Source organism: Camellia sinensis, chromosome 9 (genome assembly GCF_055761805.1).
Source record: "Camellia sinensis isolate YWXY chromosome 9, ASM5576180v1, whole genome shotgun sequence".
Taxonomy (NCBI): Eukaryota; Viridiplantae; Streptophyta; class Magnoliopsida; order Ericales; family Theaceae; genus Camellia; species Camellia sinensis.
The window spans coordinates 186620835-186692923 of NC_138969.1; the positions used below are offsets into that span (position 1 = coordinate 186620835).

General features: G+C 40.0%; 2 protein-coding genes across 3 annotated transcripts; one reads left to right on the plus strand and one right to left on the minus strand.

Annotated features, from left to right (window-relative positions):
- The first annotated feature begins 1620 nt into the window (after positions 1-1620).
- Positions 1621-19717, plus strand: LOC114295519 (tobamovirus multiplication protein 1). Of its 2 annotated transcripts, XM_082888202.1 has the most exons (12): positions 1621-1718; positions 1788-1966; positions 4164-4254; positions 4333-4385; positions 5092-5184; positions 5357-5428; positions 16242-16314; positions 16450-16495; positions 16634-16697; positions 17761-17814; positions 18948-19025; positions 19125-19717. In XM_082888202.1, exons 2-12 carry the CDS (start codon positions 1808-1810, stop codon positions 19215-19217), a joined length of 876 nt encoding a protein of 291 aa, XP_082744328.1. In that variant the 5' UTR covers positions 1621-1718; positions 1788-1807; the 3' UTR covers positions 19218-19717. The 2 variants fall into 2 exon arrangements, with proteins under 2 accessions (XP_082744328.1, XP_082744329.1); XM_082888203.1 differs by lacking the exon at positions 1621-1718 and having other exon boundaries at positions 1739-1966.
- A 489-nt stretch (positions 19718-20206) lies between these two features.
- LOC114295528 (derlin-2.2) lies at positions 20207-27902 on the minus strand. Its single transcript, XM_028239771.2, has 6 exons — positions 27596-27902; positions 27075-27174; positions 23370-23584; positions 23186-23269; positions 21617-21670; positions 20207-20762 (listed from the first exon to the last, which is right to left on the minus strand). The coding sequence occupies exons 1-6, from the start codon at positions 27692-27694 to the stop codon at positions 20580-20582; spliced, it is 735 nt and encodes a 244-aa protein (XP_028095572.1). The 5' UTR covers positions 27695-27902; the 3' UTR covers positions 20207-20579.
- Between the last annotated feature and the right edge of the window lie 44187 nt (positions 27903-72089).

Consider the following 72089-nt stretch of genomic DNA (forward strand, 5'->3'; position numbering starts at 1 on the left):
GGAGGATTTGGTGAAATCTCAACCATAGGGTGATCTTCATTGATGATCGGAGGATTGGGATCATTAGAGGTTGTTCCGGCAGAGATCAGAGTGATCTCGCCGGAAGAAGCCATCGTTGGTGTGTAGATCTCAAGCTATCCGTTAGAGAGGCACTAGTTACTTTGCTAGGCACTACCACTTATCACCACCACCAATGATCTCTCATTGACAACAACTATCTTCAAGCACTACTTTTTGTTGAAGACCACCTTAGGCAACCAATTGGTCACCGACAATCATTTTCATCCATCACTTCTCGTGGCCAGCAGCTACCTTAGACCACCATCTCTAAATATCGACAATCACCTATTTTCATATGTTTTCAAAGCAAATTTTTTTAACACTTGTATACCAAATATATATTCTTTGTTTTCATTTTTACGCAAAATAAACATAAACATGTCTATTGTTCTCTATAAATCAAAAATAATAAATTATAAACGTTGTCATATTGGGTTTTCATTCAATAGTTGATATCTGAATGAATTTTTATAGGCTATTTACACCAAAAAATTCTCGACTATTAATAAATATCACTTTTCTCTTTCATCTAAAATTCGTACATTTTGACTCATTCAATTATAAAAATGTATCACTTTATTTTTCTTAAATTATGTCAGAAATAAATGTATGTATATAATTTTTATAATTGAGGAGAACGATATATATGAATTATAGATGAGAGTGTAAAGTAGTATTGAGGAACCGCCTAATGTGAAATTAGAAAATTTGTAACGTGCAAACATGAGCTCTCCACAGTGTGTCCATGACTTTTTGAATTCTTGACAATTTTATGCAATTCCGCTACATTACAAATACCAATTTCAAATTTTATTCAACAAAGGATTATCTTGGGAAGCAAATATGTTGCTAGTTTGGAACTTACAAAATAAACAGTTCAGATCACAATTGCAAATTCCGTAATACTCTCACGAAGTGGAATCTTGAGCAATACATGAAAAATGAAATCTTGAGGGTAGTTGCTCCCAAAGTGATCAACCTTCTCTATTAAAACAAGACAAGTATTAACAAGGGTTTCGGCAACCTATTGTATTGTTTAATGAGTGTTGCTACATGTCTTGATTTTGTCTTCTAATTCTACTTCTAATGACGTGACTTACTTTCACGTGAAGCAATTTCATATTCCGTTCTTTCTCTCTTATTTTTGACCTCCCTAATTCCATATTATTGAAGTGAAATTGGGGGAGTAAAATTAAAGAGATGGATAGTTATTCTTGTTTAATATTAGAATCAGCGCTGCTTGAGGGCCCTAAATTTCGGGGCTCGAATGCCCCGAAATTCCACTTTTGGTAAAAAAAAAAAAAAAAAAAAAAGGAAAAAGAAAGAAAAAAAGAAAACAGTTTCCAAAAATGGAAATTAGGGGCATTAGGGGCAAATTTTTTAGGGCCACCAATCATTTTCCTATTAGAATTATGCTAAATAAGTGTTTTGAAAATAGATAAAAAGTGTTAATATATATATATATATATATGTATTAATTTAATAAAAAATATCTTTGTCTTTTTGGAATTTTTTATTATAGCATTATTGTAACTGTTTATAAATACGTGTAAAAAAGTAGTACCAAATCAGCACAAAAAGCCACACGCAAACGGCTCATAGAGAAGCTTAGGTGAGACCGACCACTGCCACAAGTCCCGCCCCTCAAAGACCGTCAGGTAGACTACCTCTCTCTCTCACTCTCTGTATATCTGTGTGTTTGTTGAAGTTTTTGTTTACTTTCGCAGAGCTTCACTAGGCTCTGTGGATGATCAAAATGACGAAAATGTCACTGAGATTTCCTTGGATTGAGTCCAGAGGTCTGACTTCGAACTGGTGGGACGAGATCAACGAGTCGGCTCCGTGGCAAGATGGGATTTTCTACAGTCTCTGTGCTGCTTATGCCCTAGTTTCTTCTGTGGCCCTGGTATTCTCACTTGTACTGATCTTCTTCTCTTCAACTGAATTGAATTGAATGTTTGCCCCGTTTGGTTGCTGAGAAACTAAAAATTAAAATAAATGAACAAATAAATAAAGGGTGGGATTTGGTTTTTGAATCTGAGATTTCTTTCATTGTGTGGTAAGAGAACTAGAGCTTTCAAGTTAACTGTTGGAAGTACAATCATAGGCCCTAGTTGAGGTGACTAACTAAAATTGAGTTAGTTGGGAACTCACAATAACTTGAATTGAATTGAATTTCATGTTTGTCCTGTACATTTTGCCCTCTGTTTGGTTGCTGAGAAAGGACACACACAAAAAATAAATAAATAAAGAGGGTAGAATTTGGTTTTTGAATCTGAGATTTCTATCATTGTGAGGTAAGAGAACTAGAGCTTCCAACTTAACTGTTGGGAAGTCCAATCATATGCCCTAGTTGAGGTGATAACTGGTAAGGTAACTAACTACAATTTAGTTGTTGGGAAGTCGCAATAACTTGAATTGAATTTCATTCTTTGTCCTGTACATTTTGCCCTGTTTGGTTGCTGAGAAGGAAAAAAAAAAATGTAAAAGAAAAGGTGGAATTTGGTTTTTTGAATCTGAGATTTCTTACTAGAGCTTCCAACTTAACTGTTGGAAGTCCAATCATATGCCCTGATAGAGATGATTACTGGTAACTAACTACAATCGAGTTTTACTCAAATTTAGTAGAAAAGCTTTACTTGATATGAACCACTCCAATGGATAAACTCAAATTTAAGCATAAATTTGAGGAGAAGCTTAACTAAAGTGGCAAAGTGGTAAATTTTGAGAGCCACAAAATAGTTGTGAGTGAACATTTGAGTCTCTCTTGATTTGGGTAACAAAATGAGTAATACTCAATTTGGTATAAGTTTGGGTCAAGGGGTGGAGGAAGTTTTGAATGATTTTTATTCAAATTTAAGTTTCATATATGTTTGAGTCAAGGATTGGATTGGAGATGCCATAATAAGATTCAGCAACTAAAAACACTTTGTTTTCTTGAGTTTTCTGACTAATTAAGGGCATGATTAGTGGGTTTCACTTAATATTGTCTTTGGGGTGGCTTTTATGGATTGGGATAATCAAAATTACTTCTTTGAAACTTTTAGGACCTGTTTGGTAGTAGGAATTGAATTATTCTATTTACAAGTAACTAATTCAGAATTAAATTAAAATCCATGTAGACATTGAACAAAATGGGTTCTAAATCTCTTAATTTTAGATTAGGTAATTCCATGCTTCAAAAGAATGTAAAATATATAAATTATATTTTAAAATATTCTATTAGTTTAATATAAATAAATATGTAGTGATTAAATAATTAAATTACCCAAGTATTAATAATTGTTTTGTTTCTAATTATTACATAAACAAATAAATTACTTATTATTAATTTTTTGAATTCGTTTAATAATTTAATATGACTTATTAAATAATTAATTTTTAAGCAATAATTATGTAGCTATTTCTTAAATAGCATAGTATATTTTGTAAAATAAAATTTATGAAATACAATTCTGAATTTTTATATAGAAAGTAAAATTTATCAATTTTTTAATTGTTCCATTATTACAGTCAGACTCAGACATATCTAATTGTCTGATTATAAATGGGCTAATTTTAGAAAAGCCCAATGCAGATTTTTTACATGACCAAATAGGCGGCCCTGAAACCATTGCTTCATTGGTGTTAAAAATTAATTGTATTCTTTCTATTTAATAGGTTGTTTTCTTTATTTAATGCAACTGACATTGTGATGGATACTTACACAACGAATGGCATGGTGCATTCAATCTTGAACGTGTTATATTCTGTGAATAATTCATGATTTTCTGCATATTTCTAGAGTATTGTACTTAATACATTTTTTCTACTGTATCACCCTACATAATTGTTGAATTTTCAAACTCATTCTTAGATTTTCTTTTTGCAACATTTTATGTAAATATTCCCCTTTTTTGAATTATTTGGATGCCAATTAATTTATGATTCATCAATTTCCAACTTTGAGCCATTATTTCAAATTGATTAAAAACATTTGCTGTTTAGTTCCCATCACAAGCCATGTGTCCATGGCATGCACTTACGTAGCTGTGGTTGGAACTCCTACTTGTAAGGTATAGTTGGGAAATTATATTTTGAATTGTGTATATGATCATATGCAGATTCAATTGATAAGGATTGAATTGAGAGTGCCTGAGTATGGTTGGACAACACAAAAGGTTTTCCATCTTATGAACTTCATTGTAAACGGAGGTAACAATTAGAGTCTTGGTTATTATTTTGTAATTTTGATGTTATTTATGGGCTTAATTGTAAAACTGTCTATTTCAGTGCGTGCAATTGTGTTTGGATTTCACTCTCAAGTGTTTCAATTGAGTCCCAAGGTGACGTTTCTGCTGTTCCAAAATGCTATTTTTTTTGGAAATTAGGCCTACATTTATATTCCTTCTCCAGTGCACCTCATGTTGTGGCTTTCTTTTCTATCTCTTTGTTTCTCTTTGTCCCCCGTCCCCCAATAAGACTAGACAACTGACAAAATTTGCATTTATTTTATTAACCTTCATTTTGGTCAAAAGTAACGATGAGCCATCCTCACCTTACCTCGATAGAGGGCATTATTGGATAGTGTTCAATTTCATGAAGTTCTTCAAAGCTGAATGTTGTGTTTTGGATACGTTCCTGTTCTAGTGTAATTGTTCTGTCTTTAAGATCTTAGTTTGGAAAATCTTGTTGCTCTTTTCTCGTATCTCATTTTGAAATTGTCAGTGTTGAAAGAATTTCATACAGCCAAGAGCAGAGAAAAGGAAACATTCTTGACGTGTTTACTCAAGTTTTAGTTAATTTTGACAGGTGCTAGATTTTTAAAAATGCATGACAGGGCACAAGAGGGATATAGTCAAAATATATGTTTTTATATATTTATTTATTTACTATTCAAAATTCTCTAGGAGATAACTGCAGCTTATTAATCAAATTACTATTGAACAAAAGCTGAATGGCCCAAAATGAGAATGTACTTCTTGTCATCATGTGGCATCTATAATGCTCAAGGCTTGTATACTGACATTGACCGGCTCTATCTTGGACCAGGTACTAATTTTGGTACTATTGGATCTTCCTGGACTCATGTTTTTCTCAACCTACACACTTCTCGTCCTCTTTTGGGCAGAGATATATCACCAGGCAAGTTAAACCTCTACATTATTGTTGCCCTGGGCACTTATCTATGGTTCTAAGGCTAGTCCCTCATTTAAGAGGGGATTCATGGCTCTTGAATGCAATTTTCCTTTGTAATATTGGCATGCAATTTTAGTTTAATTTAAATTTCTTTGGGGTTGTTCTTGTAAATGATCAGGCAAGAAGTTTACCAACAGACAAGCTCCGGATTGTCTATATCTCAGTAAATGGTGGAATGTACTTTATACAGGTATGCTCCACCTATCTTTCTTTTATTTATTTTTTATTATTATTATTATTATTATTTTGGTAGAACCACCAGCTTGCTATATATAAGATGTTATCTTTGGATTGATTGTAGGACCTCCAATATTGGCACTAGTCAGACAGACACATACACATCACGTCATCCTGTGACACTTGGGATTTGCATCAAATATTGGTGCAATCTGCAGATTCTGTATCATTTTAATTCAAGATCTCTTCTTAAAAAGCCAATGATTACTGTTATTGGTTTCAATTTATGGACCCGTTCTAATACGGTTTTGGATTTCCATAAAGTTAAAATGGAAAATTCTTCATGCACAGTAAAAGGTTGAACAAATACCTCTCATCCCGTCGGGATATAATATCTATGGCTGTTCTGGTTCCCCTTTTACACTTCTGTACTTCTGTCTACTCTCTTATCTCCTTGACTTGATAATTCTTGATCCAGTTGTTTCTGATTTATTGTGGGGATTAAACCCAAAGGAAAGTAGAGAAGAAAAAACCAGATTAGTAGTGTCAGAATAATTTAAATGCTCAATCTTGAATATAGGAGCTATCTGTAGATGGACTTCTTAGCAGTTTGTGTGTATGCTGGGCTAGATTAAAGAGGAGACAAATCCTTTATTTATGTATTTTGGTGCTCCAATCTTTTTTCCTTTTTCTTTTCTTTTTTGTTGTGAATTTTTACTCTTTTGGATAGTGCTGGATGTGACTTTGCTTACTTTAAGAGTCTTGATTTGCGAAAGTTACTTTTGATCAAACATAACCAATTAGAATTTTTGGTATGGAATTTATTTGAGTTGTACACTGCTCAGAATTCTGTTCCACGAGGTAGGTCATGAGTTTCCCCTTCTGTATGGTGGAGGCAAGAGGTTTTATTCTACTCCTTGACACAGGTTGCAACTTGCAAGCAATACTTTGACAAACACACCATACCCATACCGGGTATTGGTACTTTGCATGGTCCTTTTGCATAAATAGCGGGCAAACGAGACACATACCCCAAATTTTTTCTTATTAATTTTTGTCGTACCCCAGACATACCTAATATATATCCAAGCCGTACCTCAACCGAAATAGTATTTATTCTATACAAAGGTGAAGTTAGTTTCATTGGATTTATATTTTATGCTTGGTGTGATTTTAAAATTAAGTTTTGGTTTTATTTAATATAATGATGTTTAATTTTGGTTTATACCTTACTTTTGGCATTAAATGTGAATTGTGGGTTGGATCTTAACCAACTAAGTTATTTAACTAATTTTTGCATAACTCCAAATTAAAAATAAATATTTTTGTATGAATGTAGCTAGCCATACATGTACCTTGTAGAAATTTAATGTATAAAGAGAAATAGAGAATTGTATTATTGATTGATTTATATTGATATCTATTACAATGATTCATGATTCCTATATATAGAAGAGGGTGAGTGTGTAGTAGGTAAGGAGTAGGTGAAGTGGAGGTGGTAGTGGTGTAGTGGGTTAGGTTTAGTGGAGTAGGTGAGGTGGTAGTGGTGTAGTGGGTTAGGTTTAGTGGAGTAGGTTTAGGTGGGTGAAGTAGGTGGATTTTAACAGCCCCCCGCAAACTCAAGGGGGATAGGAACTAACCAACTTGAGTTTGGAGAGAGTAACAAAACAAGAAAATACATAAAAATAAAAGAGGATAAGAGACACTGTATGGTCGTGTCAGACTGTTAGAATTTCCCATCTTTACCTTCACCTACTCCACTACACACTCCACTTTTTACCTTCACCTACTCCACTACACACTCCACTTCACCTACCTCTACTCCACTACACACTCCACTTCACCTAACCCACTATCACCTCCACTACACCTACTACCACATTACCTTCACCTACTCCACTACACACTCCACTTCACCTACCTCTACTCCACTACACACTCCACTTCACCTAACCCACTATCACCTCCACTACACCTACTACCACATTTTCTTCTATATATAGATTGTATAGGAATTGTAATTAATGCATCTTGTAATCTATCAATCAAGACATCAATCAATAATACATAAATTCTTACATGGTATCAGAGCAAGGTTAAGAATTTAATATTTTTTCGCTTCACCGGCGGGCGGCATCCTCGCCTTGGCCGCCCGCCGGACCTCAACCTAGTCCGCTAGAATTGTCTACTACATACCTACCTCCTCATCATATCTTCATAACATCTCATTCTCTCTCGGCATCATAGTAGCCGTGATACTGCTCATACTTCTGGACAGCGGAGAGAACATCGTCTTTCTCGATCTTTCCGCCGACGCCGGTGGCGAGATCCAAGGCTCCGGCTTTCGACATCACTCTCCCCAAATAGTCCATAGCAGCTTCTCCACCGGAAAGATACTCCTAATAGCAGCGGAAAAAAGGTGTTTCCCTCAGCCAAACAAGGCTCAATAGCTGTGGTCCTCATCAAAATACGTGTAATTGCTACTCCTGAACTTGGTTTCCCTATCCTTGCTAACAAGCTTCTCAAATGCTTCCGGGCCATGTTCTTCTATGTACTTCTCAGCAGCAGTTAGAATGTCATCTGGCTTACTGAAGATGTCCTTCTTCCTTGGGACATACTAGACGTTAACAGTCTGTTGTGGGTTAAGAAAGAAAGGCCTCAAATAATGCTCATAAACATATGCAGCACCACTGATACTCTTTATGATGGTGGATATTTCAATGCCATTACAACACAGCACCTTGAAATTTATTTTATTTTATTTTCTTATCTCTCTTTCTGACCATTACAACACAGCACCAGCACACTTGTTCCCACCTTTCATCATGGTCTCCACTTTCTTTTTCTTTTTTTATATTTATTTTAATCCATCTTTTTTGAAAACAAAACCAATATCACTTTTTTTAATTCCTTAATTTATTTTAATAACATGAGTGGCCTCTCTTTTCCACCATCTCCCTCTTTTTCTACACAATATTTTTGTACCACCGCCCACTCCATGATTTCCATATTAATATTATTATTATTATTTTCACAAAAAAAAAAAAAAAAAAAAAAAAAATTCATTCCAGTTGATTTTTCTGCCTTACCACACCTACCATTCGAGTTTGCCAAACACACTTATTTTATTCATGTCAGGATCAACCCCGATCATAATTTTACACGAGAAAAAAAAAAAAAAAAAAAAAAAAACCACCATAACACACCCAACACCCACAGTGGGATTTTTCTTCTCTACTCTGCTGCAGATCTCTTCTTCTTTCCTCCGTCCTGGGCGGCCCTTGACGGTGCTGCCTCCGTGTTTCCTACGCCGCCGAGCACGTTCACTCCTCCATACTCCTCCACTGCAGCATACGGCGGACCTCCAAATCGGAACATCACAGTGGCCTTCCGCTTCAGCTCCTTATTTTCTGCTTTCAGCACACTTATCTCTGCTCGCGCATCCTTATACATGCGTTGGAACAGAGCCAGCTGGGAATTTAAATGCTGCACCTCATTTGTCCTACTCTGCAGCCGGTTCGACAAATTTGTGACCGCCGTCATGGTTTCCACGCATGACTTCAGAGTATACTGATTAGCCTCAATATCAGTTTGCACCGCCATTTTTTGCTCCACCGACCGCATCGGAAAGTTCAATGGAGCAAAACCAGAGGTGTTTGGTTGAGGTTCACTGGCCACCGCACCAGTTATTTCTCTTGTGGGCTCGTTCAGTTCTGGAAAGAGCGTGAGCAGGTTCTGGGTAGCTGGACGGGAAGAAGAGGCCATGTTTTTGGGTTGCTAAGTGTTTCAGCGAAATAGCAATTTCAGACTGGTAATGTTCGGAAGGGTTGGTGACAGAATGGCAACAAAGTGTTCCACAGTTTCTCTCTCCGCAGAGGCAGAGTTTTTTCAGCGAAGGGTTGGTTTCAGAGGTTTCAGAATGGTATGCCTCAGCCTCAGCCTTCGTCTTGGTTAAATAGCCGAGGCAGCCACGCGTATCGTGCGCTTCTTGCCGCCCGACAAACTGGCACGCCTTTTCATGGCACATCTTTTGACAAAGTGGACACGCCTTTTGATGGCACGCCTTTTGATGGCACGCCTTTTGATGAATTGGGCACGCCTTTTGATGGCACGCCTTTTGACAAAATTGGGCACACCTTTTGAGGGTGCAACTTTTTAAGAGTCCGACAAGACTCTGTAAACTGTCCCGACATTGATTCCGGTTAGTTTTTACAAGTGTCCGACAAGACTCTGTAAACTGTCCCGACATTGATTCCGGTTAGCTCCTTTATGGGTCCGACAAGACTCTGTAAACTGTCCCGACATTGATTCCGGTTAGTTTCTACAAGGGTCCAGCAAGACTCCGTAAACTGTCACAACATTGTCTTCTACAACGGTCCGACATGACCCCATAAACTGTCTTCTACATCGGTCTGACACCACCATACAGTGTCCTCTACAACGTTATGACACCCCATACAGTGTCTTCACCAACGGTCTGACACGACCATACAGTGTCTCCTATCCTTTTTTATTTTTATGTATTTTCTTGTTTTGTTACTCTCTCCAAACTCAAGTTGGTTAGTTTCTCTCCTCCTTGAGTTTGCGGGGGGCTGTTAGAATTTCCCATCTTTACCTTCACCTACTCCACTACACACTCCACTTTTTACCTTCACCTACTCCACTACACACTCCACTTCACCTACCTCTACTCCACTACACACTCCACTTCACCTAACCCACTATCACCTCCACTACACCTACTACCACATTACCTTCACCTACTCCACTACACACTCCACTTCACCTACCTCTACTCCACTACACACTCCACTTCACCTAACCCACTATCACCTCCACTACACCTACTACCACATTTTCTTCTATATATAGATTGTATAGGAATTGTAATTAATGCATCTTGTAATCTATCAATCAAGACATCAATCAATAATACATAAATTCTTACACAGACCATTGGTGAAGACACTGGATGGTGGTGTCATAACGTTGTAGAGGACACTGTATGGGGGTGTCATAACCATGTAGAGGACACTGTATGGTGGTGTCATAACGGTGTAGAGGACACTGGATGGCGGTGTCAGATCGATGTAGAAGACAGTTTATGGGGTCATGTCGGACCGTTGTAGCAGACAATGTTGTGACAGTTGTGGTGACAGTTTACGGAGTCTTGCTGGACCCTTGTAGAAATTAACCGGAATCAATGTCGGGACAGTTTACAGAGTCTTGTTGGACCCATGAAGGAGCTAATCGGAATCAATGTCGGGACAGTTTACAGAGTCTTGTCGGACCCTTAAAAAGTCGCACCCTCAAAAGGTGTGCCCAATCTTTCAAAAGGCGTGCCATCAAAAGGCGTGCCCAATCCATAAAAAGGCGTGCCATCAAAAGGCGCGTCCACTTCATCAAAAGACGTGCCCGACAAAAAGCGTCGAGCCATCAAAAGGGGCGCCTGACACGCGGCGATGCACGTGATTGACAGAGCGCGTGTCGGCCTCGTCGTCTCTATCTTTATAAACCAAAGCGAAGTCTGAGGCTTGGAAGCATAACAAACCAGTTGAAACCTCTTCGTTCTCTGTAACATTCTGTAACCAACCCTTCTCTGAAACACTCAGCAACCCAAAAACATGGCTTCTTCTTCCCGTTCAGCTACCCAGAACATAGCCTCTTCTTCCCGTGGTCTGCTCACTCTCTTTCCCGACCTCAACGAGTCAACAAGAGAGATAACTGGTGTGGTGGCCTGTGAACCTCAACCAAACACCTCTGGTTTTGCTCCGTTGAACTTTCTGATGCGGTCGGTGGAGCAAAAAATGGCAGTGCAAACGGATATTGAAGCTAATCAGTATACATTGAAGTCCTGTGTTGAAACTATGACTGCGGTCACAAACTTGTCGCACCGGCTGCAGAGTAGGACAAATGAGGTGCAGCAGTTAAACGCCCAACTGGCTCTGCTCCAACGCATGTATAAGGATGCGCGAGCAGAGATAAGTGTGCTAAAGGCGGAAAATAAGGAGCTGAAGCGGAAGGCCACCGTTATGTTCCGATTTGGAGGTCCGCCATATGCTGTAGTGGAGGAGCAGGGTGGAGTGATCGTGCCCAGTGGAGTGGGAAACATGGAGGCAACACCGTCAAGGGCCGCCCAGGACGGAGGCAAGAAGAAAAGACCGGCGGAATAGGCGAAAAAGTGAGGTCGGTGGGTGGCCGTCTACAGAAAAGAAAACAAATCTTGTGGTGTTGTGGTTTGTGTTGTTGTGGTTGTTTTTTTTTTTTTTTTTTTTTTTTTTTTTGTTAAAATTGTGATCGGGGTTGATCCCTGAGATGAATAAAAGATGGTTTGGTGTGCAAAGCTATATGGTATGAATGGAATTTGAAAAAGATTAAAAAATAATGTGAAAGAAAAATAAAGAGAAATAATAAAAATATATTTGAAATCAAAATGAAAGATGGGGGAAATAAGGAAAGTGGTTTGGAGAAAATAAATAAAAATAATGGATTTGAAATCAAACGGAGGAGAGAGAGGGGACAAGCCCATGTGAGAGAAAGAGGGGAAAAATGATAGCCGATGCACCCAAAAATAATCTAGCTGCTATCCACAGGCGCTTAGGGGAAGGAAATGGTAGCAAGAGACGGCCAACACCATATATGGCTATAGCAAAGAAATGGAGTATCAAGCTCAATGGGCTAGGATTTAGACCAGAGAGTAAAGCCACTGGTCCTGTTGAACACACACCTCCAAGGCTCAAATAATCAAAACATGCTTCACGCATTTCCTTCCTTGCTTGATCAGGAGATGCACAAAACACCTTATACAGGGCTCCAGTCATTCCTCCACCAGTTAAAGGATGACGCATGTTGAAAGCATCACCTATTAATAGTGCTCCAGGAGTAGGGTAAGGAGCAGCTGGCATACTTCTGTTGGGCATTGTTCTAATACTTCCCTTATCAATTGCAGCTATAAATGAATCATGCAGCTCAGGTGGAACCTGGTGTTAGAATTTACCTACACCTACCACCACCAATTTACCCTCACCTACTCCTCACCTACACCTACCACCACCAATTTACCCTCACCTACTCCTCACCTACTACCCAAACCCTCTCCTATATAATGAGCTACTCTGAATTGTAATATATAATATCAATCTTGTAACAACATCAATCAATCAATAATATATCAATTTTAACATGGTATCAGAGCAGGTTTAGAACCTGATATTTTCGCTTTCCCGGCGGGCGGCAACCTCACCTTAGCTGCCCGCCGGACCTCAACCTAGTCCGCTAGAATTTTTTTTTTACACATACCTTCACTCCTCACGGATGGCAACCACTCTCTCCTCCGTTCGATTCCTTATCACCATCTTGGTGCCTTCTTTTGCTACCCAGTGCTTGCTCACAAGCCTCTCTCACCTTCGGCCACATCTCCGACTGCAACTCCGGCTCATGCTGTTCGGCGTCCGAGTCCAGGTTGATCCGATGAGTAAGAGCGTCAGTATGACCATTCTGTCGCAATACGAACAACCTCAGTGTCAGGACGACTCCAACGTCGCCGACGTTGAACAACCTCAGTGTCAGGACGACTCCAACGTCGCCGACGTTGCCTGCGGTGACGTCGATCCAGCCTCCGCCGACGAGGCCGTTCACCCCCAGTCGCTCGTCCGTCTCAGAACTACTTCCTCCGGCGAAGCAACCTCCATCGGCGTCGCCGTCGATCCAGCCTCCTCGACATCACAACTGAATCGGTCACTGCAACAGTAGCTCCATCAAGCCCTCTCTCTCTCTCTCTCTCTAACAGATCTCTCTCTCTCTCGGCAGTTTTGAACCAAAACAAAATAAAATAAAATAAAAACAAAAAAAAAATAATAATAATAATAATAATAAACACACTGCTATGCACATGCATCCACAAGCACACACGCGGTACACACCAAACCCAGCACATGGGGCACCCACTCACTCTCTTTCTCTCTCTCTGGTCCCTTTCTCTACAGCAGACCCACTTTAATTATATTTATCATTATTCTCTCATATTTTATTCATCTCTCTCTGTCCATCCAACCTTCTTTTATTTTATTTTATTTTTTTTTTTTTTTTTTCACACACTGTGATCCACCACTCCATGATCCACCATCCGTCAACTTTTGTCCCCCTCTTTTCCTTTCTTTTTCATTTCATCTTGCCCACCGACTTTTTGCTCAAAAAAAAAAAAAAAAAATAATAAAAAAAAACATAAAAATAAAAATAAAAATAAAAATCAAATTTGCACAACAACCCATATTTTATTCATCTCCGGGATCACCCCCGCTCACAATTTTCCACCAAAAAAAAAAAAAAAAACAAAAAAAAAACAAACACAAAAACACAAACAAAATACAAACAACCAACCACATTCACAAGTGGGATTTTTCTTCTCTACTCTGCCGCCGGTCTCTTCTTTTTGCCTCCGTCCTGAGCGGGCCTTGACGGTGTTGCCTCCATGCTTCCTAGACTACCAAGCAAGTTGCCTCCCCCCTGCTCCTCCACTGCAGCATATGGCGGACCTCCAAATCGCCACATCACGGTGGCCTTCCGCTTCAGCTCCTTATTTTCTGCTTTCAGCACACTTATCTCTGCTCGCGCATCCTTATACATGCGTTGGAGCAGAGCCAGCTGGGAGGTTAACTGCTGCACCTCATTTGTCCTACTCTGCAGCCGGTTCGACAAGTTTGTGACCGCCGTCATGCTTTCCACACATACCTTCAAAGTATACTGATTGGCCTCCACATCCGACAGCACTGCCATTCTTTGCTCCACAGACCGCATCGGAAAGTTCAACGGAGTATACCCAGCGGTGTTTGGTTGAGGTTCCAGTGCCACCGCACCAGTTATTTCTCTTGTGGGCTCGTTCAGTTCTGGAAAGAGCGTGAGCAGGTTCTGCGTAGCTGGACGGGAAGAAGAGGCCATGTTTTTTGGGTTGCTAAGTGTTTCAGCGAAATAGCAATTTCAGACTGGTAATGTTCGGCAGGGTTGGTGACAGAATGGCAACAAAGTGTTCCACAGTTTCTCTCTCCGCAGAGGCAGAGTTTTTTAAGCGAAGGGTTGGTTTCAGAGGTTTCAGACTGGTATGCCTCAGCCTCAGCCTTCGTCTTGGTTAAATAGCCGAGGCAGCCACGCGTATCGCGCGCCTCTTGCCGCCCGACAATCTGGCACGCCTTTTCATGGCACATTTTTTGATAAAGTGGACACGCCTTTTGATGGCACGCCTTTTGATGAATTGGGCACGCCTTTTGATGGCACGCCTTTTTGAAAAATTGAGCGCACCTTTTGAGGATGCGATTTTTTAAGGGTCCGACAAGACTCTATAAACTGTCCCGACATTTGATACCGGTTAGCTTTTTTAAGGGTCCGACAAGACTCTGTAAACTGTCCCGACATTGATTCCAGTTAGCTCCTTTATGGGTCCGACAAGACTCTGTAAACTGTCCCGACCTTGATTCCGGTTAGCTCCTTTATGGGTCCGACAAGACTCTGTAAACTGTCCCGACATTGATTCCGGTTAGTTTCTACAACGGTCCGACATGACCCCATAAACTGTCTTCTACAACGGTCCGACATGACCCCATAAACTGTTTTCTACATCGGTCTGACACCACCTTACAGTGTCCTCTACATGGTTATGACACCCCCATACAGTGTCCTCTACAACGTTATGACACCACCATCCAGTGTCTTCACCAATGGTCTGACACGACCATACAGTGTCTCTTATCCTCTTTTATTTTTTATGTATTTTCTTGTTTTGTTCCTCTCTTCAAACTCAAGTTGGTTAGTTTCTATCCTCCTTGAGTTTGCGGGGGGCTGTTAGAATTTACCTACACCTACCACCACCAATTTACCCTCACCTACTCCTCACCTACACCTACCACCACCAATTTACCCTCACCTACTCCTCACCTACTACCCAAACCCTCTCCTATATAATGAGCTACTCTGAATTGTAATATATAATATCAATCTTGTAACAACATCAATCAATCAATAATATATCAATTTTAACACCTGGGGAGCCACCAGAGGGAAGCAAAGCCGAAGGCGAAGGATCCTAACAAGAGGCAAATGAGCATGGAGGAGAAGCATAGATTGAGTGTTGGGTTGCAGAGTTTGCCCCAGGAAAAGATGCCACAGTTAGTGCAGATTATGAAGAAGAGGAATTCACATTGGCCTCAAGAGAGAGGATTTAGGCAGTGATGGGAAGGTATGTGTAGAAAATAAGCGGAATAGGTTGAGGTCCGGCGGGCGGCCAAGGCGAGGTTGCCGCCCGCCGGTGAACCGAAAAATACTAAGTGCTTAACCTTGCTCTGATACCATGTAGAAATTTAATGTATAAAGAGAAATAGAGAATTGTATTATTGATTGATTTATATTGATATCTATTATAATGATTCATGATTCCTATATATAGAAGAGGGTGAGTGTGTAGTAGGTAAGGAGTAGGTGAAGTGGAGGTGGTAGTGGTGTAGTGGGTTAGGTTTAGTGGAGTAGGTGAGGTGGTAGTGGTGTAGTGGGTTAGGTTTAGTGGAGTAGGTTTAAGTGGGTGAAGTAGGTGGAGAGTAGGTGGATTTTAACATACCTTACTTTTTTTAGATTTTATTGTATCAACGTGTACCTATATCCATACATGTGCTTCATAGCAAGCAAGTGTAGCTGATTGGGGCTGTAATATAAGGCTTTCAAACTTGGTAGCATAAACAGCCTTGAGTGAGCCCATTAGAGGTCATGGAAGAAAATAGCTCTTCAGATGTTTGCTACACCCTTTAAGGGTCACCTTTTAACAAATTGGTGTTTGGTATCAGGTTTGTATCTGGATATACATCTGGATAGATGACAACAGTGTTGTGGAATTCATTGGAAGGATATTCATTGCAGGTTAGGCATTTTATCTAGCTGTTCTCTGTGCGCCACAAGCTTAATTTGTGGAGATTGAAAATTTCTGTTCCAACCATTGTTAATTGTTATATATATTGCTTTGTCCTGTGCTTATTTCATTTTTAAATATTTCAGCTGTATCATTTCTGGCAGCATTAGGTTTCTTGCTGTATGGAGGAAGGTGAATCTTCTGAATCATATATATATTGTCTTATGTTTTACGCATCTGAAGCAATCTTCATTCTGAACATCCCATATATTTATAATGTTCATGTTTTCTTATACTTTTCCCATGTGATGCTGTATCTAATGCTTTCAGATTATTTTTCATGCTGAGACGTTTCCCTATTGAATCTAAAGGGAGAAGAAAGAAGCTTCATGAGGTTTGTGCTTTCTGATTACAGTTTGTTTACTGGATAACAAAACATAATTGCTAGAATTTGTTGTGGAGCAGCTTGGGTTCATTGTGCTCTTCCATAGTAATGCATTGGAAACATGTATCGCTTGCAAATCTTCTTCAATGATAGCATATCTGACAACCATGTCAATTTATAGGAAGATTGGAGAGGAGAAACCAACGACCCCTGTTAAAGTGAATTATTTGGATAGAGTAGACTAGTTTCATTATTAAAAAAATGATAATATCATTACAAATATATGGGACAATAGAATGTGCATATTATTCACCGTAGGACAACGTATTGGATCAGAACGACAGAATTTGCCAGACAAGGTACTGAATCGGACAGATCCAAATATCATCCCACTTGGCTTCAACAGAATTCTTCATATTTTTTCTTGTCATATGTATACATTTTAAATATAAAAAAAAAAACCTTTTTTATTTTTATTAGCATGAGTCTTTAAGCTATATAACTGATACTCCAATTTTTATTTTTTATTTTTTTTTAGCATCAACAAAGAATTTTATTAAATGATCAAAAAGAAGGGAAGCGGACAAGAAGTCCTCATACAAAGAAAAAGAAAAAATTCAAAAGAAAAGCCACGAAACTCTTAGCACTAGGGATGACAAATAGTAGCCCAATCCCTAGAAATCCAAAAAAAAAAAAAAAGGGGAACTCCTTTAAAACTGATACTCCATTTTTTATGCTACAAATTCTCTCACGAGATTCCATCCAGTTGCTGCTTTAAAAAATAGCATTGACTTTATGTATAACATACACATACAGAACGAAAACAGTTAATACATAAACTGATGCTCTTTTCACTTTATATAAGTATTTTATCAAATTTATTATTGGGACTGGTGCTATGAAGTCTTCCTTGTAACTAAAGTAACTCTTTTTTTAATCTCTCTCTCTCTCTCTCTCTCTCTCTCTCTCTCTCTCTAATTTGGAAGGTATTTTTTTTTCTAAATCTATTTTACATAAATGGCAGGTTAATTGGACCATGTAACTTGGTGATAATATGTGCTAATTGTTGCAGGTTGGATCTGTGACTGCCATATGCTTCACCTGCTTTCTCATAAGATGCTTTGTGGTAAGTTCCAGATTACTCTGTGCACCACTTACTTGTGGAATAGTGTTTTCTTGCGTACTGCCTGGAGTAGAACTTTTAGTATGTGGCTTTGAAGAATTCGCTCATGTGGGCTATCTGTGACAAACATTCAAGGCTGTGTTTAGATTTTGAATTTTTGGAGGGAAAAGAAGGTAAGGGAAAAAAGATAAAAATTTAACTTCGATTTCATTTGCTTTTCTCTTCTCTTTTCTTCCCTTCACAAATCCCTCCTCAATCCAAGATCCAGACATGGACTCGGTAATTTTTGTTCTGATACAAAATACAAATTGTTATTTTTCTTGATTAATTTATCCGACCTGACTATTCTGGGTTACATGGATGACCAATTGTAACCATCGGATCATGGAGTCTTTTTATCTTGCTTTAAGTTTGGGCATGGATTTTGATAGAGGAGAGAAAAATTAAAAATTTCTTTTGTCATCAAAAAGTAAGGCTCAAATTGAAGATTGTTCAAAGCTGGTAAACTAGAAGTTTTGGGATGTTGAAATTTCAACTGTAATCAAGAAACTTGATACTTCTGCCAAGAACATGTGTTTGACGCCCTTTTACATGGGACAGGTGGAGCAGCAGCTTATTTGCCTTTTGAAAACTTATGTGTTTGTGTGACATAAATGTGAATATTATTATTTTTATTTATTTATTTTTGGATAAGTGACATAAATGTGGAATCTTGAAGCAACATTTTACTTTTTCCACAATCAAATTACTGTAATTTTGGCTTTTCCATAATGTGTTTTTTATAAAGCACAAGATGGTACTGTTGTACGTTGCAGAAAGTACTAGTCCATAACACTAGCATGTGTGTGTGTTGTGTGTGAATAAGAGGGTCTTGGATATGCTGTAACCATGGACTACGAGGTTATTCTCACATTACTAAGGTTCAGGATAGAAGTAGATAGCTATGAAAGGAAGTTTCAGCTGTTTTGGTGAACTGTTGGAAGACTTTAACAAGTTACGGGTAGAGAAATCTACAGAGAGTATCTTTAAGCCCAACATTTGAAGTCAAGTGTTCATTTGCTTTGTAGTTGTTGCTGCCCTTTAACTATACATTAAATTTCCTACTCATGCCCTTTAACTCAATTCTCCCAATGCAGGTTATTCTATCTGCATTTGATTCAGATGCATCACTTGACGTGTTGGATCATCCAATTTTAAACTTAATCTATTACATGGTACTCTACAAAACATCTACAATACCAACTTCCTAATTCAGATATTTCATATTCATTTTCTCTAAGCATGTTTTTTAACTTTCTATTGCTTAAAAACAGCTGGTTGAGATCCTACCTTCGGCTCTTGTCCTCTACATACTACGAAAGTTGCCTCCAAAGAGAATATCAGCCCAATATCATCCCATCCGTTAGCCATGGTGTGCATCGTCGTTCTCAGCATTACCATTCTTTTCACCTTGAAAATCGGTCGCGGCATTAGATGCTAGAGGAGTCAGGGAAGAGAATTAGGGCCAGAAAATCAATCCAGATGCATTATCTTCATCCTGGTTTGGCTCATATGTCAGCATTCATTTTTTCCCATGTATAATACACGAAGTTCTCTGCAACAAGCTGATGCAGATACAGTGAATTGATTTCTTCATAGTTTCTGTGGCTTGAAAGTTTGGGTACTTGATACATTTTTTTTGCAGTTTTATTGGGTTTGGCAGTGGAAGGAAATTTTTCTTAATTGGATAGAATGCTTTTTTTCCTTTTCCCTGTTTTTTTTAGGTTTTTTTGATGTTGCTGCGTATGCATGTTGTGCTATTGCTTGTAGCATTTATTTTTTTTCTCAGCCTATCATACATTTAATAGGGCAATGTACCTTACTCCAAATCAATGTTAAATTTTGTTCGATTTGGTTTCTGCCTGAATTTTTTTTCCTTTTTTTTTCACGTTGTGCTCTAGTTTGATGCTGTGAAATCAATTTCTCATCTCCAAAAATGTTCTATTAATTTTTCAACTAACGTGTCACAGCTTTAATTCGTAACAATCATTTTAATAATTATTGATTTGAAATTCGATAAATAAAGGTAAGAGTTGTGACACTTCTTTGAGGAATTTGCATTGGATACAAAATATAATTGCTTGAATGAGGAATTTACACTTGTATTGTGTTTTTCTATGACAATGAGAAGCCGAAATGAGGCAATACTATACAAGTTAGATAATAAACACCGGAGCAAGCTAAAGTGCCAAAATTTGCGAAAATTTCCGTTCATTGCAAGCCCTACTTCAAACCCTACGGTTTAGCAAGATGTTCTGTATCCAATGTGGTGGTTACTGTTATGGAGGGACATTGTCCAATATTCGAACTTCCAACAAAATATCCTAACTCAATGCAAGGGCATACACAACACTGATTATCAAAAAAAACATAATTCCACTATGTACAATATAACATTTGAGAAACAAAATCAAAATGATGACATAAGATCGTAAGGCAAAACAAATTCTTGAATATGATAACAAACTTCAATGAACAAAAAACGCTCTATACTAACTAGGAATTATGGAGTCCAGACTAAACACTCAAACCCATTGGGCGGTAGCAACATCATTACAAGGTAAACCACCTGACAAGGAATGAAGACAGTGACCATAACTAGCACATCACTCAAAGCAATGTCATAAACAAAGGATCGATCATAATTCCATTTGGACATCAAAATAATTTTCTGAGAACATTAACAGCAGCTAATCCAGCAGCATTTGTCTAGTCTTTGGGGGATTTGATTAGTTTTGTTGTGCTTCCTCTACCGGCGGAGCAGCAAATCTCACATTCGCAGGCCTTGCCACCACTACAGGCTCATCAGCAAATAGGGACCTGATAAATGACGGTGTTTTGAGAGGTCGACGGCCTGTCATCCGGGGGTACACATCTTCAAGAAAATAGTAGGCATGACCAGCTATCATTCCCTGAACCACAAAATATCATTTATTTTCAAGTGGGTAAAAAATGTATATTAAAAAAAAAAAAAGGCAACAGACATGAGTGAACAAAAAGGGTACTCAAAATAAGAGATAGATCACTTGCGAAAGCAAAATCCCGATTTTCCCATTACAAATCCACAAAATATACTTATTCAAGGACCAGGAGCATATTTCATATACACCTTGGGTCCCAGAGTTGAATATGTATGTAGGACTATCCATGTTAAATGTCTAAATGCACATCTAGTAACGCTCATCAAAATGCATGGTATTATTTACACAAAAGGCACTGCATAAAACGAAAGTATACCGTGCAACAAGAAGAGGTATCTCAAGGGTTGTGACCTAGAATTTCTTTTTCAACCAATTTCCATAAGTTTAACGACATTTGAAAATTAGAGAGGTGAATACAAGAGAGGACTATGAGAGTGCTTTGGATTAAGAAAAGGAGGATTCCCTCATGACCCACCAATTCAAGGATTGTGTGTGAGGCTAGTACGTATTTCAGTGTGCAAAGACTACATAATGCAGTAAAGTGCCCTTAGGTTTTATGCCATTCTTAGTGTAGAGACTTGGAAAAATATATTCAGTAGGGAGGTGCCTTCCAGCCCATTTAATATTCACCAATATATTAAGATTCCCAAACCTTCACCTGACACGTCCCAAATAATAATTTACCTAATATGGTTTCCAAATTGTTCCCAGTGCGAAATTCAACACTAGTAAAGCACTGTATCAGGCTCAAACTACCAAGAATGTGGACCATATTTACCACACAGGAATGCTCATGTCAGACAATGAAAATGAAAATGAAAATAAAAATGATACTTTAGACGCACCAGTAGATCCACCCAAGCACTAGCACCAACAAGGACAGAGAACCCCAAAAGCACCTGTAGGAGAAGGAGTTCATTGTGAGTGATAAAGAACCAAAAACAGAAACATAAAAAACACTTACTTTTCCTGTTCAATTCTAGAATCAAGAGGTGCTCTATGAGAAATGCATTGGATAATCTGAAACAACATATGGGTGGGTCATATTTACTCTTCAACTATGAATCTCAACTTGCAAAGACATATGATGACACTAACAGAAGCAATATATCCATAAAAATGCCTCCTTAGGCATTCGGTGCTAAGTTTCCAAGGATCAATGGTAACAATACAATACAACATTGCCAACAGGACTTCAACCTTATCCTCATTTCCCTTATAATGGTGTTAGGTATCCAATGATATAATCAATGGTCACAATACAATACAATACAACACAACGATACTTAACCCTTATCCTCAGTTTCTTTATAATTGAGCACAACAAAAAAATAATTGAACCACAGAAAGCCACTGGCCACACTTCAATTAGGGGTTGGAATGTTTGTCCCAAATGCTGCATCAGTGGACAAATGAAGGGAAGTCAAATCTTAATGACCTAATGGATACTGCTGCAGGCCACTAACAATATATTTTAATGCAGTATCCATGATCCATGCTTTTAAATAAGAATTGACAGCATGCGACAACATCAAACAGAACAAGTGATGCATAACAAAAAAAATCACAATCCAAAAGGATCAATGATAGATACGAAACAGTGAAGAAATTAATGTAGGAAAAGACAACTGAAAACATGTAAGTTCAAAACTCGTTAGGGCTACCAATTTGCTTATTGGACTTCTCCCTAAAATGAAATAATAAAAAAAATTAAATATAAAACATATCATAATTGCATCGAGAGCTAAAAATAATCAAACTCAAAAGATAGTAACCATAATTCTCCCTTTTTTGGTGCTCTTGGATCAGACTTGAATCTTGCACTTTCCTCTAGTGGGGGAAAAAAAAAGGTTTGGGCCACGGTTTGTTTCTATACTTTTACAGAATAACATTGGCATCCCACATATCATATCCATTCCTTTTTGTCTCTTTTTCAAGAGACTATCCACATAAATGCCTCACCAAGAAAACAACAAACTACCTCCTTTGGTAGAGGATAATAAAGAGGACTCCACTAGATTCGAACACCTGGACACAACATCCTCTAAAGCAAACTTGATGACTGCATTTACCAAAGTAACATTCTAGAGAAGGGCTCTGGAGGTCCTTGTATCTCTTATAATTGGTTTCAAAATAATGCATTAAAAGTAGTTTCAGGTTTCTGCAGTTGGCAGTGCCAATACGCGTTAATGGAAATTAAGAAAGAACTGCTGAAAAAGAAAGTGTTTTATTAGCGTCAGCTAAATATATAAATTTGGTTAATATAATTATCCACTAAAAGCGTTAAAAAGGGTGCAACCTTTATTGAGCAAATGAGCAGTTAAATTGAATGTATTAAATGCATATCAATTTCAATCATCTATTGAACTAGTACTTTGACAAAACCATGTTAGTAACACACTGAGATCACTCACCCACGGAAGGTAAGCTGCTGTAAAAGTAAAGAGACCCAAGAAACTCATGTGGATAAAAGGATTTTGCTTGCTCCAAACATAAACCTGTGAAATCGGGCAAAATGTAACAAGCTTTCCAAAACAGTAAATGCATAAAGGGTTTATCAATTAGAAATGTTTTATTTGTAAACAGAGAAACACTAACCATCATGAATGTCAATGAATTGCTCAGAAATATTATCTTCGCAAATGACTCAGACACGTAAGGTATCATCCCCCCAATGAGAACAATCCCAGTTAAAATAGTAGCACCAAATAAGAGCATGTAAAAGAAATCGGCAGTCCTTCCCCGAAAAGAATTTTCCTCAAGAAGCTTGCAGTATCGGGCAAGAAAGAACATGTGAAACAGGAAGTCCAGATCTGGTATATCGAAATCCAATAATGTTAGGACAGATATTATCAAGTGTAGGCAAATTTAATCCGAGCACATACATGAATTAAATGCAAGATTTTCAACAATATGAATAGATTTAGTTGAAGCAAGAACTTCAAAAATTCAAACAGTAGGCATCATTAACTAACTGAGCAGTTATGACAGACAGATGAACTGTTTGACTGACAGAAATGAAACATAATTTGTCATTGAGCTAAGACTATAGAAATATATACTTTCTACCCTGCAGGTGGCTTGTTTATATTTCCAAATTCCAACTAACTAACAAAATTTTAGCAACTGAGCAATCCCTCAAGTAAAAAAAAAATTACATCTTCTCTCAACCTGCCCACTCATGGTTTCGAGGCAGTGCTCCCCAACCCACGTTGGGGTCCAAGGGAGCATGAAGGAGTCTCTATCCCAAACTCAACCTACTGCCAACCCCAGAGGTGTGCATTCATTAAAAAATCCAATTTGGCTGAGTGTAAGTTATAGGTCATAACAAGGCTACTTGGATGCAAGGAAACCAAATGGTTGATCAACATTTAAAGCTAACAATATATTTGGCTTGAAAAAAGTCTCCACTAAACAAGGAACAATTGACAGGAGGAGAAGATGGAAATCATGACATTTGAACGTCTGATCTGAAGTCCAGGTGACACCAGTTTCCACTCTCTATACATAGCGCATCAGACCAGTAGAGGAAGTAAATGTCCATACTGGCTTGTTGCCCTTGTATTACCTAGACCTTTGACACTCCACTTCAACTTAGACCTTGTTCGAGATAATTTAGAAGACCTTAAAGGCATAACTACACCCCTGCACCATTCCAGGATACGTGTGTATGAAATCGTTGATTATTTGAATACTGGAATATAGAATCATTTGTAGAAGGCCATCCACCTTATAGTTAAGGGGGTCAAGGCAAGTAACTTGGTACTTGAAGCAAGCTTTTAAACTTGTTAATGAAATATAGTATTTGTATACTTGGAATTGATTACAACATACACTCAAGTGTATTTTACATTAAATGCTATTATTTGAGACCCATAAATGTTAATATTCAAAAGAATGCTTCGAAATGTGTTTTGTGCAAAGAATCTTCAAATACCTACAAACTATAAACTCACCCAACACGTCACATATGGAAGCAAAGAGTTTTCCAAAACTAAGCGCTACAATGCATTGAAATGCATAGTGGGAGCTACCTCTAAAATCTATATGAGCCACTTCTTCAATCCCTTTATGTAATGTTATATTTCCCTCTGTTTACCACTGCATGGGCCTCCATTTGGAGTTATCTGATATGTGAAAGGATATATGTATTGCAAACTCCTATACTAATTCTAATACACGCACCATGTCAGGAGATTGGTGAAAGCTACTGACATTTACTTTTACTATCTTTTTGTACCTTTTGGAAATTACATACTCTTGATATTATCATGATTTGAGTACATTATTGCTTTTCAAATAACGGATTTTTGATATCCATGGTTTTAAAACTTCTTTCAGTTAGGTTGCTGACTAAGCTAGTTAGCTTTCCCCCTTTTTGCTATGTGATTACAGGTGATGAGTGCAAACATGGAAACCTTAGAGGCCAATGAACCTAGGTGGAAATCCTTTGTGATCCTTGCTTTTGAAAGTTTATGCCGAGTCCTTATGTCAACACTAGTGTTATCGACATAGGGCCCGTGTATATAAACTATTTTGACAGCCCAAGTGTGGCGACAACCTTGAGGACATATTTTAATTTTAAGATGAATGTATGAATTAAGCACATGCTCTATTACTTCCACAATGACTGCTTTTGCTTTAGGCCTTTGGTAGCAAGAGCCATGGGCCAATCACGCCAAATCCTCCTAGGGAGGGATTGGGGCTGTGACAACTATCACTACCACGGTCTCCGATCCCCCACCACCATCATCCACCACATCAAAAGTCTTACCTCCTTGTTGCACAATTCTCCTCTTCATCATTTTTCAGCATCATTTCCCATCCATAACTTCTTGTTTTGATGCTCCAACAATATCTTCTTCCACATCTGCCAAGAAACCACTTCTTGCATCAACACATCAAGGAAGAGGTAGTGTTACTAGCAAGTAGCAAGGGAGTTGTGAATATTGGTTCTCTCTTGGAGTGGGTTTTTGAAGGGTGTGATGGAGCAAAAACGGGGCTACAATAGGGAAAAGAATGAAGAAGTTGAAGTGTCTGATTCCTTTACGCATTATATGGATAATTTAGGGGAGCAAAATAGTAGATCTTTTAATGGTTTTGATACTCCTTTGTATGGGCTTAAGAGTTCTTTTATGAGATTTTTGTACAGTAGGAAGTAAGTAGCCCATCTCTCGACCACTTCCAGATTTTGTAGATCTTTTTGAAACATGTGGTCGAGCATAGCACTTCGCTTGTTGCTTCTTTTTATAAATGGATGGCATTCCCTTGATATCTTTTCCTTAATTTGACTAACAAAATGGCCTTTGATAGAACCATGTGGAGAAGAAGGATTCATGTAGTCGACCCCATTTGATGGGACTTAAGGCTTGGTTTGGTTTATCAAGAAGAGATAATCTAATTGAGGATTATATATTCCATATAAAGGAACTATGATTTTTCTTTGTCTTCTAAATTTTAAACCACTTCAAACATTGATAAAAAAAAAGTCAATAAAGAAACCTATCTTAGCAAGCGCACTCAAATGACATTGAAATAGATATCGCCATAGAAACACCTACGTTTTGCACTTTATGATGTCAAAATAATTCAATTGAAATAATTGCAAACATTTTCCCCAAGTTTAGAAGAGTAAAGCAGCCATGTGCGTAACTATGTTTTCACAAGCCTTTTTTTTTTATATAAATAATGAGTAACAATTTTATTTAAAAAAGAGCATCAAGATGATGCTAACAAATACAGCCACAAACTGCACCACTCCAACCTACATCTAGACATGCAATGAATCAATGAAAACCACAAAAGAAAATAATCCGGAACCACACTCCCCGACACCCAACTATACAAAATCGCCAAGAAAATATTCTTCAAACGAGGCATAGAGACCTCTATCCCCTGAAAAATCCGCTGATTACACTCCAACCAAACCAGCCACCCCGCCAACTGCGGAAAACATCCACCACACTATTGCACCCAATCCAAACCAAACACCGAGAAAATCAAGCCCCAAAGTTGATTTGCCACAGAACAGTTAAGTAAAAGATAAGAAATAGACACTGCGTCCCGACAGAACATACAGCACCAATTAACCAAATTCTGACAACGTTGTTTCAGATTTTATCATTCATGAATTTCATAAGACAAATAATTAATCAACCCAAATTCTCTACAAAGCCCTACTACATACATAAAAGATCAATCAACGCATACGGAAGCCAGAAGGTTCCAAAAAGTGCAACTCCAACAATAAAGACATATCGTTCTCAATGGATTTACTTGGAAGTTCATGGTTAAACAAATTACCCATTTTCCGGAAGTAAAGGAAATTGGTGACGAGCCGCCAAAACTGGTAATGCTTGACCACTAGCTTAGGGTGCAAATACAAGTTATAAGGAGAGATTATCTGCAAATAAAATTCACTAGTTAAATATCAACATTGATAAAACTAATGATACATAAATGACTACTTACTCTTACAACTTCCAATTAACCCATCATCTAATTAAAATACAAAATTTGAAATTCACATGGGTACATCAATACATACATTTAAAGTTAATAAAAACCTATTAATCTCCTATAACCACCCAAAAAAATTCATTCTTTTCACACATGTATACATATAGATAACTAGTCTCACCAAAATTAAAATTTAAAAAAAAAAAAATTTGATAATAAGCCTAACCCAATAATACCCAAATGCATAGAATGTGAACCACTAAGTAATAGATGATGAAATCAATAATTCTGTACAATTTGCTCACACTTACATACAAATACAGAAATACATCAATCGAGAGAGAGAGAGAGAGAGAGAGGCATACATCGAGAGAGCAACCGACTGTGATAACAATTGCAGCAGTGAGATAAGAACGGGTGATGATTGGCATCTGCTTGTACCATTCTTCGACAGCTTGAGCCATATCACTCTTCGATTTCTGAATCAATCCTCAAAAACCAAAACCCTAATTTCAATTTCAACCCAAACCCAGCTAGTTTTCGGAGATAAAAACCAATAATGGGATGGCTGACAACAACTTCGAATCGATAGAGTCACAAAATAATTTTTACATATATTATTTGGAGAGAGAATTGAAATAAAGAAATTAATGTAAGTGGTAAATTACTCTCTACCCCATTTATATTTAATCATTATTTTTATTTTTATCCTTAAATTTTTATTTATTTATTTTGACTTTTTATATTTTAAATTATTTTTTTTAATTTATTTCAAAATTAATTTATATTTAAAATTAGATAAAAAAATTTTGACAGTAACATAATATAAAAATATTTTATTATTTATAATTTACTTTATATAAAATTATTATATATAATCGTAAGAGTTATTTACATTAATCCATAAAAAATTAAAAATTTAAATTATAATTTTAGTTCTCAAATGAGTTCTGATTAATTACTTAACACATTATAATAATCATAAATTTTTTCTAACAGAGCACATGAAGGTGCATTATCAAAAATACTATAAATTCAAAATTTTTATTTAAAAATCAATCAAGAAACATATACATGGTTTGTTTGGGAAGTGTTTTTGGTTTTTTTGGCTTTTTGACTATTTTAGTGTGGGGCTAGAAAGATTCGTTTTAGAAGAATTTTTTGATTTTTTTGACTTTTTATAAGAGAAAGAATGTAATGATTATGGATTGGATGTAATGTTTTGTTTTATTGGACTAAAAAACTTATTTTGTCTTTTTATAACTAAAATAGTCCAAAACCCAACCCAACCCTTCTTCCCAAATGAAGCCATAATCACTTTCGATGAATCATTATTTTTTAAAATAATACTCCATTATTTATCATTTGACATTAGTCAATTTATCTTCTAGAAACTTAACAAAAAAAAATATTGAATTTCATAATTTTAATCAATCAATATCAAATTGAATAATGCACGTGTATGTAAATCACTTCTAAAAATATGATACTTGACATAAAATCACAATAAAATTAATTTTAATTAATGTAACAATATTTTATATTATGATATGTGTTACCAAAATATAATATTAATCTTAATTGAAAATAAAATAAAATTTTAAATAAAATTATGTATATTAATAATCTTAACTGTATCGTTCTATAAAAGTATTACTCAAATACTTATATATAATAAATTTAGTTAAATTATTTGTTTATTTTTTCTAATTTTTGTTCTATTGTGCTATACAAATATAATTATCATATAATAATTTTATATGATATATATATATATATATTAAATTATAAGATAGTAGTAAAATAAATACTCATTTTGATATATAAATGATATTTAAATTAGAAAGAAAATTAGTAATATAAAATTAAAAGTGATTATAATTACTTATTTTTATTTTTATATTTATTTGGAAAATAAAAGTATACAGAAATAGCACTACACAAAAAAAATTTAAAAGATTAAATATAAATATGTTGTGATTGGATTAAGAAGAAATACATAAATTAATTATATAGAGTATTATTTTTTTCTTTAATATTATTTTTGAATTATTCATACATATTGTATATAGATATATAAAATTTAAATTAAATATAAATATTTTTTAACAAATAATTTTATGTTAAATAAAAAAAATTAAATATAAATTAATATTAAGATATCAATAAGATAGACTAAAAATAAAAAATATAAAAGAAAATAAATTTAATTCTTGCGATGCACATAATTAAACATATTCAGCCTTATTTATTTATTTATTTATTTATTTGTATATTGAAATAATTTTTTTTGAATATCATAATGATTAAATTATAATTATATGTATGAAAAATAAGTATTTCTCAAATAGAATACATATAAAATTAATTATTATAATTGAAATTGAATTTATGTAGAACTTTATAGGTAAATGAAAAAGGCATGATAATGTGTTTTTTTAGAAAAAAATAAATCTTTAGAATGTGTCACATAAGTAAGGGAAAAATACTATATATATATATATATATATGATACCTTCGACACAAACTCAAACTCTAATGTAATAATATATTTTTGAATAAATTACAAATACAACTCTTGAAATTTACTTAAAATATAAATTGCCTCTTATGATTTGAAAAATTACAAATACTTAATTGTCGTGACTTTTTATTTGACAAAATTAATTAAAAATATCATGTACAATAATAAAATTATTTAAATTATTAATTGAATATATTTTTAGCATCATTAATAACAATTAACTAAAAATATCTTGTACAGTAATAAAATTATTTGAATTATTAATTGAATATATTTTTAACATCATTAATAACTGTTAATTAACTTAGTGATTTATTAATAAAAAGAATCATTTATTATGAAATTTGAAATTTTAAAAGTGATATTTTTTATGTAATATAACAGTTAACGTAATATTTTTTAATTAATTTTAAGAATAAATTAGTAAAAAAAATATTTGAAACATAAATGCTCAAAGTGAAAGCAAAAAAAAAGGCAAAAGTAATTTATCCAATAAAATAAAATAAAATGTGTTTGTCTAATCTTCCACGTTGGTTACATAATAGCCGCTCTGGATTGTACTGCGTGGATTACACGAGCCAATCATCAGTTTTTTTTTTTTTTTTTTTTAAATCGAAAATAAAATCATCAGCTTTTGCTGATGAGTAGATGACCAATCATTTGCAAAGGTGCCATTTGGTAATACTTACGTTTTCAGTTTTTTATTTATATTTATAAAAATTTTAAAAATTTAAATAAAATTTGTTTGGTAAAATTTTTAATTTATAAATTAGTGGTCTCAGTTTATAAATTTGGCCAAAAAATGAAAACACAAAAAATGTGTTTTCATTTTGAGTATTCAGTTTTTTTTTTTTTTTTATCACCCAACATTAGCCACCATCCGCCACCATTTTCCACCACCGTCTTCCGCCACTACCACCCACCCCCCACTCCCCACCACCACTTGCCACCACCACTCACCACCCACTACCACCAGCCACCACCCGCCACCACCAGCCACCCACCCCTCGCCACCACCAGCCACCCCTCGCCACCACCACCACCACTACCCACCACCTGCCACTACCATTCACCGTCCACTACCACCACCCGCCACTTACTTGCCACCACCGCTCACCAGCCACCTGCCACCACCAGCCACCCACCATCACCAGCCACCCACCATCACCAGCCACTTGCCACCCACAACCACCATCACCCGCCACCCACCTGCCACTATCACCACCTACTCGCTACCACCTACCACCCGCCACCGTCACCCACCCACCTACCACCACCACCACCCGCCACCCACCACTCACCTGCCACCACCACCCACCACCCATCACCACCACCACCACTACCCACTCGCCACCACCTACCACCCGCCACCGTCACCCACCCACCCACCACCACTACCACCCGTCACCTACCCGCCACCACCCGCCATCCGCCACCCATCTGCTACCACCATCCGCCACCACCACCACCACCACCCACTCGTTACCACCCACCACCCGCCATCATCACCCACCCACCCATCCACCATCACCACCCACCACCTACCCACTACTACCCGCCGACACCACCACCACCACCACCACCCACTCGCTACCACCCACCACTCGCCACCGTCACCCACCCATCCACCACCACCACCCGCCACCTACTTGCCACCTACCACCACCCGCCATCGGCCAACCACCTGCCACCACCACCTACCACCCGCCACCTACCCGCCACCCACCACCACCCGCCATCCATCACCCACCTGCCACCACCATCCATCACTCGTCGCCACCACCAGCACCACCCACCACCTGCCACCATCACCCATCCACCCACCCGCTACCCACTGTCACCACTTTCCACCACTGTCTTCTGCCGCCACTTGCCATTTCTCCATCTTTTTTATATTTTTAAAATTTTTTAAACATTTTGTCAATTACCAAACGCGTTTGTAGTTTATGTTTTTCTAAAAATAAACAAAAAGTAAATAAAAACCAATTTATAAAATTTTTATAAATATAAATTGAAAACATAAACATTACCAAACACACCCAAAGTATTTTGATTTTTCAGCCAATCATGAAGAGCGAGGGATTAATTTAGGAAAAATCACTACATAGTGAAAATTGGAGAAAAAAATACTGCACCTCATAATTTTTGACTTACACTTTACCACAGAAGTCACAACGCTCTTATATTTTTGTAATTTTGTATTTCTCCTCCACTCTGATGTGATTTCCCTTTTAATTTACACAGTTAGGCGTGAAGATAAATGATGATACTATTTAAAAAAATTAAATTACACTTTGCCCTTTTAAGTTTGGCTACTTTCACACTTAGATGTTGGGATAAATGATGATACTATTAAAAAAATTAAATTACACTTTGCCCATTTAAGTTTGGCAATTTTCACACTTTGACCCTTAATGTCTATTTTTCTCCACATTAGTTCTTCGTGTTTCAAGTTTTTCTCACTTTACTCTTAAAGTTAATTTATATTCAAAACTAGACAGAAAATGTCATAATAACTATCACATTATATAAAAAATATATTATTATATTACAGTTTAAATTGATGTCAGAAATGTTAGTCATATATAAAATATTTTATACCATGTGTCTATCAATATGTCATTTTCTGTATAATTTTTAACGAAAATTAACTTTAGAAATAAAGTGGGAAAAACTTGAAATGAATGACCAAAATGAAAAAAAATTAAAAAATTAAAAGGAAAAAGTAAGAAAGTGGCAAAACATAAAGGACAAAGTGTAATTTATCCTAATAAAAAATAGGAAAAAAATTCAAAAAAGTGGAGAGTAGAAAAAATAATTTCAAAATGATAACAGTACAAGTTTTTATTCCATAAATTTATGCATAAACTACTTGTATACACCAATTTTTTGAAATTCTCCCCTCCAAAAAAGAAAGAAATAATATTGTACATTTTTTATAATAATTTATAGGGTTTGAATTATCTTCAATTAATCAATTTAAAGAGTAGTTAGATTTTAGTGGACCATTTTTTCAGTCAATTTTACTAATTCAAATTGTTTATTTTTAAGATTTATTATGCAGGTGGGAAAGTTTGCCCAAAAAAGTAGCTAGTTGTCAGTGGTGGTGGTGATTATATAGACAGATAGGTATATTAGGTGGACAAATAGGTACACATGGACAAATAATAAGATGGCATGTGGATAGAAAAAGACAAAAAAAATAAACAAAATAGACAAATAGATAAAGATAAAATGGTGTTTCAAATTATAATTATCCTTTTGGCTCCAAAAGAATAGAACTTGAGATATTGATCAAAAAGTTTTAGAAGTATACCTCTCATAAATACTCATAATCCTATTATATTAAAAAAATTAAATTATATATTATATAAATATATTTAATTAATATAATTTGAATGAGACCTGTAGAATGATGTAGCAAGTAAAATCTCTCACTACCTCACGTCTTACACCATGAGTCATGTTATAATTTTATGTCCGGACCTAGTTAAGAAAATTTATCTATCAATAAGTAAATATTCGGTAAATGATTAGTTGAAATTATATAATAGTTTTGTAGGTTGTAATAAGCATATGTTAGTTTAAGAGTGTTACAATTACATACTAGGGCAAAACACCATTAAATCCCTAATTTGGAAATGTTAAACCAGTAAGTCCTGAAGGTTTTTTGAAGAACTGATAGGTCGTATTTTATGTGTAAAGACATTAATACCCATGTTTTAAGGCGCGTGGGGTTCAACAATTAGGGGTAAATCTGGGTTGGTGTTAGTATGCAATTTACCGAAAAGCCCAACGATGAGCTGTAGTGTTGTTTGCAATAGAATTCTAAACGTTGTAGAACGAAGAGATTAGAATTGGATACTGATGTTTCAGTGATTCTTGCCACGTATTTGGCAAGATTGAGTTTGTAATTGGAAATGTTGATGTTAATACCGAAAATACCATTTGAGTACGTTGTGTGAACACTAGTTGCCAAAGTTACCAATTGATTGGAACTCTCCTTGCTAATACGTTATGTTGATTACAACTCTACAACGTCAGTAAGACATATACACATCGCAACGGCCGGAGGCTTTGCCGGAAACCATGACACCAGGTATGGACTGTTAGGGTTTACAATGGCATAAAGGGTTTTTTTTTATACCGTAGGATTTAGGAGAAAATACGTGTTGCGGGATTGATACTTCGTGATTGCTTGTTTGTATTTGTGCAGTACATTGGGTTTGATGTTGTTTAGGTAATCAATGTTACTGTGTATTAATGTCAGTTGGGGTATGGAGTTTATATTTGTATATTGCACTGAACGTTGAATTTTATTTGTGTTGTTGTCTTGTGGTAATGTAGGTTTGGGTATTTTTTTGTGTAAGCCAAACATGCGTGTTGTTGTGTGTATGTTATTATTTTGTGATGGGCATATTGTTTGGTGGGTTGGTAATGTGGGTGGGGGGACCCCTGTTTTTGGGGCATTGAAAATTTATTGATGGTTGTTATTTTTTTTGTGTTGACCAACAATTGGATTGTGTACACAATGTTATGTGTGTAGTACGTATTACGAGTTATATGGAATGTGTTTCCCTGTGTTGGGAATGGGTTTGATTATTCTAATTGTTAATGTTTTTTTGATGATATTGCAGGGGTCGTTTCTATGTTTTTTGTGCTAGGCGCATGAACGTTTAATTGGCGTATGTTATTGTTTTACGTGGGACTAAAAGGTGCAAATGGGTTGAGTGTTATTGTATCCATTCTACGTTCGTACAGGTTACGAGTTTACATATTCCAATTTTTAGTGGGACGGTGATGTGGAGCGTAGTGGTTTTGAGTTGGCAGTGTAATTAGCTTGTTGTATTGTTTTCCAGGGAGTGAAATGTGTATATGGGTTGTGTGTAATGGCCATTATACATTCATTTGAGTTATGTGTTTTCGTATTAGATTGCGTGTGAATTGAAATGGTAATTGTACAATATTTTCCAAATGTTTATTTGCAAATAATATCACTCGTTGGTTCTGCTAACGTGAGAGCCATTGTTTGTGAAAAACACATATGGATTTTCCCCGGTTGTAGGTGTTAGTTTGTTGGTAACTATTACATGTGCTGAAATTAATTGTAGTTATATTAGTGGGTGTGTTTTGTGGTATTGGATAATGTTTGGTAATGTGGTTATGTTGTTGTTGTTGTTGTTCCAGACAGTGCAAAAAGTCATAGTGCGGGACGCAATGGCAATGGTGGAAGTCAATGGTCACATTCTGCAAGGCAAACGTCGACCCGCTTGGCAACCAAAAGACAAACACCGTTGGCCTTCAAGAAATGTAAAACTACGTCATGGACATTTAAAAAAAATGTCGTGGACCCATCTAAGTTAATGTATCGGTCAAACATCGCTGATGTTATAAAAACTATATTGGAGCTTGAGTTTGGTGAAGGGCACGTGAAACAACTACAGAAAACACCCTTTTGGCTAATGATTGACGCAATCCGGGTTCATAAATTGGATCCCAATGCGTATAGGAAGTGTGATGCAACCGTGTGTCATATAATTCAGACATATGATCCAAGTGATAAGAAGTTCCACATAGGGGGTAATGGGCTGCCATTCCGTAACAGTGACATCCGCGTGCTTTTTGGTATCTAATGTAGGAAGGACAAGCTAGATGTGGGGCATAATGAGAAGGCGCCTTCTGATTTTATCCAACGGTGGTGTCCAAACGTCAGCAGAATTTCGTCAAAACTAATCAAAGACTTACTCTTGGTAGTAATGCGTGGGAAAATGGAACGTGATGAAGAAGATGTTGCGAAGTCGGTGTGCCTATACATTTGTGTGAAACTATTTTTCGCAATGACATGCGAGTCCGTTGGATGGGCATTCATACGGGTGATCAATAAGTTGAACACATTATGGTTATACGATTGGATAACAACGATTCGTAATGCACTGATTGGTTTATTGAATGAGATGCACAGTAGGTCGGAGAAAGTTACCGGCTGTGTAGTTGCATTACTGGTATGTTATTACCTTAAGAGGTTTGTAGTGTACATTCAACAGATACCTATATTTTAAAAATGAATGTGATACTGTACTTAACATTATTAACTTGCCCCCATGGTGACAGTTGCTTCTCTATGAGCACACAACCAATGTGAACCGGGACAGGTGAAATGTGTTACCACGGTTTTGCTAGTGGAACCTTGGGAAGCTCATAGGCAAACTGAAACATGTGGACCTGTCAGCGAAAGGATCCATAGAGGTATTCATTATGGTTTGTTACTGAGTTTTGTTTCCTTGTTTTGTTGGTGTGTACTTTGAAGTTGTTAATTTGTTTTTTTGTTTTTGTTTTTTGTTAATGCAGGTTAATACTGCGAAATTAGATGGGAATGTTATTGAACACTATTTTATGAATGTATTAGCCGATGCACCTATGCCTGTTGAAAATGTGTTGGAGGTGGAGCCGGAGCCGGTTAGTAGTTGGGCTGGGGATGTTGGTAATGTGGATAGTGAGGCAGTTAACATTGTAGAACCCAGTCTAGACTGCTGGCAATCAGATATGCCACACGGGGGTGAGGTCAAATTGACGTCAGCAAAAAAGAGAGAAGACATTACTACGGGGCAAACACATTGCAGAAAGAACGCGGGTGGGAAGGTTTAGGGAGCAGGAGAGGCATGAACGGATTTGTTCCCTGACCTGCTAGACTTGGCAAGCACACAACCTGGCTGCGACGGTGATGCCGACACAACAGATTTAAGTGAATAGTTAAAAAAAGCAACAAGGCGAATTACTGAGCTGGAGTGTGAAGTCCGAGAGAAAAATGCACATGTGCGTGAGTTAGACAGTAAGATTACAACCACAGAGAGGATGCTTGGTGCAAAAACCAGTAGCGTATTCATTGGATTCAACAATGTAATTGTGGCAAAGATGCCGAGATTGAACGGCTGAACGGGCGAATTAGGGAGCTGGAGAACAGAATTATTGCGTTGGAGGACGTAGTTGACGACCGAGAGGTACATGTAGTGACCCAGTCAGTTGCAAATGATAATTACAAACATCGAACCCCACCCGAAAAATATGCAAGCCAAAGTAATGGGTTAGGGTATGTACCACGTTGTGACAGTGGGCAACGTGTTGAATCCAATGGGGAAAAAAGTACCCCACCTTTGAAAGGGGCAAATAAGTATGTGGTTGAAATGGATTGGGTAACAAATCTAGTTGATTGCGGTGAAAATGAAAATGTTAATCGGACAGTGGATGACGTTGTTGGATCTGATGTTAACAGTGCAAACGGAGTGGTTAAGTGCGGAGTGAGTAATTCCACCCCAAATGTGTCGTCATTGGTCAGAAGAGTGAAAGAAAAGGAATGGCAAGAATTTAGATTAAGTGACTATGAATACCCGAAGTTTGTTTGTCGTGGTAAGCAAAATTGGAAGAGAGGCAACATGAGGGAAATGGGGCCAGAAGTGATATACGTTATCGATGATGTAGGAGCTGAGCAGAAAACGTGGCATGGGTTTTGTAGACGTCCCCGAACGTCCTAGGTGGAAAATCCCCGTTTTGTTCATTGGGCTTACTACAGTTCAGGACTCAAATGTCACGGTCCTGTATCTAATCTTGCAGAGTGCAATGCAAGACCGATGAATCATCAAAGAGTCCAGATCCGGCAAATCGTCTTTTGAAAACAGATTTTTTTGAAAGAAGTGCCAAACATGGACTGCTTTGTCAGATATAGAGTCGCCACCTAAATATTTTATTTTGGGGAATTTAGGAAATCCTGACTCGTTTGCTTAAGGCCACGTGTCCGTCATCACCAAAGTTGCCTCGGCTCAGGAACTTGGGTACGATTGGGGAAGGTCACTTCGTGAGCACCCCCGCTCGCCCGATCAAAGATCGGCCTCTACTAACCATGATATCTAGTTTTGAAAACATTATGCGTTCTTATTCCGATTATTAGCCTAGATTTACTATGTGATGTGCACAGCATACAAGTATAGACTGGATCGCCCGAATTGGAACAAAACATTTCATGTTTGTTTTGAAAGCGGTTTGCTACTCGCAAGTAGGCTTAAAATGAAGATTTTTCCACTCTCGGGTGGGCTTAGAAAAGATTGTTTTGCCACTAGCTAGTGGGCTTAAAACTCACAGTTAATGCATTATTCCAATTCAGATAACCCAACCTTCACCCACAGGCATTCAGGCAGTTATATCACATAAGCAGTTAGCCTCATAGTAAGCATGCTATCATGGCAGTCACTCACACACATGCAAGAATGCTAAAGCATAAACACTTACTGAGTACTCCAAGCCAAAACAGAAACTAGTTAGTAATCAATGCATGATCCTAGTTCATGTTAAGATGGCTAATGCAACACATGCAGGAATGCACCTACAATAGGCTCGGCTATTCTAAGAATGGCATATGAGATGCTACAGCTAACACACTTGAAATACGATACAGTTAGTATGATGCGCCGAGCCCGGTGCGTGTAAGACAGATGAATGATGCAAACATGCAAGCATAAGTATGCTAATTGAAACATGCCCTAATCTAACCATCATAAGCTGGTAAATAAAAGGGAGAAAGACGTGGGGTTGGAAGACATGCATCACACACACGCACACTTATTAAAACATTGCCCTCGCTCGGAGGGTCCGAATAAATAATACAGTCTGAATAAATAATTACAGTCCGAATGAATGATTAAATATTACAAAACCCTAATTAATTAACAAATTAACTAGGAAAGAAAATAAACTAGCATGCAAATTCATAGACCGCCTCAACTCTGTTCCGAATGATGAAAGAAGCATGCTCGAGTTTCCTTGCGCAGAAATCCATTGCGATGTCCCGATTCACCTCTGTTTGCAATTAATCCCGGAATGCTGTGCAAGGCTTTAGAAAGTTGTTGATTTCTGATTTGCTGCAACAGAGAGCAAGAAAGAGGCATGGCAAAGTATTTTCACATATGTATGCACACCTCGATCCTCGTGCCACCAATCACGTATCTCGATGCACGATGGTCGAGGAGTCGAATTGCACGACTCGATGTGAAATGAATGCACATATAAACACAAGGCCTAGACTCCATCATGGTTAATTCGGAGTGTCGGCGACCGGGAATTGAGACACGTTCCGTCACTTGGAGTACGAAACGTCCCTCGTTTCTTGTGCCTGGGCTAACTCCTATCCCAGACACAATGCAAATGAGAATGAGATGGCATACACAATGCAACTAACATGTAACCTAGCATACGCAATGCTATGGACTAAAATGGCATATACGATGCACGTGATGTAACATGGCATACATAATGCTCTAACATGCAACCTAGCATACGCAATGCTATGGACTAAAATGTCATACACGATGTACTATGGACTTACACCAACATGAGTGGACCTCAGCCACACTCACATCAGTGGCCATTAGATGAAAATAAGACAACCGAAATGTGTGCACACATGCACGAATACCAAGGACCGAACCTAAGGCATCAAATGCCACTCTACCAAAGTATGGAAAAGGATGCAATATGGCATACAAACAAACAAATTCCAGCTCTGAAACATGATACAAAATGGTCCCGAAACATGCAAACATGGCACACAATGCAAGCTAGGGGGCCCGGGTACCGAAACTAGTGAAGTGCGTTACTCTAGAGGTACCCAAAAAAATGCACTAATGGCAAAATCAACCCCAAACAGACCCTAGGCAGGTCTAAAACAGTGGGGAAATGGCCTAAAATGATGGCTCGGGATGCAACGAAATGGAGCTCATTCAATGGTCCGAAAACAAGGTATTCATGGACAACTCTCAAGCACACTTAAGGAGTATAAAACATGGAAATATGGCATTGATACAAGCTCTGAAATATGATATATAATGGACCCAAAACATGAACACACCTCCGTATATGCATGTAATGAGCCTCAAAACTCAAAATTAAGCATGGGTATTGAACTACAAGCATGCAAAACCAACATCATTCAACCATTAGACCCAAAAACAGAGATAGGGCAGTCCAAAATAAGCACAATATCAGTTTAAGGCATGGCCAAAAAGTGTTAAAATCAAGGGTCAACAAAGCATGCAAAGAAAGCTAGTGAACTATGAGTTACACTACAACTATATGGAGCATATGAAGGCTCACCAAACCAGCCAAAAACAGAAGTATGCCATGCCAAAATATGCCCAAATAACCACTGAAACTCAGTCAATGCATGCAAGAATGATGGGCTCCTTTGAAAGGCCAATAAGGGGGTTGTTCTATACATGCATGATGGACAGACACAATGGAAAAACCAACTCTAGAAAGAGGTTCTAAGGGTCCTAAAACCCACTAAAAAGAGCCTGGAATGGGTCTAGGAAACATGAAAATAAAGGCCCCTTTGAAAGGCCTTGATTGGGATTGTTCTACACATGCATCAAAGACACAAAATATGGTAAAATGGGCTCCAGAAAGAGTCAAGGAAGACCTTAAAACTCACCAAATAGGGCCTGAAATGTGACTTTGAAACATGAAAAATGGAGCTCCTTTGGAAGGTCAACAAAGCTAGTAAAGAGAACAAAGGGTGAGATGGTCACCCCTCTCTGATTTTAGGGCTCAAAAACACATCTAAGCCTCTGAAAATCCATTGGATTTCAGTGGCTAAAAGGCCAAACCAAGGCCAATGCAAATGCTCAAATGCATGGCTCAAAGCATGAGGAAATGAAGCATGAAAGGGGGTAGATGACCCCGAACAGAAAAATGACCTTGAACAAACTTGAAGAGGAGCTCAAAACAAGACTTTTTTTAGTTTATGTCGAAGTCCAAAAATGCTTGAAAATAGGGATAAACTATGGAGCAAAACAATATCAAAATGGGGGAAATGGAGACTTACCCTTGAAGAGAAGAAGGCCAGCGGTTTCTAGACCAAAATAGCGAGTCTTCAACCTCTGAAAATAAGCTCTAAGGTTCTTGAATGGATGGTGGAGGTGGTAGGCTAGGAGGTGTAGTGTAAATGGTGCAAGAACAAAGGGGTTTTGGAGCTTGGAAGAGAGAGATATGGAGGGAAGTATATGTATGCTCTAACCAAAGGGTTCAACCCTAGCAATGGAAGAGGAGGCCTCCCTTTATAGAGAAGAGAGGCCAAAGCTTCTCTAAGAAGCTTCAAACCAAGCTCAAAGATCCTCCATACACGTGTTTGGAGGATCACTTCTGAGGCTTCCAGCTGGCACAGCTGGCTTATACTCAAAGAGACCAAAAAGCAGGAAGCAGGCCGACCAGTTAAGGTGGTCGGCCGGCCACTCCCCTTGGTCGGCTGACCAGGGGTCAAAAAGGTCAAGTTGAAAAGGTGGTCGGCCATACCAGATTGGTGGCCTCCTAGGTGAGTACAACATAGTTGTATGGTAGGAGACCAGAAATTGTGGCCCATGAGTGAGAAAAACTAGCTTTCTAGCAAGGTTCAAAAGGGTCAAGAAAAAAAGCTGGTCGGCCTACGCATATTGGTGGCCTCCCAGGTTAGTACAACACAATGGTGGTATGGGAGACCAGAAATTAAGGTCCAAAAGTGAGAAAAACCAGCTTTCTGTCAAGAAAATAGGCTGGAGGAGAGAGAAAATAATTTTCAAAAGAATTGCTGGTCTCCCACCATCCTACCACCTTCCTAACAATGAAAATAGGGTCCATACCAAAAATGAACCCTAACCGATGCAAAACGAGGGTTCGGGGGCCAAAACGCGCAGCCGGGGGCCCCGAAAACAGGCTGTTAGGTACCAGAAGTGGCGTGCGACCATGAAAGTGGTCTCTCGGGCCACAGTGTCCCTCAAAAGAGAGGAAACAAGGTGTGTGCCAAAAACCGGAGCAAACAGAGGTAGTTAAGCAGTCTCGAACCGAGCCACACTGCCGGCTGCTCTGAAAATCGGAAACTGGTCTTCAAAAATGGCCTACGACCACGAAACGTAGCTTACGGCCACTGAGAGATGGTCTACGAGACCTCTCCCTCCCTTCGGGAAGAGAAAACGGAGAAAACAGGACCTGGTTTGCAAACCGAGGCAAAGCACAAAAGAGCCCCGAAGTCCGGAGGCAAGGCTCTCAGCCGAGACTCCGCAACCTCAGAACGAGCACAATATGCATCATCACCGAGCGCTCAATCGGTGACGTCTGAGTCTTAAGGTCGGTCAAAAATGGGGTGTCCACAGTTGCCTCTCTTTGACAGAACTCGGAAGTCATACGTGACGAGAGTGAATGTCAAAGCCCAGAGACGACCCATTTTTGACAAGGCCGAAGACTTAGATAAACAGGCGAGATAAACAAAGAGATGTGCCCGTAGGCATGCCCGCAGGCGGGGGCAAAAATGCAAAAGACATGCAAGAAGATTTTGACAATTGAACTTATACGCTTTCGCGAAGCCGGTTTGAAAATTGGACTTATACGCTATGCGAAGCCGGTTTGAAAATTCAGAATTTATGTAATGCAATGTAATGAAACAATGCAAATGATATGCAATGCATTTGAGATGATCAAACCACAAGCAGTATAAAACCACACAAATATCATAAAGATGATGGAGATGCAAAATCCGTCTACCATAGAAAAGGTGCCAACACCCTCAAACCACAATCCCATCAGTGGAATAGGCTTGTACACATGCAGAACTATGTGTGTACAGATGGAACACAAGATACAAGTAATTGGGTGGCATGATATAAGTGAGGAATGATTTGCTGAGGAAAGATCATAATCCTAAATGCTGGATGCAACACACTACACTACAATGCAATGAATGTAATGGATAAGGCGCGCGGCCAAACCGTATCCTGTCTAGGAAAGGCATGGACACAAACAAACCACGTCTAACACGGAAATGGTGCTGTCATCCTCAAACCACAATCCCTTTAGTGGAATGGGTGCGTACACAAAATCTTATAACTATGCTTTGACGTGAAAAGTATGGGTACATGCCAGACCAGGCTTAACATGGAAAGGATGCATGCGATGGATGCTATATGCAATGCAATAAACATAATGTGATGCAATAGATAGGAAGTGAAGGTACCTTACAGGGGCAAGTGGCAATGACCTACCTCAGCATTGTCTTACCTCATGCTGATGTGGGAATCTTCCCCTTCTTTTCGGTTGAACCATAGGTACTACTTTCCTTCCTGACAATGGTTGCAGCTTTCCCTATTCTCCAACAGGGTGACAGATTAGGTTGATTCGGTATCCAGAATTGAGACGCATACATATGTTATCTCAATCTATGGGGCTGCCATACAGATTTCAAGCCGAGGATATACCCCTGGGTATTTAAACCAGACTTTAGTTTCGGAAATCCCGAACCTTTGCGTTCTAGGCAAGAGCCATTCGAACTCTAGTTTCCATCGTCTCAGTTGGTCTCCTAGGAACTCACCGCAAACACAGGCATGTGGCTATACCAGACCACCGGAAGTCGTTCGGGTATGACAAACACCAAAGGAATTGCGCTTTTAGAGGATTTAAGGTCTCCTAGACCAGAGAGTGCACAAGACAGTGCGAATGAAGATGCGGGATTTAAGGTCTCCTAGACCAGACGATAAAATAGATATAATGCAATAGATAATAGATGTGATGCAATAGAGAGTACAATAGATGCAAAGGGTGACATACTCCAACCACGCTGGATTCGTGAGTGGAGGCAGAACAAAGAAAATTAATCAGGAGCGCGTTCCACGCAACCTAAGATAAATTCCAAACACGCTGAAAATCGTGTGAGGAAGGAGAGGCTCCAATCACACTGAAATCGTGAGAAGAGGTAAACAAATTCCAAACAAGCTGAAATCGTGTAAGGAAATGAGACACTCTAACTACGCTGAAATCGTGAGAAGAGGTGCGAAAAAAACCGCTCGGGCTCGCGCTTCACGCGTCCCGAGATAAATTCCAAACACGCTGGAATCGCGTAAGGAACGGGATGCTCAAATCACGCTGAAATCGTGAGAGGAGGTCCAACAATCCGCCCAGCGCGTCTACAACGCAACCTGGGATAAATTCCAAACACGTTGAAATCGCGTAAGGAACGGGACACTCAAACCACGCTGAAATCGTGAGAGGAGGCCTGAAAACAACCGCCCAGGTGCGTACATAACGCAACTTGAGATAAATTCCAAACACGCTGAAATCGTGTGAGGAAACGGGCACTCAAACCGCACTGAAATCGTGAGAGGAGGCCTGAAAACAACCGCCCAGGTGCGTACACAACGCAACCTGAGATAAATTCCAAACACGCTGAAATCGTGTAAGGAAAGGAACACTCTAACCACGTTGAAATCGTGAGAAGAGGTCCGAAAACAGCCGCCCAGGTGCATACACCATGCAACCTGAGATAAATTCCAAACACGCTGAAATCGTGTGAGGAAACGAGACACTCAAACCACGCTGAAATTGTGAGAGGAGGTCCAACAACCCGCCCAGCGCGTCTGCAACGCAACCTGGGATAAATTCCAAACACGCTGAAATCGCGTAAGGAACGGAACACTTTAACCACGCTGAAATCGCGTAAGGAACGGGACACTTTAACCACGCTGAAATCGTGAGAAGAGGTAAACAAATTCCAAACACGCTGAAATCGTGTGAGGAAGGAACAAACTCTAACCACGCTGAAATCGTGAGAAGAGGTTAGGTAAACAACCGCCCAGGTGCGTACATAACGCAACCTGAGATAAATTCCAAACACGCTGAAATCGTGTAAGGAAAGGAACACTCTAACCACGCTGAAATCGTGAGAAGAGGTCAGGTAACTCAGGAGCGCGTTCCTCGCATCCTAAGTTAAGTCTCGGGGGACCACGATCCTAAACGCTGCCCAGCGTAAAAGGATAAACAATAAGAGATAATACAAGATGCAAATGAATGCAATAAGTGCAATGATATAGTACATGTTACAAGTGATGTAGAGCATGACGTTTACGGAATGCAATAAACAAACAAAGTGGCACTTTAGAAAGCACCTCATGGAGTGAGTGGCGGTAAACCGCTTTACTCTGACGGGGAATGGTATTCAAGGAGAGTACTTCTGATCGCCATTCTGGCTTGGAACAGTGAAACAGTCAACACAGTATTCTGTTCACTTTGAACACACAGCTCATATCAGCACACTGCTCATTCTGAACACGCAGCTCATAACACAGTATTCGGTTTACTCGGCACACAGCTCAATCTGAACAGACAGTCCGATCTGAAAAGACGGGATGCGAACCTGTAGAAGTTAAAACAAACTCGGATGCTCCAAATTTTCCCTCTTTTCTTTTGCTTTGTAGTCTGGAACCCATATAGCTTCAGATAGGTCCTGGTTTTATTGTTCTCACATGACCTAGGTCGAACCCTGTGATTTTTTTTTTGAAAGAACAAAATCTTGTTTTGCACAAATGTGGAGAACGACACGGCACTCCTAAGCACAAAACGATTCATTTTGAAATTGAGAAATGAATTCTTAACCGGGTATTGAGCCTACAACTGACCACAGCCACAACGACTCAACAACGGAAAACAAAGGTGGAACAACCTAAACACCATTCAACAAAGGAAAAACAACCTCAACACATCTATTGACACTCAAACGACTTAAAACAAGAATCAAGACAAACAAAAATACACAAACACCACACTCAGCTGTGTTACAAAGGCAAGAGACCTCTTGGTGCACGAGGAGCCAGTTTCTTCGGGTATTGTTTCTCACCCTTTTCTCATTTGTGATTCTCACATCACTCGGCCCTCAAGCTCTGTTTTTCTGAAAAAGCCCTTTTCTCACTTTTTCTCTCAGTGCACATCTCTCTATTCTTCAATCTCTCATTTTTTTATCCCTCCCTTGAGTGGTTGACAGATAAACAGAAAGTTGTGGGCTCTTGACCCTAGCATTTCGCTGGATTCTTCTTCTTGTTCACAACAGTGAGTTTCTCCCATAGAGGGGCTACGCTACAACTGTGTGTGTAGCAAATCTGCAGCTGACATCGGTTGACGATGCTCTGCTGGGGAGTTTAGACGCAATCAGATCTACCCAGACAAGGAAGTGGAATATTTTAGCCCATTCCAATTCGTGCTTCGCACTTGGTTTGATACCTCGTTGCTTGGAGGATGAGAAAGCTTTTTGGCCCTTTCGCTGTTAGCTTCCGCTGTGCCCTTCTTGGCGAATAGGGTGCCATTTCTGGCAAGTATGTTGACAATGAGGGAAAGACAGAACACCTGACTCAACTGTGCCCCTAGTTCATCATTTTGACCATTTTTTTGTTTTGGTTTTAAAACAATTTTGACCAACATGAAAGTTAGATTAACATGCTTGTTCAACTTTTTGATTTTGAAAATCATGCGAGTCAGGCTGTGAGCACTGAAAATTTTCCTTTTTTGGGTCCAAGAAATGGTCCAGTTTTAGAAAAATGGAATAATTTTTGAGAGAATTAGTCAGCCTCAGTAAAAATTCTCAAAAACTATTTTTGCAAACGGCCACTGCTCAACGAGCACGGAACCTACTCTTGAGATGCACAACCTTAGATCCAAAACAAATGGAAAATTGTCCTTTGTCTGAAGGACACTGCACGACAATGGAAAGTTGCCCCTTGTTGAATAACACCGCAACACTTTGAATGGCAACGGAAAGTTGCCCCTTATTTGAATAGTACCGCAGCACACTAGATGGCAACGGAAAGTTGCCCATAGTCTGAATAGCGCCGCAACACGTGGCAACCAGTCCTCACAATGACAATTACAACCAAATTCTCGGATACAGAGAAGACAAAGATGACCAGAACCATCACATGGACACAGTCGAATTTGAAGTGTTTTACGGCTGGACTTCAGAATGAAGTTTCCTACGCATCCCAAAGATGGGAATCAAGCCTTACGTAGTTTGGGATTAAGGTACACTCGTGTATTAACCTCTCATTATGCACTCTAACTTTTGCCAAGGCCGCCCTTCCGGGTTTTCAACCTTGCGAGGTATGTTCTTCTTTTCATTTCTTTTCATTTCATTTCTTTTTTTTTCTTTCTTTTTTCTTTTTTCTTTTTTCTTTTTTCTTTTTTCTTTTTTTTTTCTTTTTTTTTTCTTTTCTTTGCTCTAACTTTTACTTGGGTCGCCCTTCCGAGTTTTCGGCCCAGCGAGCCTCTCAAGGGTAAAAGTGTAGCTATGTCCATGTCAAATGATTTTGAGATCCTAAAGTCATCTGAATCGAAGAGAATGGCTGCTGTTCGCTGACGATGTAGGAGTCCATCCGATAGGGGGTTGAATTTGCTCCTAGTGTTGTGGATAGGAACTCGGTTATCCTTCAGCAATACTGTAATACCCCTGTTCCGTAGTATGCCAATTGGTCCTTAAATTGAGTATGATTACGTGTTTACTATGATTTTATGTGCCATTATGTGAATATATGTGATTTTGAAATTTTATCTGTTCACCGTAGGAATATCTGTTTGAATAATCAGCTTTGGAAATATAATTGAGGGCCTTATCGGCCACAGAACCCGAAATTGATTACGCCATTGTGATTGGCATAATTTTTAGAGCCTACGGTGAAATTTAATCGAAAAATTGATTCGGGCCAGATTAAACTGAATTATTTAATGGCATTGTGCTCAAATTGTTTAATATCTTAAATGTGGCTAGTGGGGCTTCTTGTATTTGAGCACTACACTCCTCATTCTCTCATATACCTTCATTTTTGGCTGATCAAACTCTAAGAAAGGGAGGAGGTCGGCTGTTAGAGAGAGAGTGAGGGGGAAAGTTGTGTAATTTTTGGCCCAAGGTTATGAATTTGAAGTCCAACTCAAGAACTGACCATAGATTGAGCTTCTAGGTAAGTGATTGTTTATGAATTCATGAGTTTGAACTTGTGATTTTGTGAATTAAAGGTTAATTGGTGATCAAGAACAAGAGTTGTACTCTACTTGATGAATTTGAAGTTAAAATGCACATGCATGTATAGGATCACCATGTTTTTGCATAATCAAGCATGTATTGGGATGAATATGGAAATATGAGTGTTAAATCCTACATGCAAGCATGTTTTGTTGTGTTCCATGAGAATGAACACCATTTGCATTGATGGAGTTAAGAATTGACATGCATGCACAAATTGAGAAGATATAAGCATGAATTTGTTATGTTAATGATTGAGTTTGACACATTTTGGGACATGCATGTAGATAAATTATGAAATTGAGCTTCAATATGTTGCAATCCTATGTTTGTACCATGATAGTATATAATTTTGTGAAGTTTGGGCCGAAATCATGCATTTAGAGCCTTTGAATGTCAAGATGAAGCTCAAGAACTCAATCTGGAAAACCCAGATTTCCAATGTCCGCTCGAGCGGGTGAAGTTACGCTCGAGCGGAGAAATCGAGCTCCCAGCATTTCCTGCAGACATGGTTTCCGCTCGAGCGGGAAAGTTGACGCTCGAGCGTGGGAGCTATTTTGACGGGCCTTCCGCTCGAGCGACCTATTTAACGCTCGAGCGTAATTTTCAGGCAACCAGTACTTTTGCAGGCCTATAGTGTCCGCTCGAGCGGGGAAGTCTACGCTCGAGCGTGGACCCTGTTTTCTGAAATTTTGTTCATGCGTTCTGTGTTTCGTTTTCCATTCTCTTTCACTTATAAGCACTCTTAGGCATATGTTAAGCATTGTAAATGAGTTGATAAGATAAGAATAAAGCCTAAAGAGGAATATGTGAATTAAGGAGCGGATTGAACTGTTAATGACCCTTTTGTGTTCATGAAACGTGTAGGGTCAAGCTCCAGGGCAAATCAACAAGCCGATCACTGTGAGTAATATCAACATTCGAAAGCTTGTAAATGTCTAATTGTTTATTCCCTTCTAAACCTTATGAGTTGTTAATTGGGATTGTGGCTAAAAGCCGTTTTGATATGAATGAATAGGCGAAAAGCCGTTTTGATATGAACGAATAGGCGAAAAGCCGTTTTGATATGAACGAATAGGCGAAAAGCCGTTTTGATATGAATGAATAGGCGAAAAGCCGTTTTGATATGAACGAATAGGCGAAAAGCCGTTTTGATATGAATGAATAGGCGAAAAGCCGTTTTGATATGAATGAATAGGCGAAAAGCCGTTTTAATATGAATGAATAGGCTAAAAGCCGTTTTGATATAAATGAATGGACCGAAGGTCGTTTCGATATAAATGAAAGGACTGAAGGTCGTTTTGATAAGAATGAATGGACCAAGAGTCGTTTTGATAAGAATGAATGGACCAAAGGTCGTTTTGATATAAATGAATGGACCAAAGGCCGTTTTGACATGAATGAATGGGCCGAAGGCCGTTTCGATATAAGTGAATGGGCCGAAGGCCGTTTTGTCATGAATGGAAACCCGAATGGGCCAAAGGCCAGAATGTTGGAACTACAGTTACTTGATTTGCATTTCATATAGTCATGTATAATTGCTAATTAGAAGTATGAATTGGGCCCAAGGCCGTTTGGAGTATATTGTTCTACATATTGTTATGTAACTGTCATGTTTGATATTATTCACTGGGCTATCGCTCACGCTCATTCATGTGTTTGTAGGTGAGCCAAGGGAAGTCCAAACCCAGCCCCAGTGAAGTCTGCTAGGAAAATCCGAGTTTTGAGGAAGTCAGCCTTGTGTCTCACTCTTGAGACCTACCTTGCCTTTTTGCTACGTACTTATGTTTTGTCTTGTTGGCAAGGGCCTTGTGTATATCTGTAAATAGTCTGTTATAGGATGGCTCGTTCTGAATGATCCTGTCTGTAATGAATTTTGTGAAGCTGTATATTTGATGTGGGTTATTAACGTATCTGAACATGGTTTGTTTGATGTGCATATAAGCACGGCTCTATGGACAAAGTTTTTAATTATTGCTTCCGTTTGGCCCCTTTACTCTGACAAGTCATCATGTTCTGTTTTGAGGCCGTAGGTGATCTCCGGATTACTGGCCGGTTATGTCCTTAACCCATAGGGGCGGGTTCGGGTCATGATAAATACTTTCTTCTTTCCTCCCTTCTGGGATTTGGTATTCTTGCCGATCTTCATTAGCTTGAGAAACATCCCAATTTTTTTGACTCTTTAAGCACATCTGACATTTTTTCCCCTAGTTTGAGGGCTTTTGATCTAGCTTCGCAAGCTTTCTTTGACTTTTTTGCCCCTGGTTCATGGGCTGCTTCAAATCTGGCCACACAGGCCTCGCATTGTGGTTGACCGTTGAACATTTTGAATCCAAGTTCAAGGTTTGAAAGTAAAGGGGTCGAGTCTCGAGGCTGAGAGCGATCCTAAGCTGCACAATCTCAAGAGCGATTCCACATAGGTCTTCGCAGGACTGCACAAAATATTTTTTGAAATCTTTTAAGAAAGCGACTAATCGCTTGTGCGGAAGACAATGTGAAACCAATCTAGATCAAGCCAGGATCCTTCTCAGTACTCACATTAACAAGCATGATTTCATTCATTAAGGGCTTAGCAAGCATCTCTTTCTCTCAAATGATCAAATTTTGCAAAACCCGAGGAATTCCTTTCTCTTCGTTTTCACCACATTGTTCAAAAAGTTTTGAAAAACTTAGGTCAATGCAATGATTTCAAGGCACAAAAAAAAGTAGGCGAAAAGCACTGGCATTTCATTCAGAACTTCTGGCACAACTGGCACAAGGCAGAAGCAAACACAAGAATGTGAAAATCACTGCTGTTTCATTCGAATCTGTTGGCACAACTGGTTCCAAGGCAGAAGCAGACTCAAAAGAAAGCAAAAAGACAAACACAAAACAAGATAGTGATATCCGAGGTAACATCCCCAGAATCACCCGACTCCAGCGCAACAGGACTGACTCGATACAACAAGACAAACCCGACTGACTCAGTACAAAAAGACTGACTGTATACAAAATAACAAGATTGACCCAATACCCAAGTCAGAAAGCACAAAAACTGGTGTTTGCATATTGCTCAGAACAGTGCATGCAATTCCCACGTCTGGAGTTAATCGAGCGCCACCCGCAGCTGGTTCATCCCCCGATCACATCACATTATCCCCTAAGTTCACCGTTCCAGTGCTGATAGAATTTGTTGAGCTCGGCGGGAGGATGACCCCGTTGTCAAATAGATCCTGTACTTCATAGCGAAGACGGAAGCAGTTGTCGGTAGTATGGCCAGTTTGCTGATGGTACGCGCAGTACTGGGTAGCATCATGCGTAGCCGAAAGAGGGTTCAGGAGAGGCCGAGGCTCAAGGGGTTTGAGATGGCCTTGTTCAACAAGGATTTGGAGAGCTTTGGACAAAGGCATATAGAGGGCATGGAAGACCCTCTGTTCTCGGGGTAGATACTTCGAGGTTTGTGAATTTTTGCTGGACGCACCAGTAAAGGGATTGGCAGGCGCTGACTGGGTTTGCTGATTTATTCCAAGCACGGGATTAGAGCTGAAAGGAACATTCTTGGTACAACGGCCTTTCTCCCGGCTTGCCCCTTGATTCAAACTGCCCCCAACTTGAGTGGCGAAAATGTCGTCCACAGTTTTTGCAACAACTGCGAGCACTTGCTCTTTGTTCAGTCCCTCGGCTTTCAAAGCCTCAATAGCCAACAAAAGATGTTCATGGGGATCCATGTCCGCCCCTATCTTGTTCTTTCCACTCGCCTCCATTTTGCCAAGGGATTGGCATTCCTCAAATGCAGCCCGTTCCAAGCCTGGGGAGCCTTTTGACATGAACTCCCTGGTATGTGATGTGGTTGATGACGGAGCCAATGTCCCGGAGGCCGGATCTGTCACAGTTCTCTGAAGATCTTCGATCATTCTCTTCAGCTTAGAAGTAGTGGGCTCACGGGTTTGAGATGATTGGGGTCCAAGTGCATCTATCATGCATAAGTCCATGCTTTCTATAATGAACACCTCAAGCTTGGGTAGATGGGCTGGGGTGATGTATATGCTGGGGTCGAGGGTGGTAGTGTATGGATGAGGTTAAGGTGGGGAGGTGACGAGTCAGTACTAACCTGAGGTCCTTTGGGTGGAGCTAGGGTCTTTTCATCAATAAAATCCTGAATGTTATGACGGAGGCGGATGCAACGGTTCGTATCATGACCGTGTTGTTGATGATAGGCACAGTATTTAGCTGGGTCATACCTTGGTGGAAGAGGATTTGGAAGGGGTTGGGGTTCTAGGAGTTCTAGGTGCCCTTCTTCTTGCAGCTTTTTCAAAGCTTGAGAGAGACTCATGTAAAGAGGATGGAATTTTCGGGCTTGGGGCTGATTTGAAGTGGCGGTTTTTTGGCCATTGAGGGAAGTGGTGATAGAGTCTACTTCTGAGCATTTCACAGCTGCACTACCATCAGTAGTAGCATTGGGACGGTGAGCAACATTTCTCTTTAACAGCTCATTATCTTCTGCAAAGATCCCTTGTCAGATGGCATCCTCGCTTTGAACCCCCATTCCATGAAGGTCTGGAAAGGTAAACAGTGGTAGTACGATTATTTTCTGCAATAACATGCCATGTAAATTCTGAACAATCATCATGATCTGATCTTTGTCGGAAGGCCTTGTAGTCATCATTGAGGTCTTTGCTCTCCATCTCGTCACGAATTCTGAGAAACCCTAATTTGGTTCTTGGCGGGTGACTTCGAGATCACGAGTTGTGACCTCGATCTGTGTGTTGTAGGAGTATTGAGCAATAAAGGCCTCAGCCAGCTCTTCCTAGTTCCATTTCACGGAGTCCTCCGATTTCGCATACCAGATTGCGTCTATCCCAGACATGGTTCGGCCAAAGAGAGACAACTTCTGAGTTGTGGTCAACCCATTGGCCTCAAGATATCAGAAAATAGGTGGAGGCGCACCCTTGGGTCTCCAGAGCCGTCAAAGCGGTCGATATGCGGCATTTTAAATCTGTCTGGCAACGTCACAACTGCGTCGGTATACCCATCCTCGATGTCCGGGATGGACTTTACTCCCTGAGATTTCATGAACAACTTTTCAAGCTTTCTCAATTTCAATGCTGTAGGGTCCACCTCAAACTCAAAGGGAGAGTTCGGTTGATTGATAGACGTAGGTGCCTTGGATAGTTGAGGTAGAATCGGGGGCAGAGGTGGCCCTGTGGGAATGTCCGTACCTTCCTGGACATTAGCTATCTCCCAGAGTGTTGGAATTCCGGGTGGGGAGGAGCTTGATGCGAAGCAGATACTCCGTTTTGTTGTTGTAACCTGGTGATTAGCTCTGCCTGCTGGGCCATGATCACAGCCTGCTGTTTGGCAAATTCTGCTTGACGGGCAGCGTCCTGCTGCATGAGTTTCATACTTTCTTGGAGTTGACGCATCATTTCCTCCATCCCTGCCATGTTCTGCTGTTTCGGCCGACTGACTGGTGTATCTATCTCTGTGATAAAAACTGAGGCCTTAGCCTGACTGTTCACTGGTGGGGTGGATAAGGGCCACTGATCTGGTAACTGCTGAACTGGTGATCTGTGCCTGACTGGCCCTTTTACCCTACCTCTGGCAAAGGAACACTGATTGCCCTCGAATTGAATCTCTGACCTGCCAAAGTCTATCAACACAAGTCCAATGAATCTAGGGGATCTCAGAGCCTTTTGAAGCTATGGTTCCAAGACTACCTAGCAAAAGGGAAAACAGAGAGCATCTTAGCCTGATTTCACGATAACCCATATGAATAGAGCTGAATGACTGTGCCCCCAAAATTATACCCGTAAACCGATACCCTCAGGTAAACTAAATCCCAAAATACTGAACTGGTGCCCGTAGGCCTGATGCCCAAACTTGCAAATTGATACATGCATTCCTGTAGAGACGCACTTTAAAAGCACATAACAAGCAAGTGAGAGCCAATACACCCCTATGTTGGGGTAGGGTTTCCCTGTCTTATTTTGTCAGGAGCTAGGGTTTCACTATGCACACAGCGGTTTCAAACAACCTACAATCGGGTAAACAACCTGTCCTAGTTTGGAATGGTCACTATGGATTCTAAATATGCACTAGTTCGAATGGTCAAAAAGGGTGCCCCGGTAAAACTGGGGTTTGTGTTCTCGTCGTGGCAGAGCCCGCAACCGGTCAGCCTTATGGCACGCTTCGCAAAGTGAGCCTCCGGCAAACCGTTCAGGAATAGCATACGGCAAACACGGTGTCCTAGGCGCACCAATGCAAATGCAATGCAAAGAAACACATAAGTGTAATCAAAACCAGATATCATGAGTTCGAGTCAAGTTCTCTAAATCCCCAGCAGAGTCGCCAGAAACTGTAGACGTCCTCGAACGTCCCGGGAGGAAAATCTTCGTTTTGTTCATTGGGCTTACTACAGTTCAGGACTCAAATGTCACAGTCCTGTATCTAATCTCGCAGAGTGCAATGCAAGACCGATGAATCATCAAAGAGTCCAGATCCGGCAAATCGTCTTTTGAAAACAGATTTTTTTGAAAGAAGTGCCAAACATGGACTGCTTTGCCAGATACAGAGTCGCCACCTAAATATTTTATTTTGGGAAATTTAGGAAATCCTGACTCGTTTGCCTAAGGCCACGTGTCCGTCATCACCAAAGTTGCCTCGGCTCGGGAACTTGGGTACGTTTGGAGAAGGTCACTTCGTGAGCACCCCTGCTCGCCCGATCAAAGATCGGCCTCTACTAACCATGATATCTAGTTTTGAAAACATTATGCGTTCTTATTCCGGTTATTAGCCTAGATTTACTATGTGATGCACATAGCATACAAGTATAGACTGGATCACCCGAATTGGAACAAAACATTTCATGTTTGTTTTTGAAAGCGGTTTGCTACTCGCAAATAGGCTTAAAATGCAGATTTTGCCACCCTCGGTTGGGCTTAGAAAAGATCGTTTTGCCACTAGCTAGTGGGCTTAAAACTCACAGTTAATGCATTATTCCAATTCAGATAACCTAACCTTCACCCACAGGCATTCAGGCAGTTATATCACATAAGCAGTTAGCCTCATAGTAAGCATGCTATCATGGCAGTCACTCACACACATGCAAGGATGCTAAAGCATAAACACTTACCGAGTACTCCAAGTCAAAACAGAAACTAGTTAGTAATCAATACATGATCCTAGTTCATGTTAAGATAACTAATGCAACACATGCAGGAATGCAACTACAATAGGCTCGGCTATTCTAAGAATGGCATATGAGATGCTACAGCTAACACATATTCAACTTGGAATTGAAATACGATACAGTTAGTATGATGCGCCGAGCCCGGTGCGTGTAAGACAGATGAATGATGCAAACATGCAAGCATAAGTATGCTAATTGAAACATGCCCTAATCTAACCATCATAAACTGGTATATAAAAGGGAGAAATACGTGGGGTTGGAAGACATGCATCACACACACGCACACTTGTTAAAACATTGCCCTCGCTCGGAGGGTCCGAATAAATAATACAGTCCGAATAAATAATTACAGTCCGAATGAATGATTAAATATTACAAAACCCTAATTAATTAACAAATTAACTAGGAAAGAAAATAAACTAGCATGCAAACTCATAGACCGCCTCAGCTCTGTTCCAAATGATGAAAGATGCATGCTTGAGTTGCCTTGCGCAGAAATCCATTGCGATGTCCCGATTCGCCTCTGTTTGCAATTAATCCCAGAATACTGTGCAAGGCTTTAGAAAGTTGCTGATTTTTTATTTGCTGCAACAGAGAGCAAGAAAGTGGCATGACAAAGTATTTTCACATATGTATGCACACCTCGATTCTCGTGCTACCAATCACGTATCTCGATGCACGATGGTTGAGCAGTCGAATTGCACGACTCGATGTGAAATGAATGCACATATAAACACAACAAGGCCTAGACTCCATCATGGTTAATCCGGAGTGTCGGTGACCGGGAATTGAGACACGTTCCGTCACTTGGAGTACGAAACGTCTCTCGTTTCCTGTGCTTGGGCTAACTCCTATATCAAACACAATGCAAATGAGAATGAGATGGCATACACAATGCAACTAACATGTAACCTAGCATACGCAATGCTATGGACTAAAATGGCATATACGATACACGTGATGTAACATGGCATACACAATGCTCTAACATGCAACCTAGCATACGCAATGCTATGGACTAAAATGTCATACACGATATACGATGGACTTACACCAACATGAGTGGACCTCAGCCACACTCACATCAGTGGCCATTAGATGAAAATGAGACAACCGAAATGCGTGCACACATGCACGAATACCAAGGACCGAACCTAAGGCATAAAATGCCACTCTACCAAAATATGGAAAAGGATGCAATATGGCATACAAACAAACAAATTCCAGCTCTGAAACATGATACAAAATTGTCCCGAAACATGCAAACATGGAACACAATGCAAGCTAGGGGGCCCGGGTACCAAAACTAGTGAAGTGCGTTACTCTAGAGGTATCCAAAACAATGCACTAATGGCAAAATCAACCCCAAACAGACCCTAGGCAGGTCTGAAATAGTGGGGAAATGGCCTAAAATGATGGCTCGGGATGCAACAAAATGGAGCTCATTCAATGGTCCGAAAACAAGGCATTCATGGACAACTCTCAAGCACACTTAAGGAGTATAAAACATGGAAATATGGCATTGATACAAGCTCTGAAATATGATATATAATGGACCCAAAACATGAACACACCTCCGTATATGCATGTAATGAGCCTTAAAACTCAAAATTAAGCATGGGTATTGAACTATAAGCATGCAAAACCAACATCATTCAACCATGAGACCCAAAAACAGAGATAGGGCAGTCCGAAATAAGCACAATATCAGTTTAAGGCATGACCAAAAAGTGTTAAAATCAAGGGTCAACAAAGCATGCAAAGAAAGCTAGTGAACCATGAGTTACACTACAACTACATGGAGCATATGAAGGCTCACCAAACCAGCCAAAAACAGAAGTATGCCATGCCAAAATATGCCCAAATAACCATTGAAACTCAGTCAATGCATGCAAGAATGATGGGCTCCTTTGAAAGGCCAATAAGGGTGTTGTTCTACACATGCATGATGGACACACACAATGGCAAAACCAAATCTGGAAAGAGGTTCTTAAGGTCCTAAAACCCACTAAAAAGAGCCTGGAATGAGTCTAGGAAACATGAAAATAAAGGCCCCTTTGAAAGGCCTTGAATGGGATTGTTCTACACATGCATCAAAGACACAAAATATGGCAAAATGGGCTCTGGACAGAGTCAAGGCAGACCATAAAACTCACCAAATAGGGCCTGAAATGTGACTTTGAAACATGAAAAGTGGAGCTCCTTTGGAAGGCCAACAAAGCTAGTAAAGAGAACAAGGGGTGAGAGGGTCACCCCTCTCTGATTTTAGGGCTCAAAAACACATCTAAGCCACTGAAAATCCACTGGATTTCAGTGGCTAAAAGGCCAAACCAAGGCCAATGCAAATGCTCAAATGCATGGCTCAAAGCATGAGGAAATGAAGCATGAAAGGGGGTAGATGACCCCGAACAGAAAAATGACCTTGAACAAACTTGAAGAGGAGCTCAAAACAAGACTTTTTTTAGTTTATGTCGAAGTCCAAAAATGCTTGCAAACAGAGATAAACTATGGAGCAAAACAATGTCAAAATTGGGGGAAATGGAGACTTACCCTTGAAGAGAAGAAGGCCAGCGGCTTCTAGACCAAAATAGTGAGTCTTCAACCTCTGAAAATCAGCTCCAAGGTGCTTGAATGGATGGTGGAGGTGGTAGGCTAGGAGGTGTAGTGTAAATGGTGCAAGAACAAAGGGGTTTTGGAGCTTGGAAGAGAGAGATATGGAGGGAAGTGTATGTATGCTCTAACCAAAGGGTTCAACCCTAGCAATGGAAGAGGAGGCCTCCCTTTATAGAGAAGAGAGGCCAAAGCTTCTCTAAGAAGCTTCAAACCAAGCTCAAAGATCCTCCATACACGTGTTTGGAGGATCACTTCTGAGGCTTCCAGCTGGCACAGCTGGCTTACACTCAAAGGGACCAAAAAGCAGGAAGCAGGCCGACCAGTTAAGGTGGTCGGCCGGCCACTCCCCTTGGTCGGCCAACCAGGGGTGAAAAAGGTCAAGTTGAAAAGGTGGTGGCCTCCCAGGTGAGTACAACACAGCTGTATGGTGGGAGACCAGAAATTATGGCCCAAGAGTGAGAAAAACCAACTTTCTAGCAAGGTTCAAAAGGGTCAGGAAGAAAAGCTGGTCGACCTACCCATATTGGTGGCCTCCCAGGTGAGTACAACACAATGGTGGTCTGGGAGACCAAAAATTAAGGTCCAAAAGTGAGAAAAACCAGCTTTCTGTCAAGAAAATCGACTGGAGGAGAGAAAATAATTTTCAAAAGAATTGCTGGTCTCCCACCATCCTACCACCTTCCTAACAATGAAAATAGGATCCATACCAAAAATGAACCCTAACCGATGCAAAACGAGGGTTCGGGGGCCAAAACGCGCAGCTCGGGGCCCCGAAAACAGGCTGTTAGGTACCGGAAGTGGCGTGCGACCACGAAGGTGGTCTCTCGGGCCATAATCTCCCTCAAAAGAGAGGAAACAAGGTGTGTGCCAAAAACTGGAGTGTAGACGTCTCCGAACGTCCCTGGAGGATGAGTCCCCCGTTCTGTTCCTTTGAGGTTCACTATAGTTCAGGACTCAAAGTCACGGTCCTGTATCTAATCTCGCAGAGTGCAATGCAAGACCGATGAATCATCAGGGAGTCCAAATCCGACAAATCATTTTTGAAAATAGATTTTTTTGAAAGAAGTGCTAAACATGGACTGCTTTGCCAGATACAGAGTCGCCACCTAAATATTTTATTTAGGAAAATTTAGGAAACCCTGACTCGTTGCCTAAGGCCACGTGTCCGTCATCACCAAAGTTGTCTCGGCACGGGAACTTAGGTACGATTGGGGAAGGTCAGCTATGGGCACCCCCTCTCGCCCGATCCGAAGATCGGCCTCTACTAACCATGATATTGAGTTTTGAAAACACTATGCGTTCTTATTTCGGTTATTAGCCTAGATTTACTATGTGATGCGCACAACACAAAAGTATAGACTAGATCGCCTAATTTGGAACAAGACATTGCATATCCGCTCATTTGAAAGACAATTTAAAATTTGCTACTCGCAAGTAGGCTAAAACACGGATTTCAACGAGTTGTTCCAACTCAAACAATCCAACCTTCACGCACAGGCATTCAGACAGTTTATCACATAAGCATATAGCCACATGGTAAGCATGCTATCATGTTAACAATCACACTCATGCGAGATGTTAAAGCATAAATACTTACATCGTACTCCGCGCCAAAATAGAGAACTCGTTAGCAATCATGTATGATCCAAGTCCATGTTAAGTGCCTAATGTATCGCATACAAAATGCAGTCTAGAATAGGCTCGGCTAATCCTAGGACGGCATGTGAAATGCAACAGATAACACGTATTCAAGTTAGATTTGAAATACAATGGAGTTAGCATGATGCGTCGAGCCCGGTGCATGCAATACAGATGAATGAATGCACGCATGCATAGCATAAGGTATGCTAATTGAAATATGCCCTAAATCTAACCATTATAAGCGGTTAAATAAAAGGGAGAAAGAAATGGGGTTGGAAGACATGCACACACACACCCACACTTATTACAAATTTGCCCTCACTCGGAGGGACCGAATAAATAATACAAGCCACCTAATTAACTAACCCACAAGCTAATTAATTATTACAAAACCAAATGAATAACTAGCTACAACTAATTATCACACAACTTAATTAATTAACAAATCAATTAACTAATTAATGAATGACAACAAGCAGGTAGGGAAAGCAGTAAACGGTGCTATTCCAGCTCTGTTTGAAGAAGGGAGGCATGCATGCTCGCTTCGGTTCTTCGCCTCGAAACGCCTTCCGGTTGCTCTTTAGAGGCTCTGTTTGCAGGGTGTCTTCCAGTGCTTGTTGCTAGACCTTACCAAAACACTGCAGGGGAAGTCACCAGTGGCCTGCTGGCCATGTAAGGATCACTGCCGGCCAAAGGTGGTCTATTGCCGGCCAAGGGTGGCACACTGCCGGCCATCAGTGACAGGCTGCCATCCACTGGTGTGCTGTGACACCAAACTGCAACGAAGCACAAAATAGAGAAAAGGGAGGGTTTCCCAAGGATATGTACGCACAGTGGCACTCCAAATCACCTCAAGACATCAAGGGAGAGGCCTAGTCGGATCCACGACCATCAATCACACATCCCGATGCATGATGGCCAAAGATCTAACTTGTGCCAATCAATATGAAAATGAATGCACAAATAAAGCAAGTAAAGCCTAGAACTCTATCATGAATCATCAAGAGCTTCGGCGACTGAGAATTGAGATAGGTTCCATCACTTGAACAATGAAACGCCCATGTTCTTCGTGCTCGGATTAACACTTAATCCAAGCAATGCAACACATAAGCATGGCAAACATGCAAAATGACCTAAATGTGCAAATATGCAACTAAACCAAGCATGCAACAAGCATATAAGCATGATGTGAGGTGATGACCTTGGACAACATGACAAAATGCAACATGAACATGTGAGCATGCAAGGTATGCAAAACTAAACAAGTACGCGACAACACACGAAATGAAACAAGCATGTGACAACATGGTAAGATGGGCTTACACCAAAGATGGACGGCTCTCAACTAGGTCCAAATCAGTAGCCAAAGCGATGAATTAAGCCATACAACACACTCAAGCATGCGAAATGCGAAAGGGTCATCAAAGGGGCCTAAAAGGGCAACTCTCAAAAGTGCCTAAGAAGTGACAAATGTGCAAGCGCAACAACACTATATGCACTGAAATGAGATGATAAATGATGCCAAATCATTTAAATAGCTCAAGGATAGCATGCGCGAATCACCGAAACACGAAGCTTGCAAGGCCAATTACACTACAGCTATACGAAGCATGAAGGATATGGCAAGGGAAGCCCAAAATAGTCCTAGTACATACTGATATGAGACTAAAACATGCATGGAAGTAAGCCAAAGCAAGCTAGCATACAATGCTAAAACATAGGACATGCAAGGCTACAAAAGAGGCAATGCACTACACCTATGAGAACCAATCATGCCATGACTTGGACAACCAAAAACAGAGTTACATCATGGTATATTAGGACCCAAAATGTACTGAAATGATGAGCCAAAGACTTAGGCTAAGTGGCATGCGCAAAAGTCCATTCTTGAGGCATAAAGCACAAGCTATACAAGGCATTCAAGGCATGCCAAATGCAAGTGTATGACAACATTTCATGGACTGAAATAGCATATGGAATGAGGGCAAGGCATGCAAACATCACATGCATGGCATGGTAGGGGCCTCAAAACGCAAGACTAGCCTAAGCATTTACACTATAGCTATATAAAGCATGAGTGATATGGCCATGGCAGCCCAAAAAATTCCTAAAACACTTCAAAATAAGCATAAAATCAAGTTTGAGCAAAGCCAAAATATGCTAGTATGATGAGTCAAAACATCATGCACAAAGGGCTAGTAAAGGTGATTTGTTCTACACCTATATGGAGCATGCAAAGGATGATTAAACCAACTATGGATAGGGTCATATCATGCCAAATGATGACCAAATACATGCTGGAATGTAAACCAAACAAGCTAAAATGACATGGCATGGCATGGAGCATATGAAGCTAGTTTGGGGGATTTACATTACAAGTATATCATGCAAGCATGGAGTAACAAAACCAACCCAAAAAAGGTTCATGGCATGGTAAAACATCACCAAAAACCCATTGAAATGGACTCAAAACAAGCTAAGCACACATGCTACTTTGATGAGCTATGGATGGAGTTACACTACACATGCTAGATGCAAGGAAGACATGACCAAACCAGCCTTGGACAGGGCCAAGGCAAGTCCTAGAAGTCACAAAAATAGGCCTGAACCAAGCCTAAAAAATGCATAGAGGGATGGTCCTTTGGAAGGCCAAAAATGCAAGCAAAGAGGAACACAAAGAGAGGGGACTACCCCCTCTGATTTAGGACCTCAAAACCACACCTCTACCACCAAAATCCCACTAGATTTTAGTGGTAGGAAGGCCAAACCATGTCTAGCTCAGAGGCCTCAAGATATGTCTTAAAACAAAGCCAAACAAAGCATGCAAGGGGGCTACACACCCCAAACAGAAAAATGACCTTAACCAAACTTAAAAAGTACTTAAAAACAAGACTTTTTCCAGTTATAAGAAAAGCCTAAATCAATATGCAAAGAGGGCTAAAGCAAGGTGCAAAAAAGTGCAAAAATGGGGAAATGCTCACCCTTGAAGACCCTTTTCGAAACCAGCAATTTTAGGGGGTGGAAGCTTGCTTTCAGACCTCAAGAAGACCTCCCAAGAAGCTTGGTTCAATGGTGGTGGTGTATATCTAGGTGTTGTAGTGTAAAAGTGCAAGGAAATCCAATTTCTAAGCACAAAATACAAACAATATAGAGAGAAAGGGAGTTTTTGCTCTCCAAAACTCAGAACCTCTGGCAAAGAGGGAGGTCTCTTGCTTATATAGAGGAATGTAAAGCCAAAGCTTCTTCAAGAAGCTTTACAAGGGCTTCATCCCTCCATACACGTGTATGGAGGGGAGCAAACAAAAAATCAGCTGGCTTAAAAGATCTGGAGGAAAACCAGCTGAGACAGGGGGGGTGCCGGCCATCATCAATGGCCGGCAGTGGCTCACTAATGGCCGGCAGGGCTTCACCAGTGGCCGGCAGGAGCAAAGCAATGGCCGGCAGTTCCATGCCATGGCCGGCAGTGCACCAAGAAGGTCACTCTGAAAGGACCTAGCCAAGGTCCAAAAATGGGGCAGAAAGGATACAAGGTCTGGGAAGCTCGAACCGATGACGTTCCGCCGCGATAGTCGAGTACTCAGCGAGCAATCGAACTAGTTGTTGGGTGTATCTACAAGCACAACCAAGTCTCGAGGACGGTCAAAAATGGGGTGTCTACAGTTGCCCCTCTTTGACAGAACTCAACAGTCACAAAGTGATGGGAGTGAATGTCAAAGCCCAGAAACGACCCATTTTTGACAAGGCCGAAGACTTAGACAAACAAGCAAGATAATAAAGAGATACGCTCGCAGGCAGGGGCAAGATGCAAATGATATGCACAATGCCGAGCATTACTTATGATCATGCAAAGAAAGCTGTAACGAAGCATAACAATGCAACAGTTTTAAGCAAGTAGAAACCAAGCTACATTACAATGCAGAAAGGATGTAAGAGAATTATTACAATTCTCACTGCGAATATAGTGTGCATGTGTGATAGATACATGAAGCGAACGTGTGTGATGGATACACAAAGTGAATGTGTGATAGATACACAAAGCGAACGTGTGTGATGGATACACAAAAAGGTGAACACAAAGTGTGATAGATGCACTAAGTGAACAAGGTATGATAGATACACAAAGCGAGAGTGTATGATTGATACACAAAGCGAACGTGTGTGATTGATACACAAAGCGAGCGTGTGTGATTGATACAAAGCGAGTGTGTGATAGATACACTATATGAACAAAGTGTGATTGATACACAAAGGGTGAAGTGAGCAAAGTGTGATGGATACACAAAAGGCAAACACAAAGTGTGATAGATGCACTAAGTGAACAAGTGTGATGGATACATAATAGGTGAACACAAAGTGTAATCGATGCACTAAGTGAACAAGTGTGATGGATACACTAAAGGTGAACACAAAGTGTGATAGATGCACTTAGTGAACAAAGTATGATGGATATACTAAAGGTGAACACGAAGTGTGATAGATGCACTTAGTGAACGTGTGATGGATACACTAAAGGTGAACACGAAATATGATAGATGCACTTAGTGAACAAGTATGATGGATATACTAAAGGTGAACACAAAGTGTGATAGATGCACTTAGTGAACAAGTATGATTGATATACTAAAGGTGAACACAAAGTGTGATAGATGCACTTAGTGAACAAGTGTGATGGATACACTAAAGGTGAACACGAAGTGTGATAGATGCATTTAGTGAACAAGTATGATTGATATACTAAATGTGAACACGAAGTGTGATAGATGCACTTAGTGAACAAAATATGATTGATATACTAAATGTGAACACGAAGTGTGATAGATGCACTTAGTGAACAAAGTATGATTGATATACTAAATGTGAACACGAAGTGTGATAGATGCACTTAGTGAATGAGTATGATGGATATACTAAACGATAATGAAGTGAATATGTGCATGATAGGTACACAAAATGAGGATGTGTGTGATAGATACAGAAAATGAGAATATGTGTGATAGATACAGAAAATGAGAATGTGTGTGATAGATACACAAAGTGAGAATGTGTGATTGATACACTAAGTGAAGAGAGTGTGATTGATACACTAAATAAATGAAGTGTGATTGATACACTAAACGAATGAAGAAAGTGTGATTGATACACTAAGGGTGAATGAGGTGTGATTGATACACTAAATAAATGAAGTGTGATTGATACACTAACTGAATGGAGTGTGATAGATACAGAAAATGAGAATGTATGCGATAGATACTAAAAATGAGAATGTGTGTGATAGATACACAAAATGAGAATGTGTGTGATAGACACACAATGAACGAAGTGTGAAAGTGTAATTGATACACTAAGTGAATGATTTTAAACGGAACTTCTTTGAATGAACCGTACATACAATATCGTGCATGAATGAGAAAGAAACTTGATAGGTACAATGCAATACAATGCATGATGTTTAAGGAATGCAATAAACAAGCATAGCGGCGCTTTAGAAAGCACCTCATGGGGTGAGTGGCGATGAACCGCTATACTCTGATGGGGATCTCCCCTCGTGCTCTTCGAACACTTACCTTTCTTACAGTACAAAGGCTCTAAAATACTGACAAGGGTTCTTCACGTAGAACACTTTGGATGCTGCCTTTCTTCCTGATCATATTCATAACTTTCCCTATTCTCCAACGGGGTGACAGACTAGGTTGGTTCAATATCCAGAATTGAGGTGCATACATGCTATCTCAACCTATGGGGCTTCCATACAGATTTCAAGCCGAGGACACGCCTCTGGGTATTTAAACCAGACTTTAGTCTCAGAAATCCCGAACCTTTGCGTTCTAGGCATCAGCCATTCGAACTATAGTTTCCACCGTCGCAGTTGGTCTCCTAGGAACTCATTGCAAACATAGCCAAGATGCCTCTGGCAGAGACTGGTACTCAAGGAGGGCACTTCTGATCACCATTTTGGGTTGAAGTAGACTTGATCTTGAGCTTGAGGTAGAGGCACACTCATACTTCGGAGCATTGGCAAGACCTGAAGAGGTACACATGGAATGTAGTCTCAGAACTTCCTGAAGTTGAAACAAACTCAGATACCCGACATTTTCCCTTTTTTCTCTTGCGTTGCAGTCTGGAACCCATATAGCTTCGGATAGGTCCTGGTTTTACTGTTCCCATATAACCTGAGTTGAACCCTGCGGTTTTTGAAAGAACAAAATCCTATTTTGCACAAATGTGGAAAATGGCAGGGCACTCTGAGCACAAAACGATTTGAAATTGAGAAATGAGTTCTCGACCGAGTATTGAGCCTACGACTGAATACAGCACACTACGACTCAACAACAAAGAGAAAGACAAGGTAAGACGACCTAAACATAAACACAGACACTTGAAAACGACTCAAGACAAGAATCGAGATAAAACAAAAAGACACGACACTCAGACGTGCACATGGAGCCTGTTTCTCCGAGTATTGTTTCCCACCCTCTCTCATTTGTGGTTCTCACATCACTCGGCCCTCAGGCTCGGCTTTTCTCACAAAACCCTTTTCCTCACTTTTTCTTTCAGCGCACATCTCTCTATTCTTCAATCTCTCATTTTTTTATCCCTCCCCTGGGTGGTTGATGGATAAACAGAAAATTGTGGGCTCTTGCCCCTAGCATTCCGCTAGATTTTTCTTCTTGTTCACAACAGTGAGTTTCTCCCACAGAGGGGCTGCGCTACAACTGGGTGTGTAGCAAATCTGCAGCTGACATCGGTTGATGATGCTCTGCCGGGGAGTTTGGACGTGATCAGATCTGTCCAGATGAGGGAGTGGAATTTCTTGATCCATTCCAATTCATGCTTTGTACATGGCCTGATACCCCGCTGCTCGGAGGACATAAGAGCTTTCAGCCTTTTGTTGTTAGCTTCAGTTGTGCCCTTTTCTGGCAGGTAGAGTGCCCTTCTTGGCAAGTATGTTGACGACGGGGGAAAGACAGAACACCTGACTCAAATGTGCCCCTATTTCATCATTTTGACCATTTTTGTTTTTGTTTTCTTACTAAAACAAATTTGACCAACATGAGAGTTAGATTAACATGCTTATTCACTTTTTGATTTGAAAATCATGCAAGTCAGGCTATGAGCACTGAAAATTTTCCTTTTTTGGGTCCAAGAAATGGTCCAGTTTTGGAAAAAGTGGAATAATTTTCGAAAGAATCAGTCAACCTTAGTAAAAATTCTCAAAAACTATTTTTGCAAATGGCCACTGCTCAACGAGCACGGAACCTACCCTTGAGATGCACAACCTCAGATCAGAAGGAACACTGCCCCTTGTCTGAAGGACACTGCATGGCAATGGAAAGTTGCCCCTTATTTGAATGGTGACTCTTGGCAACAAGAAGTTGCCCCTTGTCTAGATAGCGCCGCAGCATGTTGTAAATAGTCCTCATCAGTGATGATCGCAACCGAACTCTCGGATACAGAGAAGACGAAGATGGTCAAAACCAATATATGGACATAGTCGCTTTGAAAGCGTTGGGGGCTGGACTTCAGGATAAAGTTGCCTACGTATCCCAAACATGGGAATCAAGCCTTACGTAGTTCGGGGTTAAGGTACACTCGGGTATTAACCTCTCCTTTTACGCTCTAACTTTTGCCAAGGCCGCCCTTTCTGGGTTTTCAACCTTGTGAGCTTTGTTTTTCTTTTCTTTTCAATTCTTCTCTTTTTTTTTTTTTTTTGCATTTTTTTGTCTTTTCTTTTTCAAATCTTTTCATTTTTTCTCTTCTCTTTTCTTTTGCATTTTTTCTCTTTTTTTGTATTTTTCTCTTGCTCTAACTTTTGCCTGGGTCACCCTTCCGGATTTTCGGCCCAGCGAGCCTCTCAAAGGGTAAAAGTGTAACAAGTCCATGCCAAATGGTTTTAGGGTTTTGAAGTCATCCGTATCCAGGAGAGTGGCCGCTGTTCGCTGATGTTGTAGACGTCCATCTGGGGGGTGAATTTGCCCCTAGTGTTGTGGATAGGAACTCAGTTGTTCTTCAACAATGCTTTCTTCTTTCCTCCCTTTTGGGATTTGGCATTCTTGACGTTCTTCATCTTTGACTCTTCGAGCACATTTGAAATTCTTTTGCCCCTAGTTCGAGGGGTGCTTTTGATTGAGCTTTGCAAGCTTCCTTTGATCACAACTGATCTTCTTGATCTGACTTTGGTGCCTCTTGTTCGAGGGCTGCTTTAAATCTGGCCACACAGGCCTCACATTGATGGTTGACCATTGATCATTCCGATCCCAAGTTCAAGGTTTTGAGAGCAAAGGGGGTTGAATCTTGAGTCTGAGAGCGATCCTAGGCTGCACAATCTCAAGAGCGATTCCGCACAAGTCTTCGCAGGACCGCGCAAAAATATTTTATTTTTGAAATTTTTTAAGAAAGCGACAAATCGCTCGCGCTAAAGATAGTGTGGAACCAATTTGGATCAAGCCAGGGTCCTTCTCAGTACTCATATTAACAAACATGATTTCATTTATTAAGGGCTTAGCATGCCTCTCTTTCTCTCAATTGATCAAATTTTGCAAATCCTGAGGAATTCCTTCATCTTTGTTTTCATCATAATGTTCAAAAAGGTTTTGAAAAACTTAGGTCAATGCAACAATTTCAAGGCATAGAAGAGTAGGTGAAAAGTACTGCCGCTTATTCAAACTTTCTGGCACAACTGGCGCAAGGCAGAAGCAAACACAAGAGTGTGAAAATCACTGCTGTTTCATTCGAAATCTGTTGGCACAACTGGCTCCCTGGCAGAAACAAACTCAAAAGAAAGCAAAAAGACAAACACAAAATAGTGATGCCCGAGGTAACACCCCTGGAATCACCTGACTCTAACACAACAGGACTGACTCGATACAACAAGACAGACCTGAAACAGAAAGACTGACTCAAAACAAAGAGACAGACTCAAAACAACACAACAAAACTGACCTAAATACCCAGTCAGAAACTAGCATTCGAAAATGCTCAAAATAGTGCGTTCCATACGCCACATCTGGAGTAAACTGAGTGCCGCCCGCAGGTGGTTCATCCCCTGATCACATACTCGTACTATCCCCGAAGTCTAAAAGCTCAGTGGTGACAGACTTCGCTGAGGTAGGTGGGAGGATGACCTCATTGTCGATCGAGTCCTGTACTTCATGGCGAAGATGGAAGCAGTTGTCGGTGGCATGACCGGTTTGCTGATGGTACGCGCAGTAATGAGTAGCGTCATGGCCTACTGGAAGATGACTAGGGAGAGGCCTAGGCTCAAGGGGTTTAAGATGCCCATTTTCAGCCAGGATTTGAAGTGCCTTAGACAGAGGCATGTAGAGGGCGTGAAAGAGTTTGCGCCCTCAGGGCAGATACTTCGAAGTCTGTGGATTCTTGCTAGACGCACTAGCGAAAGGGTCGGCAGGCACTGCCTTGGCTTTCTGATCTCTTCCAGGTGCAAGGTTATGAGTGGAAGGAACTGTTCTAGCATGACGGGACTTATCCCGGTTTTTCGTCTGGCTTGAACTGCCCTCGGTTGGAGTGGGGAAAGCATCATCTACAGTCTAGGCCACAACTGTGAATACCTGCTGCTTATTCATCCCCCCGGCTTTCAGAGCCTCGACTGCCCACAGCAGTTGTCCAACGGGATCAGCATCTATTCCCACTTTGTTCTTACCTCTAGCCTCAGCCTGATCGAGGGTTTAGGTTGCTATATCAGAGTGGAACCTGGTTATTGTTGACATGTCATTGCTATAGCTGGAGGCAACCTCTGGTTGGCTGAGCTCGATCACAATCCGCCCCAGTAGCGGGGGCTCCTGTGGTACAAAATTCCCGGCATATGATGTGGCTGGTGGCGAAGTTGACATTCCATAGGCCAGATCGGCCACGGATCTTTGGAGGTCGCCGATCATTCCCATTAATTCAAACGTGGTGGGCTCACGAGCCTGATACAACTGGGGAGTCCAGATCGGGTGTGCAGCAGGCGACCTGGGCAGATACGGTACATCAACATTGGTCTCATCCTGCAAGATGATCCCTTGGCCTAACGCGGTTGCCATAACCATAATTTCCTCTGAGCTTTGGGTCGTCATAGATCCGCTGAACTGAACGGAGGTGGTGCAACTGGTGACTGACGGATCAGATACCCGTCTTGCCTCAGCAAGGGGGAATACTAGCTATTCTAAACTAACTCTCTGAACCCCCGCCTCTGAAAGAGAAAACACACAGCATTTCAGCCCAAGCAAAACAGACGTAAGCATAGCTGAATCACTGTACTTTACTATTGATCACTGTTCTGCAAAGTCGCTGCCCCAAAACTGAATTTGATACTCGCAGATATAACTGATTCCCAGATACTGATAGTGGTGCCCTCAGGCCTGGTTCTCAGATTTGCAAACTGATACGTGCATTCCCTATAGAGACGCACTCTAAAAGCACATAACAAGCGAGGGAGAGCCAAAACACCCCTATGTTGGGGTAGGGTTTTCCTGTCCTATTTTGTCAGGAGTTAGGGTTTCACTACGCACGCAGAGGTTTCAAACAACCTAAACTCGGGTAAGCAACCTGTCCTAGCTTTGGAATGGTCACTATGGATTCCGAATATGCACTAGGTCGAATGGTAAAAAAGGGAGCCTCGGTAAAACTGGGACTTGTGTTCCTGTCGGGGTAGAGCCCGCAACTGGTCAGCCTTATGGCACGCTTCTCGAAGCGAGCCTCCGGCAAACCATTCAGGAATAGCATACGGCAAACACGGTGTCCTAGGCGCACCAATGCAAATGCAATGCAAAGAGACACATAACTGTCATCAAAACCAGATATCATGAGTTCGAGTCAAGTTCTCTAAATCCCCAGTGGAGTCGCCAGAAACTATAGACGTCCCCGAACGTCCCGGGAGGATGAGTCCCCCGTTCTGTTCATTTGAGGTTCACTACAGTTCAGGACTCAAAGTCACGGTCCTGTATCTAATCTCGTAGAGTGCAATGCAAGACCGATAAATCATCAAAGAGTCCAAATCCGGCAAATCGTTTTTGAAAATAGATTTTTTTGAAAGAAGTGCCAAACATGGACTACTTTGCCAGATATAGAGTCGCCACCTAAATATTTTATTTTGTGAAATTTAGGAAACCCTGACTCGTTGCCTAAGGCCATGTGTCTGTCATCACCAAAGTTGCCTCGGCTCGGGAACTTAGGTACGATTGGGGAAGGTCAGCTATGAGCACCCCCTCTCGTCCGATTCGAAGATCGGCCTCTACTAACCATGATATCAAGTTTTGAAAACACTATGCGTTCTTATTCCGGTTATTAGCCTAGATTTACTATGTGATTCGCACAACACAAAAGTATAGACTAGATCGCCTAATTTGGAACAAAGCATTGCATATCCGCTCATTTGAAAGACAATTTGAAATTTGCTACTCGCAAGTAGGCTAAAACACAGATTTCAACCAGTTGTTCTAACTTAAACAATCCAACCTTCACCCACAGGCATTCAGACAGTTTATCACATAAGCATATAGCCACATGGTAAGCATGCTATCATGTTAACAATCACACTCATGCGAGATGTTAAAGCATAAATACTTACATCGTACTCCGCGCCAAAACAAAGAACTCATTAGCAATAATGCATGATCCAAGTCCATGTTAAGTGCCTAATGTATCGCATACAAAATGCAGTCCAGAATAGGCTCGGCTAATCCTAGGACGGCATGTGAAATACAACAGATAACACGTATTCAAGTTAGATTTGAAATACTATGCAGTTAGTATGATGTGCCAAGCCTGGTGTATGCAATACAGATGAATGAATGGACGCATGCATAGCATAAGGTATGCTAATTGAAATATGCCATAAATCTAACCATTATAAGCGGTTAAATAAAAGGGAGAAAGAAACGGGGTTGGAAGACATGCACACACACACCCACACTTATTACAAATTTGCCCTCACTCGGAGGGACCGAATAAATAATACAAGCCACCTAATTAACTAACCCACAAGCTAATTAATTATTACAAAACCAAATGAATAACTAGCTACAACTAATTATCACACAACTTAATTAATTAACAAATCAATTAACTAATTAATGAATGACAACAAGCAGGTAGGGAAAGCAGTAAACGGTGCTATTCCAACTCTGTTTGAAGAAGGGAGGCATGCATTCTCGCTTCGGTTCTTCGCCTCGAAACGCCTTCCGGTTGCTCTTTAGAGGCTCTGTTTGTAGGGTGTCTTCCAGTGCTTGTTGCTGGACCTTACCAAAACACTACAGGGGAAGTCACCAGTGGCTTGCCGGCCATGTAAGGATCACTGCCGGCCATCAGTGACAGGCTGCCGGCCACTGGTGTGCTGTGACACCAAACTGCAACGAAGCACAAAATAGAGAAAATGGAGGGTTTCCCAAGGATATGTACGCACTGTGGCACTCCAAATCACCTCAAGACATCAAGGGAGAGGCCTAGTCAGATCCACGACCATCAATCACACATCCCGATGCATGATGGCCAAAGATCTAACTTGTGCCAATCAATATAAAAATGAATGCACAAATAAAGCAAGTAAAGCCTAGAACTCTCTCATGAATCATCAAGAGCTTCGGCGACCGAGAATTGAGACACGTTCCATCACTTGAAGTATGAAATGCCCTTCGTTCCTCATGCTCGGATTAACACTTAATCCAAGCAATGCAACACATAAGCATGGCAAACATGCAACATGACCTAAATGTGCAAACATGCAACTAAACCAAGCATGCAACAAGCATATAAGCATGATGTGAGGTGATGACCTTGGACAACATGACAAAATGCAACATGAACATGTGAGCATGCAAGGTATGCAAAGCTAAACAAGTATGCGACAACATACGAAATGAAACAAGCATGTGACAACATGGTAAGATGGGCTTACACCAAAGATGGATGGCTCTCAACTAGGTCCAAATCAGTAGCCAAAGCGATGAATTAAGCCATACAACACACTCAAGCATGCGAAATGCGAAAGGTTCATCAAAGGGGCCTAAAAGGGCAACTCTCAAAAGTGCCTAAGAAGTGACAAATGTGCAAGCACAACAACACTATATG

Coding starts and splice junctions, on each gene's coding strand:
- LOC114295519 (XM_082888202.1), top strand. CDS start 1,808: ATGATCAAAATGACGAAAATGTCACTGAGATTTCCTTGGATTGAGTCC. Junction 4,255..4,332: donor GAACTTCATTGTAAACGGAG/GTAACAATTAGA, acceptor TGTCTATTTCAG/TGCGTGCAATTGTGTTTGGA. Junction 17,815..18,947: donor TTCTCATAAGATGCTTTGTG/GTAAGTTCCAGA, acceptor CTCCCAATGCAG/GTTATTCTATCTGCATTTGA.
- LOC114295528 (XM_028239771.2), bottom strand. CDS start 27,694: ATGGCTCAAGCTGTCGAAGAATGGTACAAGCAGATGCCAATCATCACC. Junction 27,175..27,595: donor CAGTCGGTTGCTCTCTCGAT/GTATGCCTCTCT, acceptor TTTTATTTGCAG/ATAATCTCTCCTTATAACTT. Junction 23,270..23,369: donor ATTCATTGACATTCATGATG/GTTAGTGTTTCT, acceptor CCGATTTCACAG/GTTTATGTTTGGAGCAAGCA.